This window comes from Lactuca virosa, chromosome 3 (assembly GCF_052849685.1).
Source record: "Lactuca virosa cultivar CGN04683 chromosome 3, Lactuca_virosa_CGN04683_v6, whole genome shotgun sequence".
Lineage (NCBI taxonomy): Eukaryota > Viridiplantae > Streptophyta > Magnoliopsida > Asterales > Asteraceae > Lactuca > Lactuca virosa.
In genome coordinates, this window is record NC_136428.1 from 79,076,079 (window position 1) to 79,148,167 (window position 72,089).

General features: G+C 37.9%; 4 protein-coding genes and 2 long non-coding RNA genes across 6 annotated transcripts; 3 read left to right on the forward strand and 3 right to left on the reverse strand.

Annotated features, from left to right (window-relative positions):
• Positions 1-15,684: 15,684 nt before the first annotated feature.
• On the forward strand, positions 15,685-16,462 carry LOC145166065 (uncharacterized). The gene is made up of 2 exons (XR_013740339.1): positions 15,685-16,141; positions 16,250-16,462. It is a non-coding gene; the product is annotated as an uncharacterized LOC145166065 (long non-coding RNA).
• A 710-nt stretch (positions 16,463-17,172) lies between these two features.
• Positions 17,173-18,027, reverse strand: LOC145166064 (taxadiene 5-alpha hydroxylase-like). The gene is made up of 2 exons (XM_079084992.1): positions 17,433-18,027; positions 17,173-17,321 (listed from the first exon to the last, which is right to left on the reverse strand). Exons 1-2 carry the CDS (start codon positions 18,025-18,027, stop codon positions 17,173-17,175), a joined length of 744 nt encoding a protein of 247 aa, XP_078941118.1.
• A 14,597-nt stretch (positions 18,028-32,624) lies between these two features.
• Positions 32,625-37,306, forward strand: LOC145166066 (uncharacterized). Its single transcript, XR_013740340.1, has 5 exons — positions 32,625-33,863; positions 33,947-34,134; positions 34,233-34,297; positions 34,429-34,487; positions 34,583-37,306. It is a non-coding gene; the product is annotated as an uncharacterized LOC145166066 (long non-coding RNA).
• A 674-nt stretch (positions 37,307-37,980) lies between these two features.
• On the reverse strand, positions 37,981-39,708 carry LOC145162414 (taxadiene 5-alpha hydroxylase-like). The gene is made up of 3 exons (XM_079081564.1): positions 38,738-39,708; positions 38,439-38,626; positions 37,981-38,326 (listed from the first exon to the last, which is right to left on the reverse strand). Exons 1-3 carry the CDS (start codon positions 39,690-39,692, stop codon positions 38,027-38,029), a joined length of 1,443 nt encoding a protein of 480 aa, XP_078937690.1. The 5' UTR covers positions 39,693-39,708; the 3' UTR covers positions 37,981-38,026.
• Positions 39,709-40,840: 1,132 nt separating this feature from the next.
• Positions 40,841-45,217, forward strand: LOC145163711 (uncharacterized). Its single transcript, XM_079082503.1, has 3 exons — positions 40,841-42,065; positions 44,516-44,763; positions 44,876-45,217. Exons 1-3 carry the CDS (start codon positions 40,841-40,843, stop codon positions 45,215-45,217), a joined length of 1,815 nt encoding a protein of 604 aa, XP_078938629.1.
• Positions 45,218-55,380: 10,163 nt separating this feature from the next.
• Positions 55,381-57,758, reverse strand: LOC145166067 (phosphatidylinositol N-acetylglucosaminyltransferase subunit P-like). Its single transcript, XM_079084994.1, has 5 exons — positions 57,324-57,758; positions 56,325-56,517; positions 56,094-56,166; positions 55,813-55,931; positions 55,381-55,670 (listed from the first exon to the last, which is right to left on the reverse strand). The coding sequence occupies exons 2-5, from the start codon at positions 56,512-56,514 to the stop codon at positions 55,534-55,536; spliced, it is 519 nt and encodes a 172-aa protein (XP_078941120.1). The 5' UTR covers positions 56,515-56,517; positions 57,324-57,758; the 3' UTR covers positions 55,381-55,533.
• Positions 57,759-72,089: the final 14,331 nt, after the last annotated feature.

Genomic DNA, 72,089 nt, shown 5'->3' on the forward strand with positions numbered 1-72,089 from the left:
CGGAACGTCTAAGAGGTAAGGACTCGTCAAATCGGTTCAACCGGAGTTTCCTCCTCGGGTTGAGCGCCAGTGTTAGAGGTTCCTTCATCGCTCGACTCTTGAAGCTCTTCAAGATCGATTTACCTCCCACTGTCCCCTTGGCTTATGAGTTCTCGCTCTCGGAAAACCCCTCTCCTCGCAACAAAGACAAAATTGTCACTCAGTCAATAGAAGAGATATCCAAAGGACTTATGCGGATAGCCGATGAAAATACATCGCTCACTACGAGGTTCGAGCTTGTCTTGAGTCTCTCGTCTTACGAAAGCCTCGCAACCCCAAACCTTGATGTGTGCCAACGAGGGAGCTTTCCCTGTCCACATCTCGTGAGGTGTTTTGGCAACCTTCTTCGTAGGGACTAAGTTAAGGATATGGGCGGCAATCTCTAAGGCATACCCCCATAATGAGATAGGTAGCGAAGCACGACTCATCATGGAACGAACCATGTCTAGCAAGGTTCGATTACGCCTCTCAGCCACACCATTCAACTGTGGTGTCCTAGGTGGCGTTAAATGCGAAACAATTCTGCATTCCTTGAGGTAGTCGTGGAATTCAAGACTTAGGTACTCTCCACCTCGATCGGATCGAAGCATCTTGATTTTCCTGCCCAACTGATTCTCCACTTCTTGTTTAAACTCTTTGAACTTTTCAAAAGTTTCTGACTTATGCTTGATTAAGTAGACATACCCATATCTGCTATAATCATCGGTGAAAGTCACATAGAAGCGGCTCGCATCCCTTGTGGTGGATCTAAAGGGTCAACATATATCTGTATGTATGAGATCCAATAAACCCTCACCCTTCGCACAAGTGCCAGTGAAGGGTGACTTGGTCATCTTTCCAAGTAAACAAGACTCGCACACGTCATCGTCCCTAAGGTCGAACGACTCTAATACTCCATCCTTTTGGAGTTGGGCTATGCGTTTCTTGTTGACATGTCCAAGACGATAATGCCACAATCATGCTTTATCCAAATCATTGGAAGAATCAATACACAACACATCATTTCCTAAATTGTCTAAAACCATCACAGTTTCATATATTCCGTTACAAGGCAATGCTTCAAAATAGAAAACACCATTAAGATAAACATTAATAGAACCCTTTTCATGATCAAATGAATATCTAAAACCTTGTCTATACAAACCATGAAATGAAATGATGTTTCTTGCTATATCTGGCGAATAACAACAATTATTTAAATCTAATCCTAATCCACTACTGAGCATTAAAGAGTAAACTCCAATCTTGGTGACAGACGACGATCTTCTGTTCCCCATGATCAAATTTATCTTCTCATGCTCCAAATCCCTATTTCTTCTTAGGCCCTGCAAATCAGAACAAATGTGAAAACCACATCCTGTATCAAGAACCCAAGAAATAGCATGTGATGAATCATTAGATTTAATAGTGTAAATACCTGCGTAGGACAACTTGATCTTTCCATCCTTGATGTCTTGCAGATATTTCGGGCGACTTCGTTTCCAATGCCCTATTTCATGGCAGTGGTGGCACTCTGCCTCCTTGGGGTTGGAGTTGGGTTTAGCAGGACCAACCTTGGTTCCACTAGAAGAGGAGCCATTTTGGGACTTTCCCTTATGGTGGTTCTTTGAGGGAGCCTTCCTTTTCTTACCCTTCCCTTGCCCAATTGCCAAGACTGGGGTAACAGTAGGAGTTGGAGATGATGCAACAGATTTATCTTTAAGGTTGCTCTCAGCAGTCCTCAACAATTCTTGAAGCTTGCTCAAGGTGACCTCCTCCTTGTTCATGTGGTAGGTCATGCGGAACTGGCTATGGCAGGGAAGCAAGGAATGAAGGATGATGTCAATTTACAGCTCTTCATCAAAGTTAACATTTAGCTTTAGCAGGCGATCGACATATCTTTACATCTTTTGCAGATGAGAAGTAAGGGACTCTCCATTACCCATTTTGGTAGTGATCATCGAAGTGATGATCTCGTACCTTTCTTGCCTAGCACTTTGGTGGTACCGGTCCAACAGTCTTGATGCATCTCATAGGGATACATGTCCTCATGGATCCGCCTCATCTGGAAGGTCTGCTGGAGCGTCTTGGGGGAAGTATGGGTCCCCGACTAAGTGTATCGGAAACCTGTGTAGATCATAACGGTCGGCAATATCCATCCAAGCGGGATGGTCATCGGGTAAATCTGTCATCTAGATAAAAGGGTTTTAAGTATGTTAGTAAGTTTTTAAATGTATAAGTATTAAAAATGGATAAGTGTTTTAAGGTTGACATACAGGTTCTAAGGTACTAGGTATCTATAACGAATCTTGAGAACATTCTTCAACTTCTAAAACTCCCAACCATTCTAGGGTGTCAAACTCCCGGCTTAAGGTTGGTTGTGCACTGGACCGACCATAAAGAAAATAGGTACGCGTTCCAGGTTTATTTGTGGTATGGCTTATGTATGTTACTAACCTTAGTTGAGGCGTCTGACCTAAAGGTTGAGTTGGTAGTTTTAGTTGAAAGGATATTTAGAATTTTATTACTGACAGAGCTACAACGTTCTTATTAGGAATAAGAGGATCCCGAGAATTGATATGGATTTTGTTCCTTTTATTATAAATTTATTTTAATATTGTGTTGATAATTTTACCAACTAGTGGTCCTCGAAAAAGATGCATTAGTTAACTAGATCTTAAAGTTGACAAAAAGACACATAAAATTTTACAAATTTGATTCATCTCGTCTGAATTAAACTATGAAATAAATCAGAAAGAATTTTAGTTATCTCATAGAAATATTACAAAAATAATAATGTTTTAATGGTACATATCTTTCTCATTTCATATCAGATGGTATTGTTGAATGATCTAAGCATACGCTCAGATTTTTCAGTTTGTTGGGAGGTGTAAGGGCATGAAAAATAAAATTGAATGCAATGAGTTGAAAAAGAGTTATAAAAATGTTGGTTGTTGTATTCACCCCCATTGTCATATTGAAGATATTTTATCGTTGTTTTTAATTGGTTTTTGATGTACGTGGAGAATTCAACAAATTTGAGAAAACCTCAGATTTTTGTTGTAAGGGACAAACCTAAAGATAATGAGTATAATGATCAAGGAAAATGACATAATATTTTAAAACACTGATACTAATAATAGGAGATGTCCAAACATCATAATGAATAATATCAAAGGCATTAGCAACAATAGAATCTAAAGTACCAAAAAGAAGTTTAATGTGTTTTCCAAATTGACAAACATGACACAAAACATCAAAAAAAAATTATTACAAGAGATTGAATTATTGGAAATTAAATACTAAAAGACATGGGTGTCTGGATGGCCAAGACGTTGGTGCCAAACATTGGAGCTTGCGGAAACAAAGACTTGTGGAGATTACGAGAGAACAGGGTAGCGTGGGCCATCACTATCACATCAGATTAGGGTTTTGCGAGTCCGGTAATCCTTGACAATAAAAGCAAATTTGTCAAATTCAATGGAACATTTATTTTGATGAGTATATTTACGCACATAAATATGGTTTTTAATAAACGAAGGTGTAATGAGGACATTATTTTGATAAAGAGGTTGGTGAAGGGTGTTAAGGGGAAATTTGGGGTGTCCGGTCGCAACAACGGGTATTTTGGATCCGTCCACAACTAGAACATGATGAGAAATATTATTATCACAAAGGGAATGGAGCATACATTGGTTTGCATGAACATGATTGGTGGCGCCGGTATCCATCACCCATGCATTAGGTACTTGAAGTGGCATGAAGCTGAAAAGTTAAGGTAGATTCGTAGGTTGCTTATCAGATCCAAACCAAGACCATGGTGAACTAACATTAGGTTATCCATGAATTTTAGTAGAATTAGCAGCTATGTAGGCCTGAGGATTATTGGGCTGGTGAGATTGAGAAGGACCAAGGAGGCCTGATGTGGGTTGTTGTTGTTGTTGTTGTCGATATTGAGGTGGGTCAGCCCATTGAAAGGAACAGTTGGATCGAGGCTCTGCAGGAGGGAGAATAAAGTGTTGGATTAAGTGTATAAGCCCATAAATATAATTGTTATACACTTGAATTGATAGTAGCACAGTCCTTTTGGGTTGCCTTCAAACCTGTCAATTGAATAGGATGACTGTTAGAGAGAGAATAATGCTTTATTAATTTATTACTTGGTTAATAAATTAATTAGAAATCAAAATAAATGATTTATTAATGTATTATTGAAATAATATATTAATTAGAAATCATATTGTTTGATTAATAATTGATCAAAAATTAATTTTGAATTAATTTTGGGATTAAAGGAATTAATTAAAACTACAGGGACTAAAGGTGACAATGTTCAATAGTTGAGAATTGGGCAATTCTAGAACCTCCCTATTGTAGGGGTAACGAATTCTAGATGATCTCTAAGGTTTCCTTGGGCTCTAAGGGTGTCGTGGATGCCTTAAGGGGGAAGTTAATGGATTAGGGTTATCTTGGATACACCTACCTTATCCAATACCTTCCTAACACCTATATAAACCCTTCTAAGTGTTAAATTCGGTGATAACTCCTCTAACAGACTAAGGTCTAAAATTTCTCTTCCATTACTCTCTCTCTATATAGTATTCCTTGGTTGCTTGAGTTTGTTTGTGACCCATTAGAGGCGCGACACTTGTGGCGCTTGTTACCAAAGGTCTTTCAAGCAAGGATTCAAGATTGTTTACAATAACAATGTTAAAGGTATGTATTATAACTCTTTATTATGTGAATTTTGATTATACACTATGGATCTAGGTTTTATACTTTGTTGTTCATTATTGTATGTTCAATTAGAGAAAACGTAGATCTTCAATTATATCTTATGCTCAAAACCCATCAGTGGTATCAGAGCCTAGGTATAGTTTTCTATTGAATTGATACTAATATGAACTTGAACAAGGAGGAGAAAACAGAATCTTCATTCTGTTCTTCGAACTTGTCGAATTGTTCTTCGAACTCAACGTGTTGGACTGCAACACGACGAGTTGGTCCTCCAACTCGGCATGTTTGTGCGTCAGATCATGATTTCGGATTTTGTTGCCTAACTTGATTTATTTGGTAATTATCTTTTATTAAATATGCCATAATCTGATTTTTGGTAATATTAGATAATTAAATAAGACCTAAATGTTATGAGATAATTATGAATTGGATAATGTTAATTTTATTTGATTATAATTATCCTTATGGATAAGATTAATATTTAACTAATTGTTTGATTAAAGGATAATTAATATATCCATAATTGGTTACTAGATAATTTATTTGATTATTAATTGGACTTAATAATTAATATTATTGGGTTATTTTATATTTAAATTAAAAGGTTTAATTTTTGAAATTTAAAAATGTAAACCCTAAAATGGATCCTTATGGATTTTATTGATAATTTAATTAAATGGTTAATTAAAGGATAATTAATAAATCCATATATGGTTTAAATTTAATTAAATTAAAAGTTTAATTTATTAAAAGATTAAACCCTTGGAATTTTAAAATGTTCAAAATTCACCTTATACTATATATATAATTAAGAGTTTAATATATATTATATGTATGAGAAAAGTCAGTCGAACCGCTAGTACGCCTCATTCACGAAGCCATACTATAAGGGGAGTTTAAGGAAACGACCTATAAAATGACCGACATTGGGTATCCATTATTACCCATCGCTCTCTTGTATGGTGGATGGTCGTTAGCCGAACAGGTTCGATAGGACAAATTAATCCTCATTAAAAGTATAATGATAAAAGTAACTAAACCATTTTCTAAAATCTCATTCTTAGTTACTCTAGGAAAAATGTGAATTTGATGCTAACCCATAAAATTGCATATTGCACCTTATTGGTCGTTAGTGGGGCGTGTGTGGTTAACCGTCATACTAATATGGGACTAATATTGTTTCCAATGGGTGTCTCGTAAATTATCATTGAATTAATGGAGCATGTGTGGTTAACCGGCATGTTAATTTCAAATGATAAATGACATCGAGAGGACCAAGCTAATTTGCATGGTTATTCACATCTCGTTTGTGATACTCGGCATCCCAGTCACAAAGTGAGAGCATAATCGAGATTAAACATGCCATTGAATAGTTCAATGAATCTCAAAATATCTAGGAGTTTCATAAGATAGAAATTGGTAAATATTTTACCTACCTAAAATAGATTCGAATTTGATTACGACATCCCTCTTCAGAATTCGAATTGAAAATATGGATCCTAGCCTTAATTTAAAATTTTGGGTTAATAATTAAGGATTAAAATCAACTAACTTGAATTCTCTATTCTCCCTTTATAGATGTCAAGTTCATACTACAATGGTCCTCCTCGTTCTTCTGGAAATGTTTTTCCTTCTCTATCTGAAGATGATCTTCCACATGTTGATCAAGGTGAGAGAATGTTCCCTTCTTCGAACAATGGTGGAACTGGGAATCATGCTTCTCCAACTCTTCCTCCACCTCCTCCAGTAATTCTTCCTGAACCATATTTTCTTCAAGCTGAGAAATACAAAGTCACTCAAGCCTTATTGGCAAGTAAACATCAAAATGGAAAGTCTGTGTGTGTGCATGTTCTGGAAATGAAATCGCACATTGACAGATTGGGAATGTTGGGTGTCATTTTCCCAAGGGATCTAGCCATTGACTTGGTTCTTCTTTCGCTTCCTGACTCATATAGTCAGTTCATTAAAGACTTCTATGTGAGGGATGACGAGGTGACCCTAATCGATCTAACATATATGTTGATTGCTGCTGAAGCAGAAATGCTTAAGAGCACAAATCAAGCAAATGTGTTTGAAGGATCTGTCTCCCAAATTTCTATGGACATTGACAATGGCAACATTGGTAGTCCAGAAAAGGTTTCTCTTCCCAATGGAAAGTGATCGGCCAAGATCAAACCGTTTGACCATATGGTAAAGAGAAAGGCTAATTCTGAGATAGTCTCATGTTCTATTCCTAAGAAGTCCATATGTTTCTATTACCAATTGAAGGGACATTGGATGCGAAGCTGTCCTGACTACCTGAAAGATCGCAGAGATAGTAAAGTTAAGTCGTATGACTCTACTTCAGGTACATCCACTATCTAACTCCATTATTTCCCTATTAATAGATTCTGAATACATGATGTGATAGTCACATTTTGATGTTTTACGGGATCTAAAAGAAAGAAGGAAGCTTAAGAAGAGTAAGTTGAATCTGATCGTGACAAATGGATTTCGGTCGCATGGTTCGATGATCAGATTTTGGAAGCTACTGCTTAGGAGTTATGATAGATTAATAGATTGCGTAGTAAATATCTAGAAACATATTTTTCATATATTTGCATTGTAAGGACAAATTTTTTCCGCTTATTATCAATAAAAGTGATTTTTTTATTTATTTACTTTATACTTCCTTTCAATGGCATTTATGAAATTGGTGGTTATATTTCTATTATTAGCAATGTTAAATATGAATTTGATTATTAGTTATATCATTTGTGGTAAATGTCATAATCAACCGAGTGAAAAGGATTCTCATCACCCAAGTTTCAATTGGATGGAAACTTGGAGTCATGCAATTTGTATTGTGTGATGCATGAGAATCTTGATCATTCGAAGATTATGATTAATTCGTTGATCACATGTTTATGTGAGTCAAGTGAAGGACTAAAGGATCTAGTACACATTGATGTGGACTATTTAGATCCACGACAAAGGACGATAAGTCTATTCATCATGATTTACTTATGGTTCAGTAAATATGGTTGTGTTTATAAGATTAAGTATAATTCCAACACTTTGAAAAGTTTCAAAGAGTAGTGGAACGAATATGAAGAATCTGTTAGGCAGAAAGATAAAAGTTTCTCCAATTTGAAAGGAGAGGAGATTACTTTAGTATCGTGTTTTATGAACATATTAATGATTATGGAACCATGTCACAATTGATCCTCGAAGAACATCTTAGTGAAATTATTTTGACTAATAAGAGGAATTGGATATTGTTGAAATAGTTTAATCAAGAGACGAGTCATACTTCGTTTCCAATCAAGTTTTAGAGTCATACTCTAGTAACTACAAATTGTATCTTGAAGCTTATTTCAAACTAAGTAGGTTTATAAAACCTCATGAAATGTGGAGTAGAAATGTTTTCTTACTCTAGCACATTTGGAATTGGTAGTTGTGATGTTTTGGTTAAAACAAAGGATAAACTAAGACCAATTCAGTGAAGTGTTTTTATTGTTGAGAATTCACACTAACTTTTGAATATTTGTTTTTGCTTGTCAAGGAATATTCCTTAACAAAAAACTTATATGTCAAGAAGTCAGTGGGAGTCTTATTGATCTTGAAAAGTTTCAGGAGTCAATCAAGAATAAACCTTTTAGTTATCACTAGCACACGACCTGAGGTTGATAACCTATCGTGTTAAGTAGACACATTCTTATTTCTGTGCATCTTCCAGTTGAGTTGGCAATGAGTTCTATGGTTCTCATTTGACTGCTAAAGGTAGAGCATGTTGGTCAGTGATGGTACATTGGTTAATGGAAGTGATCTGCTAAAACAACATGGAAGCACTGGTAGGCCCTTATGCTGCCAGAAGGCGAGAAAAATTAAGAATGAGCAAAGTTCAGTCCATGAAAGGAAAAATAAATTTGATTTTGATTTTGTCATAAACCTTATCTTATGATTGTAGGTTGGAATTGATAAATTCACATGGATAGGAATACATACACCATAAAATCTAAGTGGTAAAAGATTTCTCTCTAATTCATGAAAATGATTATGAGGAAATGCTTTCGCTAATAGATTTTAAAGATTTGATAGATATCATTATGATTAGTGTTTGTGTTCACTGCATTCTCAAATTCATAATATGATTACGCCATCCCTTTTTATAGTTTGAATTGTGAGAAATGGCAAGAAATAGTTTGAACGTTCAAGACTTATAACTATAAGTTTTGAAAGAGTTTAGAGACACACATGTGTTATCTAATGAAAGGTGTATGAGCTTGGGAAGTCTAGATGAAGACTTATTAAAGCATTACATACCAGAAATCTGAACTTTAGTAAGAAAGTCAATAGTGTTGGTTTATGGAAGTCCAATTGATTTCTGGATACATTTCAAAGCTAGTGGGAGCATAATTGTTGTGCTAAGTATTGCAAGTTGGCAATGCTATTTATAGGAAACAAAGTTTTGCAAGTTGCAAGTTGCAGAGTTTGGAAGTTGTTTCACTATAATTAAGACTTAAGGGAGAGGACACTCATACTTCATTTCAAATCTAGAAATTTAGATTGAAGGATTTCAATGGAACTAAGTCATGAACATATATATCGTGTTGAAGTGATTCTACATAGGAAATTCGATATATGAAAATATTATAGCAAGATACTGATCAAGTATCATGTCTTTATGTCAGACATTATGTATCGAATCCCATATGCTTCAGATATATGATTGATTACATATGCTATAATATTCACTTGTTCTGATTTTTTCAAATGTCCGAGGCATTGAGAAGGACAAAGGACTAGAACAGAATTTGACTAAAGTTGTTAAACAACTGTCAAGAACAATCTGAGGCTTACCTGAAAGATTGGTTGTTTGTGGACAGTTGGAAGTATGATATTGTTTGGAAGGACCATATTGACATATTTTGGATTAAGATGATTCTTGGTCAAAATTGATGGTCATATGGGAATATGGAAATGTTTCAATAGTGGGAATCAGTTATTGAATTCTACATGGGAGTAAGGAACATTAATGCAAGGAAGGTGTTCAAGAATTGTATCTTGAACATCAATGGAACTTTTTGAAATATCGTTAGCAAAGTCTTTGTGACTTTCCGTCCATGTTATCACAAAAGGACATTGCATGTTGAATTTCTAACACATTTAGAAGTGATAAAAATTTGGAGTTGTGAAATGAGCATCATTGTAATAATGTCCAATCGATCTTCTCACAAAGGAAGAACCATAGAGAAACACAGTATGCATGTTTAGAACATGGCATGACTAATGTTTAATTCAAGTATTTAGTTGATTAATTGAAACATTATACAATTAATAAAGTCTGATTAATATGGTGATTAAATAATAAGAGTTTTATTTATATTCAATAGTTTTGAGACCATAGTTAATTAGGTTATTATTGTGTTTTACTTTGCATGTTTTACTTCCTGAATAATTGGATTATTCAAATATCCACAGTCGCTCGTACTTTTGGAAGTAAGTAGTGAATTAAGACTGTCATGAATTGAATTGTAGATTGTCTATGAGGATTAGAAATATAAATTTTTTGCTACAATGTTCATGAGTACTTGGAAATGGGGATTTCAAGTATTGGATAAACCCACGCGCAGAGAATTACTTCATGGATTTTATCAGGAGTAATTTTGAGACGATAATATCTTATATTGTTGAAATGGAGATATATGAGTTGTTGTTTACGAGTCAGTTGTGCATTGATAATACATAAACGATCAGTAACTTGATGTTATATAATGTATTGTTGTGCATAATTTGATGAGTAAATAGTGCAAGCATATAAGTCGAAGTTTATCCGTTCCTTTTGCCCTAAACGGGAAAAGCAATATTTGTGGGCCCCTCGGTGATTTGATGATGACATCTGAAGCGCTTGGCCAAGCCTGGACTGGATTGATTAGTTCAATTAGTAGTCTGATTTCAGTCATCATAAATCATAAATCGGGAAACAAATCTTGGACAAAGAGAATGATTATAATCCATGTCTCATGTCTTTACGATATCTTGTAGAACGGAGGAATATTTGATCACTTATCTAAGGACATGATACTGACTAGGTCAGAGTTCGACAGCGGCTTTTGGTTGCTACAATTTGCTAGTCAATTTGGTATGGCTAGATATACTAGTTCACCATAAACAATGCTTTGATACCAATCTGTCACACCCCCGGACCAGAACGGCGGAAACGTCCGGAGGCGGGTGACGTCATTGTGCAATATCATAACAATTGAATATAAAGGAAACATAGCAAACCCAAACATCATACATTGAGATAAAAAACTTACATAGTTTTATATATTGTTCATGTTCTTAAATTACACAAAAGAGACAACATTGAGTACATTTCAAACTACATCAAAATAAACTTGAATCCGCATCCCATTAACCTGCTTATTGATTTCCTAAGAACACAAGTCGTTTGAAAAGCGTCAACATAAAATATGTTGGTGAGTTCATAAGCATTTTGTATAAAAATCTGTGATAGTTGGAAAAACCAGAAAATCCCATATTTTCTTATCAAAAGCGTTGTAAGTCTTGTTTCCAATCCAAATTTTGTTGCATGTGTGTTTTAGTTTATTGTTTTCGAAATCGTATAAAATCGTTTTTCCCCAGAAAATCCTATATTTTCTGATATATAAAATGATAGTCCTGAAACCCTAAGACTTATGTAGTAAAAGCTTCGTTTAACGTATCCAAACAATAGTTGTTTATAATCGAAAGGTGTAACTCGCATAAAGTTCTAAATAATAAATGTTAAATTCTTAGTGAGTCGTTATAACCATACTAATATGACGGAGTGTTTGTTCTGACGTTCTTCAGGCGTCGGTTTCATTTAAGACATTTGTCACCCTAGACTGGCCGGTCTAACTGTAGCGAATAGCGAAGGTGCGGGGTGTCAACCCAATACACAAATTTTCGTTCTCCCTCCAGGAGACTCTGGTTATAACTCTTACAGGACTTTAAACGTACACAATAATATATATATATATATATATATATATATATATATATATATATATATATATGTATTGTGAAGATGCGTCTGACTAGAATACTAACAGGTGTTTGTGCAAAAATTGTTGTAATCCGTTATTTATTACATAAATAACAATAGTGTACTCGTTGACTAGATATTTCGTTTTCGTTTATGGAAAATACTCCTTTTTAAATCAAGCTTGTCAAAAATGGCCCAATATTCTCGATGATGGCAAAAAAAATGGTCCTTCATTTTATAATTTATCAAATAAGAGTCACATTTGTCAAAAGGTGGCTCAAAGCTATGTGAGTGGTTGAAAGTGGTCCATTTCCTCCCAAATACTTGTGTAAGCAATTTTTGACGTAAATACTTATGGTTTTTGTCATAAAATTTGTAACTTATATTTTGTAACAAACTAGTTCTTGTTTCTTTACATAATCTGTGAAATATGATTCAAACTCTTGAGACTTGCTCAAGATTTCGAATTCTTGGAGTTTTCATAACTTTAGCACATATAACTTAACATACAAGCATAACAAGCATATATATATATATATATATATATATATATATATATATATATATATATATATATATATCAAGGTTTAAAACAAGGTTTTGACTTGCATTCTCCCCCAAAAACAGTAAAAACTCGAAAAAGTAGAGGTATGAAGCTCACCTTGAGTTGGTTGATGAGTTGATTGGAGTGATGGGGTGAAAATCTCTAGCTTAAACTCTTGGATGAGTTGAGGAACTTCCTTGGAAGGAATGTTGTCCTAAGAGTTTTTCTCACATATTATTATGGGTAAAAATAATGTGAATTTATCTTGAAAATTACATAAAATACTAGATGGGTGGAAGAACTTACTTAAGAACTCTAAGGCGAACTTGAGGAATTTAGCCTTTAACAAGATCCTTGTTCTTGCTCTTGAGAGGAGTATTAGAGAAAATATGAGAGAAGTAAGAGAAATGGTGAAGTTTAAAGCTCTCTCTTATGTCGTTGCTGTAAGGGGATAAGGAAAAGGGGGGAAATTATGTGCATGGAAATCTGATGGTTCAAAGCATTGTTATTTGGTGGGTAATGCATGAGTTACTGTGATTTGCATGGAGAATAGGAATTACATCAAATCACAAAGTCAAACCCTCTTATCCTTATCTTATTCTCATCATGACTTAAAATAATATCTTTATAAATCTTAAGTATTATTTTATGTAAATAAGTTTTAAATAATCAAATTTGGCATAAAATAGGGGTTTAAGGGGTGGGATTCCCGACGTCAAAATACCTTAAATGAAGAAAAAGTCCGAAATGGTCCAAAATCCGGAGTCAAATGGTGAGTTCCGGAGTCAACCTCAAATTCCGGAGTGGGTTCAAGAGGTTCCAGAGTAATTCCATAAATTCCGGAGTCAAGCCCTTAGTTCCGAAGTCAGCTCTTATCCGGATTCCGGAACCATTTTCTCCCGAGGTTGCGAGGGTTCCGAGGCAACAAAAACTTCCGGTCCGAAGTGCGAAGCTGTCCAGTTCTCCTAGAAGGTCCGAAGCTGCGAAGTCTTCCGGAGTATGCGAGGCATTCCGGAGCAAAACAGGAGGTTCCGGATCAAGATGGTTCCGAAGCGAGATTGCCCGGATGGGAGGGTCCGAAGTCATTTAAGGGGTTCCGAACTGTGCTTTCTCTTTCAAGTTTTCTCCTTTCGTTTTAAGTTGGTTTTGACTAAGGAAACTACATTAGGAGATTAGAGAGAGATTTGAGGTACATAGAGAGATTTGGGAGAGATTTGAGATACATAGAGAGATTTGGGAGAGATTTGAGAGACATATATGCTTTGCATTATAACAATACATGGTTCATTAGTAACCATAATATAAACTTTAACGTGCTAGTACAAGTCTTACAATAGTTGATGTTTACATGAGGACATAATTTCCTAGCTAAAAATGTTAGTTGTGACACTAAGCCCATAACTATAATTGGTATAAACTTGAATTGATAGTAGCACAGTCCTTTTGGGTTGCCTTCAAACCTGACAATTGAATAGGATGGATATTAGAGAGAGAAGAATGTATTATTAATTTATTACTTGGTTAATAAATTAATTAGAAATCAAAATAAATTATTTATTAATGTATTATGGAAATAATATATTAATTAGAAATCATATTGTTTAATTAATATTTGATCAGAAATTAATTTGGAATTAATTTTGGGATTAAAAGAATTAATTAAAACTACAGGGACTAAAGGTGAAAATTTTCAATAGTTGAGCATTGGGTAATTCTAGAACCTCCCTATAGTAGGGGGAACGAATTCAAGATGATCTCTAGGGTTTCCTTGGGCTCTAAGGGTGCCTTGGATGTCTTAGGGAGGAAGTTAAGGGATTAGGTTTATCTTGGATACACCTGCATTATCCAATACCTTCCTAACACCTATATAAACCCTTCTAAGGGTTAAATTTCGGTGATAACTCCTCCAAGAGCCTAAGGGCCGGAATTTCTCTTTTATTACTCTCTCTATATATAGTATTCATTGGTTGCTTGAGTTTGTTTGTGACCCATTAGAGGCGCGACACTTGTGGAATTTGCTACCAAATGTCTTTCAAACAAAGATTCAAGATTGTTTACAATAACAATCTTAAAGGCATGTATTATAACCCTTTATTATGTGAATTTCGTTTATACACTATGGATTTAGGGTTTATACTTTGTTGTTCATTATTGTATGTTCAATTAGAGAAAACGTAAATCTTCAATTAGGGTTGCATACACACATAGAATTGTATCTTATGCTCAAAACCCATAATAAAGACCCACCCATATTGCTGGGGTGGTCGTTGACTGAAATTTCCACCGCTGAATTTGGCGCCTCTTTTGATGTGTCCCTATTGTTGTTGTTGACGTCGATTGGGTTGCTGTTGTTGGCGATCTGATTGGTGGTTGTACCCCCTTTTTATTTTTGGTGGAGGTAGTATTAAGGAGGGTTGGAGACAAAGCGTGATCTCCATGAGCGGACACGGTAGAGCCTCGAGTAAATAATATGTGTTGTTCTTCCAACATTAGAATGGACCTTGTTTCATCAAAGGAAATGAATGAAGTCCGGTGGCGGATTATGCTAGCGACATTGTCAAATCGTGGGAAATACCATTGATGGTGTAAATAACAACATTCTTGGCAGGTACTTTGGCGTCGGGAGATAGATTCTCAAGAAGATCAACGATTGATTTTATTTTTAAGCACTAAGAAGCAACATTGAGGTCCCCCATGGATATATTTCGAAGTTTGTTGTCCAGTTGAATTGCTCGAGAATCCTAGTTGTCACGAAAGAAGCGTTATGTTCAGCCATACATGACGAGCATTAGTGTCCTTCTTGGTGATGTTGTTGAGAAGGTTTTATGAGAGAGACGAATATATCCATCCTTTTACCACATCGTTTACTTTCTTCCATTGTGGATCGATTTGCTTTACATTTGGTTCATCATATGTATCATCAATATGTTCAATCGTGTCATATGCTTCACACTGAGTGGTGAAGAGCTCCCTCCAAGAGTCATAGTTCCCCTTTTTCGTGATCAAGAATAAGAGGAACATAAGTTTTGATGTTTGCAACATAAAAGGCTTTGTGAGGAGGGGGGTTAGGGGTCGACATAGATGATGACAGAGGAAGAAGAATAGTAAGGTTCTAAAGGTGGAAGAAGGAGGCGTCGACTGTAGAAAGGAAATAGAGGGATGGATCGAGTGATTTTAGGAAAGCATCTCTGATACCATAATGATGTTTGAATGGTACGTATCATTCTCATTGCATATCAAGGAACAATACAATACATGAATACACACAATGGGGAGTCTATACAATGGGCCATATACATGTGCTATAGATAAAAGTCATAAAACATACACGACAAACACACTAGTACACTAACAAAAAAAATAATATTAGCAAGGTTTACAAAGAGGGAGAGAGAAGAGCTAGTAATTATCAGACTTGGGAGATATTCTTATAGGCATCCCCTTAGAAGGATATGGAAGTGGCAGGCCCGGCCTTATAGTTTAATGAGTTAAGATAGGGCTTAGGGCCCCAATTGCAAGGGGCCCCGTTTAATTTCAATCTAAGCTTCTCGTTTCCAAAAAATCACGCTGCAAGATCGAATCAATTCACACGGCGATTAAACTTCTGTTCTTTTCCTCCCTTCTCTAATTGATTCAAGGGTTCAAGCAATCAAGCAAGCGATCGCTGCTGTCTTCACTCTCCGGTTCTTCTTGCTTCTTTAATCTTCATTCTAATCTCGCCTTCTCGTTTCTGTTGATGATCTGGCGAGTGGCGATCAGCCGATCAGCAGGCAGCAACTATTCTTCTCAATTTCTCAATTCTCATCTGCTCTCACTGAAACGCAGAAAAGGTAATATGCATTTTCACATTTCAGTTTTGATTTTTCTATTATCTCTTTATCTAATTGGGGTTAATAGCCAATTAATTAGGGTTAATCTTTTGACAATGGACATTACAGTTTACACGACCACAAATTTTTGATTTTTCAAGCTTCAATGAACTGTGATACTGTTATAGAACTGAAGAACCGATACATAGGATATTAGGATTTACCGACTATCAAGTCAGTCTTGTAAGTTATTAATCCCAGCCTATACTTTTGACATTGGCAGACTACATATGAATGATTTTTTTTTTTCATAATATATTAACCTTATAATCTTATTTGCAATCTGATGAATGATTTTTTTTTTCATAATAAATTAACATGTGATAGTATTTGACAATGTTTGGTTCTGATTATTGACACAGATTCATGTGGAATTCCATGTGAGATTTCAATTAGATATGTATATAATTGATTTCATTAGAAATATAACATACAAAATAGAAAAAGTTTTGAATTTATATTTTTGGTGTCACATACCGTTAACTCAATTACCTAAGTATAATAAATGTCAAAGGGCCCCAAATTTTTGGTTCGCTTAGAGCCCCCAAACTCGTTGAGCCGTCCCTGGGGAGTGGATCCATGAATATTGGCTCCTCGGGGTCTAACAACGACCAGTTATATTGTGTTACAACATGATGCACCAAAACAAGAATATTGAGCTTCGCCAGTTGGTAGCCTGCACATAGCCTAGGTCCTCCATCAAATGGTATAAAAGCGTAAGCTTGAACTGGATCTGCAAATCTACTCGGGTTGAAACTCATTGGATCCGGAAAGCTCCTTTCATCATAATGTGTTCTGTATGTAGTCCAAAGCACCTGCTCACCACCGCATCAGAGAAACACAATACGCCTTCTGTTATTAGATACTTGTGAATCCAAGCTATCTTCATGTGTATGTGTGTGACATGTGAGTGTGAATAAAAGTAAGGATATTATCATCATATAAGTTATAGCTTCCAGCCTCTGGGAATTGTAAATCCTTCGAATTCAATGTCAGTTGTTGCTTTTCTGAAGGAACCAAAAGATGGGAGGGCAGAGTCGCATGGTCTCACGAGCTACTTGCCATGTATACTCCATTTTCTTCACATCTTCAAGCGTCAAATATTCACCTGGCTTTTTGTTTCTTGCAATGTCTTCATGTTCTGGGAATCAGATTATAAGATAAACGCAAGAAAACCATATATTAATCACTTGATCATGAGTATAACTTCATGAAAAAGGGGAAGATAAGGAATTAAATGATGCGATGGTACCTTTTAGTAGAAGAGAGTAGCAGTCTGGGTAGGTCGCGAGCATCTTAAACGTCATCGTAATGGCATAAGATGTGGTATCATGAGCTGCAAAGACTAATAAAACCACGTTATCAACAACCTCGTCTTCTGTAATCTCATCTCTGATCAACGCAGCCACCAACTTAGAAAATAGCATGCCGTCTTCTTCATCTCTCCCACCTTCCATTTCCTCTCTCTTTCCTCTCACCTCAGTAATCAATACCTTTTCTATCTCTGTTCTTGCTTTCTTTTCTCTTGAGAATTTACTCCCCGGAAAATTCACCGGAGGAGATAAAACGCCTTCCAAGACACGCTCAAAAACACCAAACAACGTCTCTGGTTCAATCCCAATCCCAAACAAGCATTCAAGCACGATGGTGAAAGTAAGCATTTTTGTGGATCGATACAGACTAATTTCTTTATTGTGTTGCCAGTTTTTCTGAAGATGTTTCTGAATTGAGCTGCACATTCTTGGCACCATAGCCTGGAGTCCGGTAATGCTGAGGGTGGAAGTGATGATTCCATGAAGGCAACGATGAGAGTCTCCTTGTTTCTCCATGATGGAGTTCCTTCCCATTAACTCTACTGATGAAGTTGGCCGTGAGCTTACCCCCAACTTGAGCTGCCATTTGCAACACTATGTCTTCGGGTATCGCTTGAAACAAAAAAGCAAGAGCTTTTTTTGAAGGCATTCATGGGATTCCCCTTGTTTCTCCATGATTGAATTCTTTCCCATTAACTAAACTAAATAAGCTGGTGATGAACTTATTGCCAATTTAAACTCATTCAACATGAAAACTTGTTAGCTGAAGCTCCATTTACCGCCACAGTTGGTGATATCCCATGAGTCTTTTTTTGAACAGTTTGCCATGCTTTCTGATTCTGGGTTGGAGAAAAGTTATTGAACAGTTTCTTGCTTTGACTTTTGAGCTCTGTAATTGTTTCGCCGATTAGTTTGGTCTTTTTCCGTTGGTTGTAGGTTTTGTAAAGGATGATGATGATGAATGGTGGTAAGAGAGAGAAGATAAAGCCTGCCGTTGATGTTGTTTGCTTTATAAGATGTTGAGTTTATATAGAGATTTGAGTCAACTAATTGTTTATATAAAATTAGCTGTGTTTTGACCTTTGAGGGTGGCAGATGAAATCTGAAGTCGGGCCGACTAAAAGATTCATGTTATAACTTATTACTTATAAGCAGCATGTTCTCCTTGACTTGGGGAAAATACAAATACTCTATTCTATTTCAATTCCTTCCGCGTGTTTTTTTTTTAAATAATTTATAGTCAAACATGTTCAGACATAAATACATAACGTTTTTTTAATCTAAAGTCAAACTTGAAGATATATTATGGGGTTTATGATTAAAGGAAAGTAGTCGCTTATAGTTGTAGTTGAATGAGTTCACTAAAGTTTTGTTTAAGAATCCAATTCCATCGTCGTGTGTCTTGAACGCGTCTTCAAATTTTATTACTGGCGGGGCTATGAGGTTCTAACTTGTTGGTAATAAGAGGATCTCGAGATTTGATATGGATTTTGTTCCTTTTATAATTGTGTTGATATTTTTCCCAACTACTAGTGGTCCTGGGAAAAGATCACAACCCATTTTTTGGAAGATGTAAATGTAACTATCATAATTTATTTAGTATTTAGGTAATGGTGGACATAGGAGTGACAATCCTATCGTGTTCGGTAATGGTGGACATAGCTCCGGGGTGGCCGGTGCAATCCCTCTAATATTAAAATACAGTGTAACTTTTTTCGAAAATTTTCCATAGTGATATAAATTTTCCGGCATGTCACTCTTAAAATCATGTATGCCACCACTGAGATTTTGTCTTGCACTAACCACTGGTGCTCGAGTTGGCGGGTTGAGAATGCATCAACGGGTACAAGACCCATATAATTATATTTGTGTCACAGGTTGGCGAGTTGGAAAATCAACCCAGATACGACCCCTAACCTATTTAATTATCCGGATTTGATGGTTAGACTCGGGTTCATGGGTCAGATTCGGGTAAAAGGTTGATGAGTTGACCCGTAAACCCAAATACTGACTATCACTACAAGAAAAAAGGGTATTTGCGGCGACAAAAATCACCGCTATTGCTCACCAAAGTCGCTGCTAATACCTTTACCGGCGACACGTCGCCGCTACTGTACTGTCACTATTGCTCAAAAAGTCGCCGGTAATGTTACGTGTCGCCGCTAATGCTACTTGTCGCCGCTAATGTTCTAGTCGCCGCTAATGCCCTATATCGCCGCTAATAACGTCGCCGCTATTGCCTTTTTTTTAAAGCAACCATTCTCGGCTATCCAAAAACCGATACGTAATAACGTTAAATGCAGAAAAACGATTACATAACATCCAAGTTTTATAATACCGTACATACACCAAAATAAATAACAAAATTCTTATAAATTTATGTCATACTACAATCTCTAATAAAAGATAAAACTAATACGACATGTCATCATCCCCGCCACCGTTGTTCCATCCTATAAGTTCCACAGTTGACTCCGAATCGTTGGACATTGATCGAAGATTCTCCAACTACATAGTAAATAACAATATATAAACTTGTAAGTTAACCTATTAACTTAAACCAAACTAAAAATTACCAAATGATAAGAAAACTAACAATTACCAATTTATCTATATATATGAACAAACTATCAAATTAACAAACCAACTAACTAACATTAACCTTCTAAGTTAAACCAACAATCAAACTAACAAACCAACAAACTAATAATTACCAATTTATCTACAAATACACATTACATAGGAACTATTATAGTAATTTACTTTAAATAACATTTCAATAATAGCGTCCTACTTGTTTTTTGTTTCTTTTTTCCATTATGACATTGTAGTTTACACATTGTATACAAATACACTCCAAATTGCATACAAATACACACATACATACATCATACACATATATACATATTTTTATACACATAAAACAACCATCAACACATTCCAAATTACACATAAATTGAAACATCCCAAAAATACAACCCAAAAATTTTGTTTGAAAACTTTACTTGTAACAACCCAATTTTCACGTCCAAAAATTTCATTTTTAAATCAATACTTCGGAAAACATTTGTAAATAAAACATTGTCTGATCAAATCATTCCACAATCATATATCGTGTTTGAAAAACCAAAATACGAAATCAACTGAATATCAGAGTACAAATCCCAGAACAATCTCGTAAGGCGGAAAATAGTGTATGTGTATGATGTATCGCTACCGCGCCAGCTCCTTCCCCTTTGATGAAGAGGTACCTGAAACCAAACTGAAAACTGTAAGCACAAAGCTTAGTGAGTTCCCCCAACATACCACATACCATACAATCATATAACATACAGTACATTCATATAACATACCATACTTGTTAGGCATTTCTGGGGTGCCCGACCTACCCGGTACGACCATTCTGGGGTGCCGACCTACCCGTGCGGCCATTCTGGGGTGCCGACCACCCTTCGGTCCTAACAACCAAACCTCGGAGACTGTTTCACCCCTACCACTACTACTATCACATATCATAACATGACATACTATCAGACATATCTGGGGTGTCTGACTACCCTTCGGTCCTAACAACCGAACTCGGGGACTGTTCGCCTCCTACTACCCCTAACACATATCTCAGATCATGCTAGCATATAATCATGACATCACATACTGTCAGACGTATCTGGGGTGTCTGACTACCCTTCGGTCCTAACAACCGAACTCTACTACTATAACACATCAAACTAGCATATAACATATCAGGTAGTAGCAAAACTAGATGATATCACAAAGACAATCATCTAACACACAACTCCTACTGGTGGGCCGGCATTGTGGCCGTAGACCCACCGCTACTTGAAGGTAACTCACCTCGAAGTAGCTGCTGATCTGCGCGGGAACTGCCTGTCTGTTGCTGCTGCTCCGGAAATCCTCCGGCTGTAATTCCCACGAAACACTCAATCAAACACTGCTAACTGTCCTTAGGGTAAAATGACCATTTTACCCCTGACCAAGTCAAAAGTCAAAGTCAAAGTCAACTTCCAGTTGACCCGACTCGCCGAGTTGGCTCGCTAACTCGTCGAGTCCCTATCCAGTCGATTGTCCTCACTCCTGTCCCTACTCGTCGAGTTAGGCATTGACTCGACGAGTTCTCATTCTATACAGATATCCAATAGTCCTTCATTCGACTCGCCGAGTTGTATGAACAACTCGTCGAGTTCATCCTCATCCGATGAACACTCTGGTCCGTGACTCGCCGAGTTGTATGAACAACTCGTCGAGTCTGTTCTTGAGGCAATAAGATTGCCTTGGACTCGCCGAGTCAGGGCATTGACTCGCCGAGTCCCTCCATTACTGAGTCTGGCTTCCGACTCACTGAGTCCACTTAAAGCTCACTGATCCCACTCAGCGTAACTCAAAAGGGGAAAAATCGGGAACTCGCGGCTCGACTCGCCGAGTCCGAAGAACGACTCGCCGAGTCGCATGCATGGAATTACTATATACTCGATTCTGCTTGAATCCAATGCATTCCATTCATAGATCTGGGTTCTTAGGGTAGGTTTTACACATAAAGTTTCCAACTTTACGTGTATTCATGCATCAAAAGGGAAATAAGAGGCTTAACAAGGACTAGAAGAGTAGATCTAGGACTTATACACAAGTTAGGCTCATAAAGGCAATAGATCCGAGCTCCTAGAGCTCAATCATGCCTAGATCTGAAGTCCCTTAACACTATAAGCTCATTACTCAAAGATCAAGACTAGAAGAGGCCTTAAAATGACTATCTTAAGCTCTTAGTGAGATAATAATGAAGGAACAGAGAGGGTTTCGAGTCTAATACCTCTAGAAGCTCTGAAATGGCACAAAGATTCTGGATCTTCTTCCTCTCCTCTTGATCTACCTTTTTCTTTTCTCCAAAACTTCAAGGAATTGCACCAAAAGCACTCAAATTACTAAAAGAAGGGCTAGGGCTTCGTGAGGGGTGTTCTGGGCGTAATGGGGGCCGTTATGAGGCACAAAAAGATGTTTAAATAGGGTGCAAACCTTTGAAATTAGGGTTTCATCCAGACTGGCGGACTCGCCGAGTCCAGAATATGGACTCGTCGAGTCGCCAACTTTAACGTGCTCGATATCTCGTCACTACTCGGCGAGTCGGGCCTACAACTCGCCGAGTTCAAGTTAAAATGCAAAAATACTTAGATTAAAATACATACCAGGAACCAGGTGCTACAAATCTCCCCCACTTCGTCCTCGAAGTCTGCCGCTCGCTCCTGGAAAAGCTCGGGATAGTGCTCCCTCATCTCTTCTACCTGTTCCCAAGTCCACTCCGAACCCTTCCGGTGCTGCCATTGCACCTTTACTAGTTCCACCCTCTTGTTCCTCAGATCCTTCGACTTCCGGTCGAGGATTGCTACTGGCCGCTCAATGTAATTCAGGCTGTCATCAACCTGAATATCCTCTAAAGGCACCACCGCTGAGTCGTCCACTAGGTATTTCCGCAGCTGCGAGACGTGGAAGGTGCTGTGGATCTGACTGAGTTCGGCTGGCAGATCCAGCCGGTACGCTACCTTGCCCACCCGGGCTAGAACCTTGAAGGGTCCAATGTACCTAGGGCCCAACTTGCCCCGCTTCCTGAATCGGATGACGCCCTTCCATGGCGACACCTTCAGGAGAACCATATCTCCGACCTGGAACTCCAGGTCTGATCGGCGCTTGTCGGCATAGCTTTTCTGCCGACTCTGAGCAGTCTGAAGCCTACTCCGCACCTGCTGAATCCTCTCGGTCGTCTTGAGCACCACTTCGGTGCTCCCCATGACCCTCTGGCCAACTTCGCCCCAACATATCGGGGTCCTGCACCTTCTCCCGTACAACATCTCGAAGGGAGGACGGTCAATACTCGCGTGGTAGCTGTTGTTGTATGAGAACTCGGCCAAAGGAAGATAAGTATCCTAGCTACCACCGAAGTCTAACACGCACGCCCGCAACATATCTTCCAGAGTTTGGATGGTCCGCTCACTCTGACCATCTGTCTGCGGGTGAAAAGCGGTGCTAAAATGCAGACGAGTACCCAGCTCGTCATGGAACTTCTTCCAAAACCTGGAAGTAAACCGTACGTCTCTATCTGAAATCACGGAGACTGGCACTCCGTGCCGCGCCACCACCTCTCGGATGTAGATATCGGTGTACTTCTCTGCCGAGATACTCTCCTGGATCGGTATGAAGTGGGCGCTCTTGGTCAACCGATCTACGATGACCCATATAGAGTTCACTCCCCGCGTGGTCCTGGGAAGCTTGATGATAAAATCCATCGTGATATCTTCCCATTTCCATAGCGGGATATCCAACGGCTGCATCTTGCCGTGAGGTCTCTGATGTTCAGCCTTGACCTTCCTGCAGGTCAAGCACCGCTCCACGAACCATGCCACATCCCACTTCATGCAGGGCCACCAATAGTCCAGACGAAGATCCCTATACATCTTCGTCGCCCCGGTATGAATGGAGAACCAAGATTTGTGCGCCTCCTCCATCAGAACCTGGCGCACACCCCCGTGGTATGGCACCCACACCCTACGGTGTAGTGTCAGTAATCCTCGGCTGTCATAATCGAAGGAGGAAACCTGCCCCACGATCTGCTCGCTCTTCCGATGTTCCTCCTTCATGGCCTCCTGCTGGGCCTCCCGAATCCGCTCCAACAGCGGAGTCACCACTGTCATCCTCAGGCAGATATCCCTGATCGGCGCTGCCTTGCGGCTAAGCGCGTCGGCCACCACATTGGCCTTACCCGGGTGATAAAGGATCTCACAATCGTAATCCTTTACCACGTCCATCCACCGTCGCTGCCTCATGTTTATATTCGGCTGATCCATGAGGTACCTCAAACTCTTATGGTCCGTGTAGATGGTACATCGAACCCCATAGAGGTAATGACGCCAAATCTTGAGGGCGAATACAACAGACCCCAACTCCAAATCATGCGTCGGGTAGTTCGCCTCGTGAGGCTTCAGCTGCCTCGACGCGTAGGCGATGACATGCCCTCTCTGCATCAATACTGCGCCCAAACCTGAGATGGACGCATCGCAGTACACAACAAAATCCTCCATTCCCTCTGGCAGGGCTAAGATTGGCGCCTCGCACAATCTCTGTCTCAGTGTCTCGAACACGGCCTGCTGCTCAGGCCCCCATCGAAAGACCACGGCTTTCTTCGTCAGCCGCGTCAAGGGTACGACTATCTTGGAGAAATCCTGAATGAATCTCCGATAGTAGCCCGCTAATCCCAGGAAACTCCGAATCTCAGATGGAGACTTCGGAACTTCCCATCTCATCACGGCCTCTACCTTGGCCGGGTCCACTGAGATCCCGTTCTGGTTGACGAGATGTCCGAGGAACTGCACCTCGCGCAACCAGAACTCACACTTGGAGAACTTAGCATACAAGTTCTCCCTCCTCAAAGTCTCCAGAACTTCTCGCAGATGCTCCTCGTGCTCCTCCTGCGTCTTGGAGTAAACCAAGATGTCATCAATAAACACTATCACAGACCGGTCTAACATCGGTCTACACACGCGGTTCATGAGGTCCATGAACGCGGCAGGAGCATTGGTGAGCCCGAAGGGCATCACCACAAACTCGTAATGGCCATAACGCGTCCGAAACGCGGTTTTCTGCACATCCTCCTCCCTGACCCTCATCTGATGATATCCTGAACGCAGATCGATCTTGGAGAACCAAGATGCTCCCTGAAGCTGGTCAAAGAGGTCATCAATCCTCGGAAGTGGGTAACGGTTCTTCACCGTTACCTTGTTCAGCTCCCGATAATCTATACACATTCGATGCGACCCATCCTTCTTCTTCACAAACAGAATTGGGGCTCCCCAGGGTGAACTGCTCGGTCTAATGAATCCCTTGTCTAACAGCTCCTGTAGCTGTGTAGACAACTCCTGCATCTCAGGTGGAGCCAACCGATACGGTGCCTTGGCTATCGGAGCCGCACCAGGGACTAGGTCGATCTTGAACTCTACTTGTCGCTCCGGAGGTATCCCAGGGAGCTCCTCTGGGAACACATCTGCGTAATCTCGCACCACCGGAACCTCGCTCACCGTCGCCTTACCCGCCTCCCGGGTGTCCATAACATACGCGGCATATCCTGCGCAACCCTGCTGAAGGTAGCGCCTAGCTCTAGCTGCAGAACATATCGCTGGCCCTCGCTGTGGCCTCTCGCCCTGAACTACCAACTCTCCCCCACTTGGGGTCCTGATCTGCACCAGCTGCTGTGCGCAATCTATCACCGCCCCATTGGGGCTGAGCCAATCCATGCCTATAATCACCTTGTTCCCACGCAACGGAATAGGAACCAAGTCTACCAAGTAGCGCTCCTAAAATAGCCTCAGAACGCAATCTCTGAACACTGCTGATGCTCGCACCGACCGATCATCGGCAATCTCTACCTCTAAAGGGCAATCCAACATGCCCGGAGACTCAATGAACTTCTTGCTAAGCGCAAGAGAAACAAACGATCGGGTGGCACCCGAGTCAAACAACACCTGTACTGGGATACCGTTCACATGGAACGATCCTAAACGCATATACACAGAGCACATATCAATATCATAACATCAATTAAATAAATTAGAGGGAAGGAATCATACCCGTCACCACATCGGGTGTGGCGCGTGCCTCCTCGGTAGTCAGCTGAAATGCCCGGCTCCTCACCACTGGAGCCTCTGCCTTGCCCTGCCGCCCATCGGTAATCCGCAGGGTCGCTGGAGCTGGCGCCTTCACTGGCGCTGCTGCTGTCAACTGAGGGCAATTGGCCTTCTTGTGGCCCCTCTGGTTGCAGTGGAAGCACAGCAACTCTGACGTCTTTATCACAGGTGCAGGGGCGGTACAATCCCTGCTGAAGTGCCCTATCTTGCCGCACTTATAGCAGCCCGGTGATCCCACTCTACATGCTCCCTCATGTGGCCTGCCGCATTTCCTGCAGCGGCCCGGTCCTGTCTGGCCTTTCGGCCTACCATTTGATCCCTTGGGCTTCTTCCCCGAAGCCCCTCCTGTCTGTCCCTCCTCTGACTTCCTCTTCCGGATGTGCTCCAGATCTATCTCCCTCTCCCTCGCCCTGGCAATCATAGAGTCTAGGGTAGGGCAAGCTGAAAAACTGACATGTTCCCGAATGTCGGCTCGCAGCATGTCGTGGTAGCGGGTCCTCTTCATGTCCTCATCTCCCACATACTGGGGCACCAACAACGCCCTCTCTCGGAACTTGGCGGTGATCTCCGCCATAGTCTCCGTCGTCTGTCTCATGTCCAAAAACTCTCTAGCTAACTGCTGGAGCTCCACCGCAGGTGCGAACTCCGCTCTGAACCGGGTCACAAAGTCCGACCATGTCATAGCCTCAACAGCCGAGGCTCCCAATGAGTCACCAACAGACTCCCACCAGTCTCTAGCTCTGTCTCTCAAACACCCTGCTGCGAACCTCACATTCGATCCCTCGGGGCAGAAGCTAGTCAACTGCGCAGACTCAATGTCTGCGATCCATCGTCTGGCAGCAATGGGGTCCTTCGCCCCATGGAAATCTGGCGCACCACTGCCCCTGAAGTCCTTAAAGGACAGTGTGCGAGATCCTGACTGGCCAGATGCCAGGTCACTCCTGAATGCCCTGAGGCGGTCCTCCATCAGCTCAACTATCCCTTCCTTGATCGACCCGAAGATGATGGGGGTCGACTCAAGGATACCTCTGGTGATCTCTGACGCTATGAACTCGCGTAGCCCCTCATCTACTGGCTCGGAACCTGATCCCGAACCCGATCCCTCTCCTGAGCTGCCAATTGCTGGCCTCGAACGTAGTACCACCATTCTGCAATACATAATAACAACCGTTAGTGATACTGATACCTCTTTAGGGATCACATCTACTACAAGTTCCCTGGTATTATCTCGGCCTTCCTCAGTTCGGGTACGGATCCTCTGCTTTCAGTAGTACGGGCCCATACTACCTTCCACATCTATCCGTACCTTCTTCAAGGACTGCCTTGACTCCACCAGATCCCTTTTACCACTGCTGATCACTGCTATCCTCATCCTAGGCTTACCCTAGGGAAAACCTCTGACTCCACCCTATCCGGTCCTCAGCTGCTGAAGGCCTCCTTGTAATGCCAATTAGCCATTACCTGAATACCATCACAAGTGAAGAGGCTCAGATAATCCTTCGAGTAACAGACTCAGACAAGAGCTGCGCAATAGGGCCAAATCCAGCACTCTGAGATTATTCAACCCTGATCACATGCGACGTGACGTATTCACCTAATGGCTAACTCCCATCACTCAGAGTCCCACAAAGCACAAAGCAAGCGGCATTCGGACGCAGGAAAACTACTCAAGCAAATCTGTCCTCATAATGAGAAGCTGAACTAGCATATAATGTTGAGCTCATACTACCAGGCATAACCTAAACAGGCTATCCTAATACTGTCTACTCAATACTAGCATGCAATTCTCATAAGCTGAAGCACATAAAGCAGGCACATAAGGCATCACTCCTAGATCCTTAGTCCTATACTAGCATGCTGTTCTACTGAAACTGTTAAACGTAACATAAACTTGTATGGGTACTTTGGGGAATACTTACTTGAGCTCGGCCAGTTGCGCACATCACACACACTTGTTCTTTCTCAAACTCTTTTATCTTATCTTTTAGAAAGTCATTTTCTTTGTAAAAATCTTTTAATCCCAGGTTTTGAGTCCAAACACCCCCGAAGGTGCGTCCGAATCCCTCAAACCAGGGCTCTGATACCAACTTGTAACAACCCAATTTTCACGTCCAAAAATTTCATTTTTAAATCAATACTTCGGAAAGCATTTGTAAATAAAACATTGTCTGATCAAATCATTCCACAATCATATATCGTGTTTGAAAAACCAAAATACGAAATCAACTGAATATCAGAGTACAAATCCCAGAACAATCTCGTAAGGCGGAAAATAGTGTATGTGTATGATGTATCGCTACCGCGCCAGCTCCTTCCCCTTTGATGAAGAGGTACCTGAAACCAAACTGAAAACTGTAAGCACAAAGCTTAGTGAATTCCCCCAACATACCACATACCATACAATCATATAACATACAGTACATTCATATAACATACCATACTTTTCAGGCATTTCTGGGGTGCCCGACCTACCCGGTACGACCATTCTGGGGTGCCAACCTACCCGTGCGGCCATTCTGGGGTGCCGACCACCCTTCGGTCCTAACAACCGAACCTCGGGGATTGTTTCACCCCCTACCACTACTACTATCACAGATCATAACATGACATACTATCAGACATATCTGGGGTGTCTGACTACCCTTCGGTCCTAACAACCGAACTCGGGGACTGTTCGCCTCCTACTACCCCTAACACATATCTCAGATCATGCTAGCATATAATCATGACATCACATACTGTCAGACGTATCTGGGGTGTTTGACTACCCTTCGGTCCTAACAACCGAACTCTACTACTATAACACATCAAGCTAGCATATAACATATCAAGTAGTAGCAAAACTAGATGATATCACAAAGACAATCATCTAACACACAACTCCTACTGGTGGGCCGACATTGTGGCCGTAGACCCACCGCTACTTGAAGGTAACTCACCTCGAAGTAGCTGCTGATCTGCGCGGGAACTGTCTGTCAGTTGCTGCTGCTTCGGAAATCCTCCGGCTGTAATTCCCACGAAACACTCAATCAAACACTGCTAACTGTCCTTAGGGTAAAATGACCATTTTACCCCTGACCAAGTCAAAAGTCAAAGTCAAAGTCAACTTCCAGTTGACCCGACTCGCCGAGTTGGCTCGCTAACTCGTCGAGTCCCTATCCAGTCGATTGTCCTCACTCCCGTCCCTACTCGTCAAGTTAGGCATTGACTTGACGAGTTCTCCTTCTATACAGATATCCAATAGTCCTTCATTCGACTCGCCAAGTTGTATGAACAACTCGTCGAGTTCATCCTCATCCGATGAACACTCTGGTCCGTGACTCGCCGAGTTGTATGAACAACTCGTCGAGTCTGTTCTTGAGGCAAGAAGATTGTCTTGGACTCGCCGAGTCAGGGCATTGACTCGCCGAGTCCCTCCATTACTGAGTCTGGCTTCCGACTCATTGAGTCCACTTAAAGCTCACTGATCCCACTCAGCGTAACTCAAAAGGGGAAAAATCGGGAACTCGCGGCTCGACTCGCCGAGTCCGAAGAACGACTCGCAGAGTCGCATGCATGCAATTACTATATACTCGATTCTGCTTGAATCCAATGCATTCCATTCATAGATCTGGGTTCTTAGGGTAGGTTTTACACGTAAAGTTTCCAACTTTACGTGTATTCATGCATCAAAAGGGAAATAAGAGGCTTAACAAGGACTAGAAGAGTAGATCTAGGACTTATACACAAGTTAGGCTCATAAAGGCAATAGATCCGAGCTTCTAGAGCTCAATCATGCCTAGATCTGAAGTCCCTTAACACTCTAAGCTCATTACTCAAAAGATCAAGACTAGAAGAGGCCTTAAAATGACTATCTTAAGCTCTTAGTGAGATAATAATGAAGGAACAGAGAGGGTTTCGAGTCTAATACCTCTAGAAGCTTTGAAATGGCACAAAGATTATGGATCTTCTTCCTCTCCTCTTGATCTACCTTTTTCTTTTCTCCAAAACTTCAAGGAATTGCACCAAAAGCACTCAAATTACTAAAAGAAGGGCTAGGGCTTCGTGAGGGGTGTTCTGGGCGTAATGGGGGCCGTTATGAGGCACAAAGAGATGTTTAAATAGGGTGCAAACCTTTGAAATTAGGGTTTCATCCAGACTGGCGGACTCGCCGAGTCCAGAATATGGACTCGTCGAGTCGCCAACTTAAACGTGCTCGATATCTCGTCTCTACTCGGCGAGTCGGGCCTACAACTCGCCGAGTTCAAGTTAAAATGCAAAAATACCTAGATTAAAATACATACCAGGAACCAGGTGCTACATTACTAAACCATAATATCAAATATTAAAAGATAAATCCATGGATCATGTGTCTCAAAATGTCATAATAAATTTATCAAATCGAAACTAGTGTCAAGATCATATCAAAATATCAGAGTCTAACTCCCAGGCTAAAACTGTGGTGTGTGCCATGCCATCATCCCGAGCCCTTCCCTTTGCTAGCTGAAGTACCTGAAACCAAAACTGAAACTGTAAGCACGAAGCTTAGTGAGCTCCCCCAAACTACACATACCATACAATAACATATAAAGCAACTACTGAGCCTTGCCCACTGCATCGGACCGAAGTCCGGAAGCTGCATCGGACTGAAATCCGGAACTAACCAGGGCCTTGCCCTCTGCATCGGACCGAAGTCCGAAAACTGCATCGGACCGAAGTCCGGAACTAACCAGGGCCTTGCCCTCTGCATCGGACCGAAGTCCGGAAACTGCATTGGACCGAAGTCCGGAACTAACTTGCCCTCTTCATCGGACCGAAGTTCGGAACTGACTGAACATAGCATAATCATAACTACTAGCATAAACACATATACTGCATAATGCATCAGACCGAAGTCCGGAACACATAGCACAAAGACATGCTTGAATCACAAAGACATCGAGCACACCGAACTACTGCATCGAACTGAAGTCCGGAACTACTGCTAACTAAACGGGCCGACATTGTGGCCGTAGACCCGTTCCTACTGGAAGGAAACTCACCTCGAAACGCTGGCTGCTAAGATGCTAAATCTGAAACTGTCTGACAGCTGCTCTGGAACTCCCCGGCTACAAATCCCATAAACACTAAATCAAATAATGATAAGTACTCTCAGGGTAAAATGACCATTTTACTCTTATGACCAGAGTCAACGCTAAGGTCAAAGTCAACTCTCAGTCAACCCAACTCGCCGAGTCCCTCTACCGAATCGTCGAGTTCAAATGGTCATAACATCGGGACATCTCGATTCTACTTGTCGAGTCCCACCTTGGACTCGTCGAGCTCCTTTGTTTCCGAGTCTCACTCCTGTCAAACTCGCTGAGTCATCTCCTTAACTCAGTGGTATCACTCGTAATCGAAGAAGGGTTTGGGGACATCAATCCGACTCGTCGAGTCCCAAGAACAACTCGGCGAGTCCATTGCATGTTCAGACTATACAGTTGTTCCTAGGTGATTCCACTGCCTCCAATTCATAGATCTGGACTCCTTAGGCTAGAATAACACGTAAAGTTGCTAACTTTACGTGCATGCATGATGCAATGAAGCTAAATCACCCAAAACAAGCTAGAAATGAGAGTCTAGGGCATAGAATGAGATCTTGGCTGAATAAAGGTGGTAACTTTGAGCTTCTGGAGCTCAAGAGTGCCTAGATCTAAAGTCCTTATAGACCCAAAAGCTCTCTACCCGAAATTATCTTGGAAAGGACCCTAAAAGTGGCAACAACAAGCTTTCAAGAAGATCTAAGTGAAAATAAGTCAAGGTACAAACTTTATACCTTCAAGAGCTCTGAAATGCAACTAAAACTCTGGATCTTCTGCCTCTTCTTGAATCACCAATGGATCTCTTCCTTCTCCTAACTTCAAATCACACAAAAATGGCAAGAAAGGCTTTAATACACTCAATGGTTGCTAGGGTTTCGAGAATGGATTGTGGAGGTGATGGAGGCTGGGGTGAGGACTCATAATGATGCTTAAATAGGGTGCAAACCCTAAGGATTAGGGTTTCCTCCTGATGGACCTACTCGCCGAGTCCATTTCCGACTCGTCGAGTAGTCCACTTAAACCCCGCGGTCCAGCTCGCACCTACTCGACGAGTTAGGGCTACCAACTCGTCGAGTAGCTCTTATAAAATGAACATTTAGAGAATTACTTTCGTACCAGGAATTGGGCGTTACATAAATACACATATACATACATCATACACATATATACATACTTTTTATACACATTAAACAACCATGAACACAATCCAAATTGCATACAAATACATACATACATACATTATACACATATACATGTATTTTTTATACACGCACATATATGAAATTCACACAATTTTCACACACATATATATGAAATACACACACATATAACATATTTCACACACATATATGAATTACACACACATATATATACAAAATACACACACAAATGCACACATACAAAACAAATTACAAAAAAATGCGCCTGTGGTTCCCAAAAACTTTTCCCTCTTTCAACTGGTGGTGGTAATCTTCGGTGTTGCAACAGTGGTGGTGGTAGTTGATGCCAGTGATAGCAACAACCGACGGTAGTGGTGGTGACCGGAGAGGAAAAGAGCTTTTTGAAAACAAAAATGCAATTAATCACAAATTCTTATGGAAATCGACATTAAAGTAGAAAGAAATGAAGAGATGAAAAAGGAAACACGAACCCGGGAGAAGGAAATCGACAGCAACAACAGTGTTGGTCGGAGAGGGGAAGTTTTTGGTGGCCGGCGGTATCTCTTCTATTATATGTTGTTAAATGAGGGAAAATCGTTGGAGGAAGGGAGAATCGTCGGAGCAAATGATCGAGAAAATGGAACAAAATGAGAGCAGATCGAAGCAGACAGAGGAAGCAAGTGGGTGTAATCTGCGTCGACCTTTAGCGGCGACACCCAATAGCGGCGACAAAAGAATCAATACCAACGACATCCAATCTTTAGCGGTGACATACATAGAGGGAAAAGAAGGCGCGTTTTTTTCGACCTTTAGCGGCGACATATTGTCGCCGGTATTGGTTTTATGCGTTCCATGAGTTTTTCAGCCATTGGATTACAAAAATGATCGAACGGTTGGCGATCACCAGAACGTGAAAATGCGGATCCGGATAGGTAGGCATTACCGGCGAAACCAATAGCGGCGACAGGACCTTTAGCGGCGACTTTTCGATTTGTCGCCGCTAAAGGTGTTGTCGCTGCTATTAGTGTCGCCGGTAATAGCTGTATTTCTTGTAGGTATATTATTTTAAATTTAATTAGATTTTAAACCGACATATCATAATAGCCATAGTAACATAACTTTATAAGAGGAAAAACAGACATATCATAATAAGACATAAGTATATAAATATTATACGGGTTGGCGGGCCTCAGTGCCGGCCCAATGGAGGTTCAAACAGTGCCCAAGAACAGGGCCTAAAAAATCATAGGGCCCAAAAATTATTTAATAATTCTTGTATACTAGGTTCATTCGGCCCAAAAAAAAATTAGGTTAATTTTTATTACTCGCCAGAAGAAGGAACGCCAGCTAGAAGAAGGAGCGGGAATGAATTTTCGGGAAACAAAAAACTCTTCGGTTTCTTCTAATCTTCTTCATTGACGCAGACATGGGTAATAGCAAACATCATTGCAGGATCAGGAGGAACGGTAATATCTATTCAATTGTTTCTATTCCAATATTAAAGACACGATTTCAGTTCTTAATTTTGTTTCTTCTTCTTCTTCTTCAGCAATAACAGTCAACCAATTCAGTCTATTCTTACTTCTATTTCTTCTAATCCTCTTCTTCTTCACTGAGTCTCAAAAGTTCAGAACTATCAAGCTTCAAATGTCGAATAAGAATCATCAAATTTCAAAATCTGAAGCTTCAAAATCTTACATGTTTGACTGTTTGAGCCTTGAGGTTTCGAAATAAAAGGTAACTTTAAACTTTAGTTTTGTTTTTCATGGTTTGTTATTTTCTAATTGAATAATTTTTATCAATTTTTCTTTTTCTGATCAAATTTCGAAATACAGGACCATCAATATCAGTTTCTGTAATCAGAAGGAACAAGGGTCAAGCCAAGGAATAACGAATTCAGGTAAATTCTCCTTTCAAGTTTTTGATTTTTTCTACTTTTTCGTTTTTGAAAAATCACAAATTCTGATTTTCTGTTTCTATTTACTTCTTATTTGTAAGGACTAAGAACTATATTTTGATCTCAAATCGCAGGTTTTCTGATTTTTTTGGAGCATAACATTGTTTTCTGATTTGAAGTGTCAAAATATAAGGTAATTTTCGGATTATGATCTGATATGATTTCTTTAATTTTTCTTTTCTGATATGCTATTTGATTTCTTATTTGGATTCTGATTTTTATTTACAGTTTTGATATCTTCTCTTGGTGATTTGAAGTGTGGAAAATCTAGAACCTAGAAGAAATCTACAAATCTCAATTCACAAATAAGGTCGTTTCTTTCTTTTCTATAATTTACATTTTACAATGCCTCCTAGATTAAAAAAATAAGCATCTGGATATGGAAAACGTAAAAAGAAACAAAAAATTGAAGAAGATAATAAAGCTCAAGCAGGTTCTATGGATAAGTTTATAACAAAAAAAACACAAAATTTTTCGAAAAATGAAACACAAACTGTTAATGAAGATAATCTTGATGATAATGATTATGTTGATGTTGATGTTAAGGATAATGCTAATGACAATGTTGATGTTAATGATAATCCTAATGTTGATGTTGATGATAATGTTGATTTTCACACTTTTGATATATTCGATCCAAGAAATTGGGATGTTCTTGATTCTAATATGATAAATATATTAGCATTGAAAGGTCCTAAAAGAGATTTATCCATTACAGAAGGTCCTAAAGATAAATATTTAAGAAGATTTTATGCAACATATTACACTAAAACTTTACCAAATGGGGAAAAATGTGATAGAGATTGGTTTGTTTATTCTAAAGAAATTGATAAAAAAAATTTCTTTTTGTTGTAAAATTTTTCGAAAAGGGTGTGGAAAGGGTCAATTAGCAAATGAGGGTTTTAGAGATTGGATACATCTTAACACTAGAATTAAAGAGCATGAAACTAGTATGGAACATGTTAAAAATATAAATACTTGGTATGATTTGCGTTTAAGATTACAAAAAAATAAAACTATTGATAATGCACCTCAAAAACAATTAGAAAAAGAAAAAGTTCATTGGAGACAAGTTTTGTTGAGAATTATCTCTATTGTGAAATTTCTTGCTAAACATAACCTTGCTTTTCGTGGTACTAATGAGAAAGTGTATGAAGATAACAATGGAAATTTCTTAGGCTTATTTGAAATGTTGGCTGAATTTGCATGGTTTCTTATGAGCATATACAACGTATTACAAATGAAATTGGTATCCATAAACATTATCTTGGGTATAGGATACAAAATGAATTAATAATTTCCTTTCTTCAGAAATAAAATCCATGATTAAAAGAAAGATAAAAATGCAAAATATTTTTCTATAATACTTGATTGTACTCCCGATATAAGTCACCAAGAGCAAATGATTATTATTTTAAGATATGTGGATGTTTCGTCAAATATTGTTTGCATTGAAAAATCCTTTTTAGGGTTTTTAGATGTAAATGATACAACCGGCCAAGGACTTTTTGATGTTTTACAAAATGAATTGAATTTGCTTGATCTTGACATTAATAATGTGTGTGGACAAGGTTATGATAATGGATCAAATATGAAAGAAAAACATCAAGGAGTGCAAAAAGCTTTTAGATATAAATTCTAGAGCTTTTTATACTCCCTGTGGTTGTCATAGTTTGAACTTAACTTTGTGTGATATGGCTAATACTTGTGGTAAAGCTAAAGGTTTTTTTGGAACAATACAACGTATCTATACAATTTTTGCAAATTCCACTAAGAGATGGCAAATTTTAAATGATAATGTGAAATGGTTAACTCCTAAATCTTTGTCATCCATTCGGTGGGAGAGTCGTGTTGATAGTGTTAAAGCTATAAGATTTCAAATTTTTGACATAGAAAAAGGCTTTTCTTCAAGTAGCCAAAAATGATAATGATCCAAAAATAACAAGTGAAGCTAAATCTTTAGCAAAAAATGAACTTGGTAACTTTGAGTTTATATTGGCTTTAGTAATTTGGTATGGAATGTTAAATACTGTTAATTTAGTTAGCAAACAATTGCAATCAAAAGATATGCTTATTGATGTTGCTATGGAAAAAATAAAGGGGCTGATTTCGTTTTTTAAAGAATATAGAGAAAATGGTTTTTTAAATGCTTTAGAAACTGCAAAAGATATTGCCTTGGAAATGGGTATCGATCCAATATTTTCTAAAAAACGTGAACCTAAAATAAAAAAAACATTTTGATGAGATTTCATCCCATACTTCTTGTAGTGTTTTACGATCCGCACAAGAGAAATTTAGGGTTAAATATTTTATTTATATTGTTGATCAAGCAATTACTTCTTTAAGTACAAGGTTTGAACAATATCAACAATATGATAAAATATTTGGTTTTTTGTTTAATTCAGAAAAACTACATTCATTAGATGATATAACCTTAAACTCTTGTTGTAAGTCTCTTGAAACTTCACTCAAGAAAGATGAGCAATCGAATATTGATGGAAATGACTTGTATGTTGAGTTAAAATTACTTCTACATCTCTTGCCCAAAGAAAAAATGACAGCAATTGATATTTTAAACTTTTTAAAACGTGTTGATTGTTTTCCTATTATATCTATTGCATATAGAATTATGTTGACTATTTCTGTTACTGTTGCATCTACAGAACGAAGTTTTTCAAAATTGAAGATTTTGAAGTCCTATTTACGATCTACAATGACTCAAGAACGACTTAATGGATTGACTTTGATGACGATTGAGCGTAACATGTTGGACAATGTTACATATGAAGATGTTATTGAGAAATTTATTTCAACAAATATTAGGAGGATGACAGTTTTCAGAAACCAATTTCTTTTTTGTGTATTATTTTGAATGAAAGTTTAATTTTATGTATTTGCAATAAAGAATCAAGATGTATATTTTTTTTGCTTAAATTTTGAGATATTTCAAAATTTAGGGCCTATTTTTCGTTAAATCGCACAGGGTCTTTAAAATCTCGGGGCCGGCCTGTGAACCCAAACATTAACCCGTACACGACCCGTTTATTTGACGGGTCAGAAATCTCAATCCAAACTCTTTTATTTCAGTTTCAGGTTTATGTAATATCGAAAATTGTCACCCCTAACGGTGTATTTACATAGTGATTCACAAAAATATGGTTTTCCTATATATCATATCTATTTGTCTCATGATTCTATAAATTGACGTAAAATCCTAAGTGAATCCGGAATCATGGTATACATATAATGGCATAAACTGAGTCATCTTTATCTATGAGATATGAAATATAATGGTTCACAATTATTCACGAGACTTATAAGTGAAATTAATTAATGTCATCCAGTACATCCACTACAATCATGCCAAAAGGATGTACTCTTCCCATGGCCATTTGATATTCGTTATTCACTCCTATCGTGCAAGTCCTTCGTCGAATTAACTATATATTTTTTAAGATACTAGAATGATATATTTTCCCTCTTCAACCTCAAAGCTGAGATGCCTTGGTTAACTTAACTAGGTCTTAAAGTTGACAAAAAGAAACGTAAAATTTTACAAATTTGATTCATCTCGTCTGAATTAAACTATGAAATAAATCAGAAAGAATGTTAATTATCACAGAGAACTATTACAAAAAATAACATTAGCAAGCTTTACAAAGAGGTAGAGAGTTAATTATCAGACTTGGGAGATATTCTTATAGGCATCCCCTTAGAAGGATATGGAAGTGGATCCATGAATATTGGCTCCTCGGGGTCTAGCAACGACCAGTTATATTGTGTTACAACATAATGCACCAAAACAAGAATATTGAGCTTTGCTAGTTGGTAGCCTGCACACAGCCTAGGCCCTCCACCAAATGGTATAAAAGCGTAAGCTTGAACTGGATCCGCAAATCTGCTCGGGTTGAAACTCATTGGATCCGTAAAGCACCTTTCATCATAATGCGTCCCATATGTAGTCCAAAGCACCTACTCAGAGAAACACAGTACGCCTTCTGTTAGATACTTTTGAATCCAGCTATCATCATGTGTATATGTGTGAATAAAAGTAAGGATCATCATATATATAATTAAGTTATACCTTCCAGCCTCTGGGAATTGTAAATCCTTCGAATTCAATGTCAGTTGTTGCTTTTCTGAAGGAACCAAAGATGGGAGGGCAGAGTCGCATGGTCTCGCGAGCTACTTGCCAGGTGTACTCCATTTTCTTCACATCTTCAAGCGTCAAAGATTCACCTGGCCTTTTGTTTCTTGCAATGTCTTCATGTTCTGGGAATAAGATTATAAGATAAACGCAAGAAAACCATATATTAATCACTTGATCATGAGTATAACTTCATGAAAAAGAGGAAGATAAGGAATTAAATGATGCGATGGTACCTTTTAGTAGAAGAGAATAGCAGTCTGGGTGGGTTGCGAGCATCTTAAACGTCATCGTAATGGCATAAGACGTGGTATCATGAGCTGCAAAGACTAATAAAACCACGTTATCAACAACCTCCTCTTCTGTAATCTCACCTCTAATCAACGCAGCCACCAACTTAGAAAATAGCATGCCGTCTTCTTCATCTCTCCCACCTTCCATTTCCTCTCTCTTTCTTCTGACCTCAGTAATCAAAACCTTTTCTATCTCTGTTCTTGCCTTCTTGGCTCTTGAGAATTTACTCCCCGGAAAATTCACCGGAGGAGATAAAACACCTTCCAAGACACGCTCAAAAACACCAAACAACGTCTCTGGTTCAATCCCAATCCCAAACAAGCATTCAAGCACGATGGTGAAAGTAAGCATTTTTGTGGATCGATACAGACTAATTTCTTCACTGTGTTGCCAGTTTTTCTGAAGATGTTTCTGAATTGAGCTGCACATTCTTGGCACCATAGCCTGGAGCCCAGTAATGCTGAGGGTGGAAGTGATGATTCCACGAAGGCAACGATGCGAGTCTCCTTGTTTCTCCATGATGGAGTTCTTTCCCATTAACTCTACTGATGAAGTTGGCCATGAGCTTACCACCAACTTGAACTCGTTGGACATGAAGAACTTATTAGCGGTGGCTCCATTTACGACCACCGTTGGTGATCCCATGAGCTTTGTTTTAAAGACCTGGCCATGCTTCATGATTCTTGGTTGAAAAAAGTTCTCGAACAGTTGATTGGTACGTTGAGCTTTGTAAAACTCGACTGTTTCTCCAATCCAAGGGAGACCCATTTCGCCAGAGGGTAGGGGTAGTCTCGCTTTGTTGATTCTTCGTTTGGAGTTTCTGTAAATAAAGAGTACGATGACGAAGAATGGAAGAAGAACTGAGAATGTTAGGGGAAATGGGATGAAGATCATCATGATGGAGGGTTTGAGTTTGTATTGTATGGTTGTGTATGTTGGTGGTTTCAGATGAGTAGGAAGTGGAGTATATATATGGTGATTCAAAGGGAAAAGATTGGTCGAATTTAGTCAGTTGCTAAAGTCAACTGGTAGTTTATAGTATATACACTAGTTGTTTTGGAGGGTGGCGGATAAAATCTCAAGTCGGGCCGACTAAAAGATTCAAATCGTATTCCTTGCATGTGCCTCAAAATATTTTGCTCGCCAGGGGAAAACCCGCTGACCTTGTTTCACAGTTGTAAAGATTCTCCCCAACCCAACATTCAACACAATTTTTCTTTTTCCTTTTTAATGTTAACGCTTTCAAGTAAGGTCTAAGGGAAAACATTATGCAACAACCATTCACGCTTTCTAAGCAAAAATAGGTGTCTAACTTAGTTTATATATGCAGTTATAAGTTACGTACTACTTTAATTTTAATATTTTTGTGGTTATACATTTAGATTATGATAACTTAATTAGGATAAGTTTTTACATATTGTTTTAAACTAAAGGATAATACAAGACGTTTGAATGAAGATTAGATAGGATCATTTGTATTTAGTTGATTGTATAGATAAGGATCCTAAGTTATTGGGTTTATCCTTTTGTATCTATTATTGTATGTATATATATTGATCCATATCCCTGTCGGATTTTACAAGGCAGATATATTTTTCAACTTGGTATCAGAGTCCGATCCCTAAAGGGTTTCCGACGCATTCAGAAAGTTCAGATCGTCGCCTTCTCCTCATGGCTTCTTCTTCCACTAATGTAATCAATTCAGCCAAGATCGCCACAGCCATTACCTGTAAACTCATGGGCACCAATTTTCTCCTTTAGAAGGCACATTTCGTTCCCATTCTTCGCGGAGTTCAATTGTATAGTTTTCTGGATGGAACGACTAAAGTCCCAACAACCAAGATCATCTTCGCTACCGGTGATGCAGTGAAACAGGAAGTGAGAAAGATAACCCCGATTATGCAACATGAATTACTCAAGATCAGGCTATACTTGGAGGCTTGCTATCGTCTATGACGAAAGAAGTTCTCTCGCAACTCACTCGCTGCACAAACACGCCCAGTCAACTGTGAACGTCCCTTCATACAATGTTTTCTGCGCAACACATGGGTAATTCTATTCAAATTTGCACGCAACTCTCGAACACCAAGAAGGGATATATGAGTGCTTCTGAGTATTATCAAAAGATGACAGGACTTGCAGATACTATGACCAATATTGGTCATGCCATGACTGACGAGGAAGTCATTGGATATATTCTAGTTGGGTTAGGTCCATGTCATGGAGATCTATTTACAACAACCACAGTCCTCAGTAATCAGCAAGAAGTGAAACTACCTAAGTTTTATTCATATCTAATTGCCCATGAGGCTCAATCGATGGCAACTAGAGGCCCCACAGATTTTGCTTCATTTGTCAACAGTGTCACTAAACAAGAATCAACCAATCCACGAAAAACCAACAACAATGAAGGGTACTCCAGAAATTCCAGCAATTATCAAGGTGATAATCAAAGAAACTATTCTCGAGGTGGAAATCGTGGTCGTGGACATGGCCGTGGGAGATACAATGGTGGTCAATGGTGTCAAGTGTGTGGTATTCCAGGTCACACTGCTTTAACCTGCAGAAATCGATTCAATCACTCTTATCAAGTTGAGGAGTATCGTGGTGGAAATAGTGCAACGTTTGGTAACTATAGCAATGATCCAAATCGGTACATAGATACCAGAGCAACAGACCATTTCACAAGTGATCTTGACTGCTTGTCTCTACCAGAGCGCTATCATGGCAAAGATCAGGTCCAAGTAGTAAATGGAATAGGTTTGCATATTTCCCATGTTGGTCATTCACAAATCCATAGTTTGGGTCGTTCACTTGTTCTTAAAAATGTCTTGCATGCTCCCCATATTAACAGGCACCTTCTTTCAGCTGAAAAACTTGTTTCTGATAATAATGTTTTCAATAAAATTTACCCAAATGTTTTCTTTGTTAAGGACATACGCACGAAGAAAACACTTCTAATCGGTAAAAGCAAAAAGGGTCTATTTCCAGTACCAATCAAGCATACCTCTCGTTATGTTGGAGTCAGCACCAAAGTTTCCTCATCTCAGTGGCATCAGCGTCTCAGTCATCCTTCCTCAGCAGTTTTCAAGTCAATTTTGAAGTCTACTAAATTAGGTTTTTCTTTTAATAATGTGTCGTTTGTATGTGATGTGTGTCAACATGCCAAGAGTCATCAATTGTCTTACAATAATTCTGTTCATGTCACTTCATCACCAATTAAGCTTATCCACACCGATGTTTGGGGACCAGCTCAAGTGTCTAGTGGAGGTTTTCGTTATTATGTTAGTTTTTTAGATGATTATAGTCGTTACACTTGGATCTATTTTATTAAAAGTAAATCAGATGTGGAACAAGTCTTTTATAACTTTCAAAATCATGTTGAGCGACTCTTAAATACTAAAATTCGTAGTGTTCAATCTGATTGGGGTGGTGAATACCACAAATTTCACAAATATTTTCAACAAACTGGTATTTTGCATCGTGTGTCATGCCCTCTACTTCCTAACAAAATGGAATGGCAGAAAGAAAGCACAAACATATTGTTGAAACTGGGCTAGCCCTGTTAGCTCACTCTTCACTCCCACTACGTTTTTAGGATGAGGCTTTCTTAACGGCTTGCTATCTTATAAACCGTATGACAAGTCGAACCATAAACAATTCTACTCCTATCACACGACTTCTCAAAATCACACCTGATTACACTTTTTTACGAAACTTTGGATGTGCTTGTTGGCCGAGTCTTCGAAAATACAATCATCACAAACTTTCTTTTCGATCCACTTTATGTTACTTGGGTATAGTTCAATGCATAAGGGGTATAAGTGTCTAGATAGGCAAACGGGTCGAATTTATGATTCACGAGATGTAATATTTTTGATGAGTCTTGTTTTCCTTTTGCTTCATCAGTCATGAACGGGACTCCATCACCCACTGCTATGGGTGCCTCGTTTCCTCAAAATGAACCGAGTATCATGAATGACCACATACGAAAGTATGACTTGTCATTATTGTTAGCTAACCAACCTGATGCAGCTGCAGATTTATCTAAGAATAACAGGAGTCAAACAAGACCGGACCATGACGAGCGGTCGTTGTCGCGTCAAAAATAAAACCTTATTTCCACTAATCTAGCGAGTGGTAAGTAAGGGTCGGATCCAGGGGAGCTTATGGTTAATAGTTTAGTTACTATTTTGATTTAACGATAAAGAAATGATGATTAATTTGAGATTTATAAATATGATGACAAATAAAAAAAATATGATTTTAATTCAATTAAAAAAATGATCGCTTCCGGTTTCAGAATTAATAATTATATGAATTAGAAATGAGTGTTATTAATTTTTCATAGCCGATTCAATTAAAGTCTAAGTCAAAAATAGAAAATAAGTGTAACCGCACCCTCCGTCCTACACACCGCTATTGGATGATTTGGCACGGTGGGGAGATCACTTAAAATTGTTTTAAACTTGGGACAATTAATTGATAAATAAATAAAATAAGTGTAACGATTTTATAATGTTAAAAACATAAAAAAAATCCACAAATAATATTTACCAAATTCAAATGTTCACACCCAAAAATAATACAATAAGTAAGAATTAAAACCTACTCCCGGTTGCGATCACGAGAGGATTTAGCCGCACATTGTAGACTTATACAAACTCATATTTGTATTCTTGAATTCTTGATGTCTTGATTTTTGAATCTTGAAAAGTCTTGAATCTTTGATGGCTTGAATTCTTTGGAAAAAGAAAAGAATTTGGAAGACTAAAATTCTTCCAAAAAAATATAGAAATTTCCTAAAGAAAGTGGTGGTATGAAAATAGGTTGGTATAAGAGGTATATGAAGTATGTAAGAGTGTATGAGTGTGTAAGAGGGTGTGTAAGAATGTAAGAGGTGTGTAAGAATGTAAGAGGTGTGTAAGAAATGGTGATTTTGAGATGGTATTTATAGTGAATTTTTGGAAAATTAAATACCAAAAAGAATGAAATAAAGCTAGGAATATTAAGCTTTTAGATTGGATCTAAGATCCAATCTAAATCTTATGAAAAAGAATTCAAAAGAATTAAAAAGATGGAATTATTTGGATCTAGGAATATTAAGCTTTTAGATTGGCTCGGCTGGCTCCGGCTGAGCTCGGCTTCGGCTTGGCTTGGCTTGGCTTGGCTTGGCTGGGGCCTTTTCTTTTCTTTTTCATATTTTTTTAAATTAAATAAATTCAATTTAATTACTATAAATTAATTAGAAAATAATTAATTATTTCCCACTAATTTATTTTAATTAAACCTCATTAATTAATTTAAATTCTTTTTATTTTTATTTTTTAAAACATGATTTTTATACATTATTTTTATTTTGATTTTATTAAAAATACATTTAATTAAATTAAATTATTTAGAAAATAATAAAATTATTATTTCCTAAATAAATCATTTTAATTAAATTATAATTATTTTAAAAATACAATTTTTTATTTTTTTATTTTGTTTTCTCGTCTTTCCAAACCCGAACATCTTCAACTCTTTTGTTTTCAATCTTGATTTCTCTTCGTGTAATTCCTTGAACTTCTTTTTGCATCTTTTTGTACCATTTTCATCATATTTACCACCTACAAACATAATTCAAATACATGTCAAAGTAGCACCATTCTTAGATAAAATCGGTTATTTTACATAAATTATAGTATATTAAGCGTGATGTAAAATATACCGATCAGACCACACGGTGCCTTTTCATACAGTTCAACAACCACTATACCTTGCTACTGAACACAATAATCCAACGCCGGTTTCTCCAGATATGCCAACCGTCGTGCCCTCCAACAACGATCAAACTTCAGCCTTTCACAGTACTGATAACATAGGCAATGAAGCTGATGCTGGTACTACTTCTCAATCTGATGCACCAGGTGACACTTCACCTGAGTCACCATATCCACCAAGTCCTCCGTCATCACAACATTGTGTTGTTACACGAAGTCAAGCAGGGAAACATTTTCCTAAGATATACAAGGATAGAATTGTTCGGTATGACCCTACTAAGCGAGCATTTTTTTGCTGAACCCAATTCTCATCAGGCGGCATTGTCTCAACCTGAGTGGCGCCTAGCAATGGAAGCAAAATTCAATGCCCTTCAAAAGAATAAAACTTGGGTCTTGGTTCCATGTCCCAATGGAGTTAACATCGTTGGCTGTAAATGGATATTTAAACTTAAACAAAATCCAAATGGCACTCTTAACAAATATAAGGCACGTCTGGTTGCTCGTGGGTTCACTCAACAATATGGTATTGATTACCAAGATACTTTCAGTCCTGTTGTGAAGCCAACCACAGTCCGGTTAATTCTTGCTGTTGTAGTATCCAAAAATTGGCATATTCGACAAATTGATGTTAGTAATGCTTTCCTTCATGGTTTCTGAAATGAAGATGTTTATATGAAACAGCCTCCCGGATTTGAAGATCCTAGTAAGCCTCACTTTGTGTGTAAACTTCAAAAAGCCATATATGGTTTAAAACGGCCACCTCATGCGTGGTTCTCACGACTTAGTGATAAATTACATCAGCTTGGTTTCTGCTCCTCCAAGGCCGACACTTCTCTTTTTGTGTTCCATCATGGAAGCATACTATCTACATGCTAGTGCATGTGAATGACATTGTCATTGCCGGTTCCTCTCAAGGGATTGTTGATCAGCTTGTGCGTAACCTCTCAAACTCTTTTCCTATTAAAGATTTTGGCAAAATCACCTATTTTTGGGGAATTGAGGTCACTCACAATTCAGGGGGAATTACACTGTTGCAACATAAATATGCATCCGATCTGGCTAATATGGCGAATTGTAAGAGTATCTCAACCCCCATGTCAGTCACTGCACGCTCACAAAAGACTATGGCAAACTGTTAACTGAGGATGAAACGTTCAAGTATAGAAGCATGGTTGGAGGTTTGCAATATCTCACCTTAACTCGACCCGATATTTCCTTTGATGTAAACAAAGTTTGTCAATATTTATCTAAACCCATTGACATGCATTGGGAGGCTGTAAAATGGATACTTAGACATATATATATATATATATATATATATATATATATATATATATATATATATATATATATATATATATAAAGGGTACAGTTACCACAGGGCTGCGCAGTCGAAAGTCTAATTCAAGATTGGTAAGTGTGTTTACAGATGCGGATTGGGCCGGATGTCTAGATTATCACAGGTCAACTGGAGGCTTTGCAGTGTTACTTGGACCAAATCTAATGTCAAGGAGTTCACGTAAACAACCCACGGTTTCACGGTCAAGTACGGAAGCAGAATACAAAGCTCTTGCAAATGGTATAGCTGAAGTAACATGGGTACAGTCCTTACTTAAAGAGTTTGGAGTTTATCAACCGAGACCATCATTGTTGACTTTCTCTCTCGTCTCTTTGCTCAACAGCCTCAGGTAATTTTTAATAAGTTAGAAATCAACTGACCAATGTTACTAGTTCAATATTTACATGTTTGTTATTTTATTAGACTTAGCTACTTCGAATCAGTTTCCTTAATTCTTTGATTAGTTTGCTAATTTCTCAATATTATATTATGTATACTGAAAGACCCCATCCCTACAATTACCATAAAGTCAAACATGTTACATGCATATTCATAATTATAATTCACATTAGTGGTCTAAATACAAAAGCATGGATACAAACCAACTAACAAGGTTTTTACAAAGTTTCATAACTAGTTGTATAAATACATAACTACCCAAGAATTTATAATACATATACATATATGTATACCAAGTACAAACATATATGTATACCAAGTACAAACATAGTAGTGTCAACTTCAGAATGTGCATCGATTTTAGGAAATTGAATAAGCTCACTATCAAAAACCGATACCCACTCTTTCAGATTGACGAACTATTTGACCAGCTTCAAGGAGCTAGTTGCTTCTCCAAAATAGATCTAAGATCCAGTTACCATCAGCTCCGAGTCTGAGAAGAGGACATTCCAAAAACTGCCTTTCGAACTCGTCGCGACCATTTCAAATTCATTGTGATACCCTTCGGTCTAATGAATGCTCCCACGGTATTCATGGACCCTACGAGCCAAGTTATCCCAACCATTCCTAGTCAGCCTTTTTAATTATTTTCATCGATAACATACTCATCTGCTCACGAAGTAAGAACAAAACACTGTCAACATCTACGACCAACCTTGAAAGCATCAAAGTCGGAGAATATCGCGAAGAAAACACTACATGGATGGATAAAACTCTCGAAGTCGAAGGACGAAGCTTATAGTTATGCGAGTTGAGTTGGGCGTTATCTGGGTGATCGACGATAGGTTAACCCAATCCGCCCATTTCCTGCCAATACAGAAATCAAACAAAACAGAAAGATTAGCTTGGATCTATATCAAGGAGATCGTGAGACTCCATGAAATAACGGTATCTACTATCTCGGATCGAGATAACGGGATTACTTCAAGACTCTGACAGTCATTTCGGAAGGCTATGGGAACATAGCTAAATATGAGCGTTGCTTACCACCCTCAAACCAATAGCCAAAGCGAACGAACCATTCAACCACTCGAAGTCATGCTACAAGTCTGGGTGTTTGAATTCAACAAGTCAGGGGATACCCAGTTGCCCTTGATTGAATTCTCATACCATAACAGCTATCGCACGAGCATCAAGGATGCTCTTTTCGAGACTTTTTATGGTCGAAAATGCAGATCACTCGCCAGTACTCTCACGGGACCAGAAACCATTCGCGATACGACAGAGAAGATAATCCCAAATCAAAGCTCGACTTCAAGCATCGCGAGACCGACAAAAGAGCTACACTGACAAGCGGCGTAAGCCATTAGAATGTTAAGTCGGGGATTGCGTGTTATTAAAGGAATCTCCTTGGAAAGGAGTGATCCACTTCGGGTAACGGGGAAAAACTGAACCCGCGATACATCGGACTGTTCAAGATTCTTGCCCGAATTGGGCCAGTAGCTTATAAACTACAGCTACCTTCGGAGCTCAGCAATGTACACCCCGTGTCCCACATCTCGAATTTGAAAAAGTGCTTATTAGATGAAACTCTCGTCATACCTTTAAAATAGATCGAAGTAAATAAGAATCTCCTGTTCACGAAGAACCAGTCGAAATCATGGATAAAGAAGTGAAGCATGTGAAGCAGAGTCGCATTCCAATTGTGAAGGGTTGATGAAACGCCAAGCGCGGACCAGAATTCACATGGGAACACGAAGACCAGACGAAACAGAAGTACCCTCACCTATTCCCTCATTCATGATCCTACCTTTCGAAAGAATTTCGGGACGAAATTCCCTTTAACTGGGGGATGATGTCACAACTGACATTTTTGCTAGGAAATTCTATTCTCATGAAACCATCATCTATTGTAAGGCTTGTAATCTAAGTGAATATCATGCTTTATGCTCATTCAAATACATCTCACATGTTCAACTAAGGGTTGGAAACCTTAGAAATCCCGGTTCAAGTTCTTTATGGACTAGGACTCTCTTATTGGACCCAATTCATAAATTTATAACATTTCGGGCCATTTGGGTCTAGAATGATTCATCCTAACCCTAATGGGCCTTGTTGGTCCATAAATGACTTAATTAACCTTAATGGGCCATAAACCCATTCCTTTTTACCATGTTGGGCCGTGAATCAACTTAAGAGCCCAATGGGCCGAAAAATATTATTACACTTAATGAATTCGAGCAAGCCAAGAAAAAGGAGCCCAAACCAATTCATTTTCATTCCTTATAGCCCAATTCTCGGCCCAAAGGAATTATTAGACAAAAAAAAAAGATAAATGAAGGAATTATGTAGCCTTGACACCTCATGTTTGCATGGTGGGTATCCATGCAAACATCACCTCCATCTCTTCTCTTTCTCCCTCTACTTATACCCTAGGCCGAAATTCCCCACCACACACTTCCATTTTTCTTTCAAAAACTCTCTCAAACACTCTCAAAAACCTCTTCCTTCTTCCATCAAAAATCTCGAGTTTGGTGTGTAGTTTCAAGAGGATCTCCACCTAGATCATCATCTTTGGTAAGTTTTTGCTTAGATCTATGATTTAACTTCTTGATTTCTTCAAAGATCTCCTCTTACATCCATATATTTGTGGATCATGCTCTTAGAAACATCTAAGTTCAAGATCTACTCAAGAAAGTTTGCTAGGATCAAAAATCTTCTTCCACTTCTTCATCAAAACCGATCCATCACCCCAAGGTGAGTTCATACCCCCTATTTTCGATTTTTACTTTGTTTTGGGGGAGAATACAAGTTGCCTTGTGTAGATCTATGTGTATATGCATGATTATGTGTGTTTTCCATGAATTATTTGGTGATTATGTGTTGATTTCTTCATTAACCTAAAAATATGTTAAGAACTTGAAGTTTATCACTTGGATCTTCATGAGAATCTTGAGAAAAGTATGTTTTATCACATATATTACAAATAAACTTGTAGATCTGGGAATTATACACTTAGAATAGCAAAAATGAGTGTTGTGCTCAAAGATCTATAACTTATACTCAAAAATCAGTTTTTGACAGGAAAGTTTTAGCCCAATCTCGAACTGTTTTGACCCTCTTAATGGAAATATTTTTCAAAACTGTTTTACATGGATAAAGTTCAGACTTATACCTTTAAAATGACTACTCTCACGTTTTCATACGATTTTTCTACAATTTTTGGCGAATTTTACAAAACTGCCTATCATATTTGAAATAATTTCGGACCAACCTGTGAAGGTGAGTAATTTCACACTAGTTTGAGGCCATCAAAAATTATGAGAAAAATTGTGAACAAAGTAGACAAATTTTCCAAACTTCCAGAATTTACGGATCCAAATTTCGACTTACGATGATTTTTCTACAAATTTTCCAAAAACTAGGTCGGAAAAGCCCAAAACCAGAAAAATGTGTATTTTCACAAAAATCAAGCCAAAAATGATATTTTTGACAAAAATGGGTTTAAAATGTTATTTTTACCACAAACTAGTCATCAACACAAGTTTTGAACAAGATGGAGACTAAAGTGTTATTCTTACAAAAATTGGGCCTTAATTGTAAACTTTTCGCTTATTGGGCCAAGAACGTCATTTTTACAAACAGTGGGCTTTTATGCTATTTTAAGTGAATACTTGAACCAAAATCAACGATAAACTAACAAACGGATTAATTTGATCATTTTCTAGGTTATTAGGCCTTAGTGGCCCATTTTTATGTGTGATAGGTCCTGTATACTATTTATATGTTTATTGGGCCTCATCGACCCATTAACATGTGTGACGGACCTTGGATACTATTTGCGTGCTATTTGGGCCTGTAAATACCTTACATGTGAAATGGGCCTTAGTTGTCCTTTCACATATATTTCGGACCCATGTTATATAATCTCATTCCAATTGGGCCTTGAAATGATTTACATGTTTAGCGATGCCTTAGTGGTTCACTTACATGGATCATTGGGCCTAGAATGAGTTTATACCTTTTTCTTCGCGTAAATTCGATTAAGGATCTAGTGAGACCTGTCGGTTGGCACCTTTGAATGTACAATCGTAGCCTGTAGTTATAACCAGAGTTTTCTGAAGGGAGAGCGGGGATTTGTGTATAGATCTATACGGGGGTGACACCCCACACCTGAGCTGTTCGCTACAGTTAGACTAGGCCAGTCTAGGGTGACAAAAACCTTATTCTATTCCGGCGGCGTCCCAAAGACGCAAAGACAGGCGAAATTGTCATTATTATGTATGGTTATAGCGACTCACTTAGAGGAATTAATGTTATGAAGTTTACGGAAGACCCTTCTCTTTTGCAGACAACATCGGGTTGTCTGGGAATATTCTCTATACATGCTCTTTACATTTCTCTACATTCTCTTTACCCTTTTAGTCAAATAAACAAAAACATACATGCATTAATACAAGGTCTAACACAAACATACTAAACAGTTTGTAGAAAATATCGGATTTTCTGGTGGTTTCAAAATTATACAAATCATTTTCACAAACATGCTTATGAACTCACCAACATTATATATGTTGACGTTTTTCAAAATAACTTGTATTCTCAGGAAACCGTTGAAGCAGGATGAACGAAACAAACTAATGGATATTGTGTTATATTTTGTTTCATCATACTCTTACTATTTTGGCATGTAATATTCAAATACAATACTCGATGTAAACAATGAATGTTGTTATATTACATGTGTGATGATGATGATGTTATGTTTCAATTATATTCACTGTAATGATATTTCAAGATGAAGTCACGCACAAGCCCCCGGACGTTTCCGCCGTCTGGTTCGGGGGTGTGACAAAAATAAATACAATACAACGCTATGCCATATACATAACAATATGACAGGAACAAAAAGAAACAAAGGACAACAAAGGCTTATATGTGTATCAAATGAAGGGCTTTCCAGATCAATCAACGGTTAGATTCAAGGAATTACAATCAATGAGACACAATAATTTACATCATAAACATCATAAACTCCAGTGCAAGTGGCACATAAAACACAATTCCTTTTTATCATGTTGTTAGAATATACAGGCTTTCAGCCCTACCTAGCCCGAAGCCAATACCAAAGTGATACGAGTCATGCTCTACATGGCCAAAGGCACAAAGCCAATACCAAAATCATACGAGTCATGCTCTACATGGCCAACGACATCAAAATCCAATATCAAGTAATAACCCCTTAGATCAATAACACAAGAAAGCACATTGCACATATAACACATAACATACAATTGTCCCTATATTGAACTCACTGTGTTGTAACCGAATGTGGCGATAGAATTCTGAATTCTGATGAAATTACACCATTCTCAGGCCTCTAAAACCTTCAATTATACCCCTAGAGTCCATATTTCAAATTTCATAAGCAATTACTCAACTAATCTCAAATTATGTTGTTTTCAATTTAGAAATTTTAGTTTTTGTTCTTTTTATAGTTGTTACTTGCAGATCTGTTTTACCCTTCTTAAATATCAAAATAACTAACAAATTCTAAATATTAACAAAATAAACTCTTATATCTTTCTAATGCCACTGACCTCATATTTTTATGATATTTTTATAATTTACTATGAGCTTTACAACACAACATCTCAAAGCTGTCAAAATGTCCCAAAGCTATCAAAATTCAGCCTTACTGCACTGAACATACAGCTGTTTTCACCAATCTTAAGTCCGAAATTAGATTTTGGTGTTAAAACAAAAATCAAAGTAGACATTCTTATCTTTCCAGGGATATATAGCACATATCCATAGGATTTTTCTACAATTTTTGGTGATTTTTACAAAAACAGGACAATTATACCCTTTATGATTTCATTTGACCCTTTACATGATCAAACCTCATGATCAATATCACTAAGTTCTTGTTTTACAATGATAACACTGATTATTTTAGTAATCCATGCTAATTCAAGTATAAACCATGAGTTTCATTACTAATTTTCAGTAATTACTCTTAAACCATGATTAATTCTCAAGTTTACATGTAGTTACTTGATTTCCATTTAAGATTCTAGGTTAATAACATAAACTCGTGCCTAATTTCATGAAATCAGTGGTAAACCCACTTTGATCAAACCCTAATATCTTAATAACTCACTAATTACAAAGGTTAATCCAAAAATTAAGAGTTCATACCTTGATTACTAAGCTTGATACTTCAAAAACACACCAAATCTTGATTTAATCTTCAAAACTTGTTCAAGATTGATCATGTAGGTGAAAATATCCCATAGTGATAGTGGAGAACTGAAAATGGCAGAAAAATGAGCCAAAATCATTTTTTAATGGGTAATAACCCGAGTTGGATCGGGTTTGACCCGGTTTGGGTACCCGTTTTACCCCTAAACACTAAAATTGCATAATTTTTCGCTCGGAACTCCGTTTTTTATGAGGTTTTCGTCTATATGTTTCTAACGAGATAATTTACAACTTCCAATAATAATATACCATAAAAGATCTTCCAATATAACAAGTTTTACAAATTTCCAACTTAGACGTTATACTTTCATTAACTCCGATAGTTGATTTTTTGAACAGAATCACATAAGACTTCCCCTCCACTTCCAATACCTTCGAAATAATTCTAAACTTAGTTTAACTTCAAATCTTATAAAACTATTTCTTTAGAACTCAACGCTCAAAACCATATCGAAAAATGGTTTTTTTTTTCTTAACACATATAATTTTATTCCATTATAACTACCTACTTTAAACGTTTAAAACTACATAATATCTAATAATATTCATTTTTAAACCAACAAGCATATGAAACATGATAATTGAACAAGGTTAGTAAAGTGTATGTTACATATACAAATGCAAAATTACTAATATGATTAGAATTGGAGCCAATTTGCTTGTTTTATGGTAATCTATGAACTGTTTCTGACATATAAGTAAGATATATTACATCTTAAATTCCGTAACTCTTTCTCCTTCGATCCTCATAGAATATCACTATAATAAATTTGAAAACAAAAGAGACAGTTTGCTTTAAGAGTACACCAACAAAGAAGTAGCTTAGCTCGAAGTTCATAACAGTAACTTCCCTACGAAATGTCAAGAATAGCTTGATAACAGTAACATGTGTAATAAAAGCATGGCAATATCATGGTTCTTAATTGGCCTCAGGATCAATAGCTTTCCCCATGAAATGTCAAGATCTATACAATCATAAAGTTAAAAATAAGAATATTTGCAACTATAAAATTAACTACATTCCAAATTGAACAACTTGCTAAGAACATTCTTTGGGACATTATATATATATATATATATATATATATATATATATATATATATATATATATAACGGTGGTTTGGTGTAGCGGCTAGTGACATCAATAGGGCAGTATGCCATAACACCCAATGAACCCGAAGTGATAACAACAGCATCCTTAGCAACTCAGTTTCTCATTAAGGGGTTTCACTGCTTTGGACGCGGATAGAACTCAACACCATTCCCCCAGAAACCCCGAGAGAGGAAAATTGGAGTGTGCCTCCGCCCAGTTGAACTAGATCGAAGGAGAAAGATTTACGGAATTAATGTCTTAACACCTGATGGGTATTTTTGTCCTTCAGATGTTTATTTATACTTCGTTCATTTTCATTCTAAGTGGGAGTAGCAATAATAGGACTAGACTTGGGTTTTTGTCAGTCTCTTGCAAATTAATGATGTGGTAGCTTGATCATCATCATGTTCTGACTCATTATCATCGGGGAATGGAAATTCCTTTGTTAACTTATCCCCTTTTTTGGAATCATTAATTACGGGAGGAGCAACCGGAAACGAAGGAAATTCCTTACCAACTTGTTCTTTACTTTCTTATTCTAATTGGCAAAGATACTTCTTTTTTCGAGTTGATTGTTTCCGTTACCTTACTTTGTCACATAGTCCATATGAAAAGTAGCAGTTCACTATAGTATAACAAATGATTGAATTTTAAATTGTTGTTGCTTATTGTGATACCTATTCTTTATCTTCTAAGCAATCAACCTATGAAGACCAGATTTCAATTGCTTTTTTGTTTGTTTTGGAGCTTGTGACTTTTGAAGAATAGATTTTGACTCTAGATAGAAACCATACCTTTTGGCTCATAACCATGTTTGGCAATTTATTCAAAAAGTTCCTCTTCTACAAGCAATCTACCTCTGTATTTTTCATATGAATATCAAAAACAATGACTATCATAATCAAAACCAATGACATTATCCTCATCGGATGCAAATAGATGGCAAGCTCTACATGATAACCCATATCAGTGTTCGTAGTCTTTTGAGAGACCCTAACAGTACCTGTGGCTGATGAGCTATTTGATGAACCATCAGAATTAGAGGCTTTCATTTTCCCCTTGGTTCCTCCTTTACCTATTGGTTTTGAGCTTAAGGTAGGCACGTTCGGATTCGCAAGTACTCTAATACATTTTAAAAATCATTCGGGATGATGTTTAGCATAACATCAGGTACTGGTTTAGCATATGTAAACCTACTTTGTTAGCATATGTAAACCTACTTTGTTAGCATATGTAAGCCTACTTTGTTCAGTAAGTAACTTACTGAGAATCCCCTCATAACCTTGTCTTGTGGCATTATTTGACCTTTCTCATCAATAGGAATTTTATGAGTCGACACACATTAACTAAAATAACAGACCAAAAACGATGAAAAGATATTTCTAATTTCTCCCATTTGACAAAAATTATAAAATCATTCCATATAATAGTTCTATAATCTATATCAGGTCCGGTATGAACTCCGTAAAGCAAAACATAAATATACCTTTGCTATCTAAATCCAAATTCTCTGTTTGTTTTCCGAACAAACATCTTACGAACACAAAGAAAAGATGTTCCCAAATAAATGGGTAACCCTTCTTTCTAAAGTCTCAAATTCGCTCAAAATTTTTGGAAAACTGCAACCTAAACTCTTAATAAAATCAATCGATTGATTATCAATAATATCAAAATATTATTTTCTATGCATTATAATCAATTTCATAAGATCTCGCAAAATAAGATTTTCAAAGTTCGGGTTCCGTTTCTTATAAACGTCAATTTGAAAACGATCCAATATTGCATTGTAATAAAAGGTTTGATATGCATATGAACTTTAACCAGTTTGCATCAACAATCTGTTGTCATTGATTCTAATTGTGATAATGTCAAGTATATTAACTTTCACCACCTAAGTTCCCAAAACACATGAGTTCATTAATCTGATCAATTCCGATATCAGAGTAAGGCTCAATGTGTCGATCATCTTCCTCCAGCACAGAATCACAACACACAGGTTCTCTGCTGTTTTCATCTGTCAAAAATATACTTTCTTTTACCAACTTATGAAACTGACACAAAATATGCAACCACTAAAACACATTAACATGGTTAAATATTTCATCTAAAGACCACTTTGTTGCATAAATAAGAAGCCTTAAGGCAGATTAACTCACCGAATATTGAGTTGAATGATGATGGAGATGGAGTTGCCATAAAGTTGAGGCCAATGTAGAATATCAAGATTGTTGCAATGATCACCAAGGCATAAGCAGGAAGTGCCAATGCCCAGTACCTAAAATGTTTAAAAAAAAAAAAACAAAAAAAACAACATATTATATAAAGTTTCATGTAACATCATTTATCCTTTCCAGGATACACTTTAACCAAACAACACTTAATGAAAAAAAAAACACATTATGCTAAAATTTAGAAAGAATTGTGCATACTTACTTACTTGCTAGAATAGTAAAAGATACCAATGGAATGTAACCAAGGATCAGGAACATATGCCCACACCAAGAAAATAACTGTTTGTACAACAAAGTAACATAATATAAGAAAAGGAAGAGCTTTCAAGAATCTCTTAGTTTGTCATCACTATAAGACGTTTATGAAACGTAACAAATAGTCAAAAATATTTGATAAAAAAAAACATTTAGTAAAAAGTGTAAAGAAGGAAGAATACATGTGGCAACAACAGTTGAAATGGCTCCTACAAACCCATAAACTTCAGAAGGGTTAGGACCATGGTCTCCTGAAACACCAACACCTGAAGTCCTTTTGTTGTCTGTTTCAAAAACAGAGAAAGTTGTTCCCCTGTTTCTAGAATAACTAAGAGTCCTTCTAGGGCTATTGAAAGAACGTTGATCTTCCATTGCCTTTTATACAAAAAAAAAATATATATATATATATATATATATATATATATATATATATATATATATTCATTACTCAAATACCAAATACGCATTTCTAGAAACAATGACTAATCAAATACTAAAACCTTATTCCTAATTGTTGTAAGCTTAATGTACAAAAAACTTCATGTTCTTGCAGATTCAAAGTCAAAATCATATTTAAAGGTCAAGCATCATACAGATTCAAATAACTCCTATATGTGGTGCAATATGATTATCAAATTTATCGTTGCATACGTTAAAGAACATAATTTACAATTAGAAATTTACCCAATAATGAACAATTGATATCAATTCCTAAATAATGATACTCTTTTCCAAGAAAAAAAGATCATTTGAATAAGGACCTTTCTCCAAAAAGAAAAAGAAAAAGAAAATCATCCCAAATAATGAAAAGTCTACTGTAGAATGTGATTATTAAGTAAACAGAGTAAATAACTGAACCACCAAATTAAAGATGAACAATAAACCTTGAACAACTACCCAAACCTGAGATACGTTTTTACAATAAAAAAGGTGAACGAAAAATTCATACTAACAGAACACAAATCGAAAGATATTAACTGCCCTTGTTCACGAAAATTTTCCCTTGGTTAAGCAAGAAATCAGTTAAATAGTAGCTTAGGTTCATACACAAAAGATGCTGCATCAATTAGAAGGAAAAAAAAAAAAAAAAAACTATGGAATCAATTCTTTTTCCGAGGCATTCGTGAGTCATTTTAGATCCATTCAAAAGAGGTGAATAACAGGGTTTTGACAACACTTACGATCAGCCAGTGAATGTGGAAACCTTGAGTCGTTGCCGGAGCCGACCACCGTCCACTCTTTGTAATCGTTGTCTATATCTTTAATATTACATGGGTTTTGAGGGGATCGTTTAGTAATCAGGGATAGTTCAGCCTAGGGTATTTTGAATTTTCAATATTGAATATATCGTCAAGAAAGTAGGGAATAAAAGATAACACAGACAAAATCAATTGTAGGGTGTGGTGGTGACGACGGATAGGGTTTATGGAGGGCAGCGACTGATGATGACGGTGGAGAAGGTGGTGGTGGTTGTTGTAGTTGGCGGTAGGTGGTGGAGAATGAGGCGAAAGATGGCGACCGATGGGTTTCTTTGAAAGCGAAAATCTGGAAAAGTTTATAATTTTCTAATGAATTATCATGTGGGCCAAGCCTAAGGTTATATACTTTATGGTAGTTAGTTGTCCTTTAACTTGAGTCGCTTAGTAGGCCTAAGGTTATATACTTATATGTTCGTTCAGATTTGCTAGTTGGGTCCACTCATCTAGGTTGTGAGTCTGGGATTGTATTTTGATATCAAGTCCGAATCCGGCTTTTATGGTGTACCGAGTTTGGGCTTGACTAGTTGGTGAGATAATACACTACTAACAACAAATAATTTGATACATTACATGTAAATATGTATCATAATTAACATAAATCTCTTACATGTGGTCAATAAAATATTAAAACGCCATGTCTAGCAAATAAATGGAAAATAACATTGACTATGGTTCTAAAGTATAATTGTTACGTCGTTTAAAAAAAACATTTAAACAAGTGGAAGAAATAGTAAAATACATACCGCAAAGTCTACATGAGATGAACCATTATATTTTATTGGAATTAACTACGCTTCATGTTCTCATCCATTATAAAAGTTTGAGTAAATTACAAAAATGTCTACGGTTTACAATCAAAATATCAGATTTAGAGTAATTTTGGATTTTTGCTTTATGATTTGGTGTTCTCTGGGGATAATCACTTCATAGGTGATTCAACTATGTTATATGTATATATTCAATCACTTATTTTATTTTATTTTTACATTTACCATTTTGACTATTAATAGCCGGTCTAAGCTAGTTTCTAACAACCCTAGCAGCTCAAGCGACTCCCCAGTTGTCTTCTCCAGCCAAAAATACATCATGTAAGGATGATTCACTAGCAAGATGAAATTACTCTTTTTAGCATAGCAATTTAATATCCATCAAACTCATTCATATTCATCAAAAGATGGAAAGTCTGTCAAAGGAGAGATATATATGTAATTTTGATGTCGAAGAAATTGAATACAAAATTTATCAATGAGAAAATATAATATAAAACTTGAAAAATGAAGAATGTTTATGTATAGACGTAAAAGTAAAACTTGAAAAATAAACTTATCACCATATTAGAAATGCATGCAATGTTTAAATCTGAAGTACTCAATTTTAATAGTATGTTAGCAGGGTTACACTACACATTAGAATGGTCAGAGTTAGACTAAAAAGGAAGAATCGTTTTTGTCCATAGACTAGGCTAGTTTTCATTTAAGAAATTGACAAGTGGAATTAAGTTATCAAATAGATAACCTGGTTCAGAGAAGTGGATTTAAGGAAGAATCGTTTGGAGTAAGGGTTTAACTACGCAATTAGGGTGTAACGCCCCAAAAACATTGATAAATTTGTTCATTAAAAATTAACCAATAGTTTCATTCCTCAAATAATTCCAAGTCAATCACAAAGTACAATATCCAAAACATCATAGTACAAATTATCTAAATGGTGCGGAAATCGTGAGGGGAGGATGTTATTGTTGGATTAGTGTCTAAGTCCATAACTATTTTGGTATGTACTTGACCCGATTATGAGCATGGTCCTTTTGGGTTGCCTTCACCATAGCAATATGTAGGATGAATTAAGGAGAGAAAGGTTTAATTATGATTTATTAATATATTATAAGAATAATATATTAAAGGAGAAATCATATTGTTTAATTAATATTAGTCAAGAATTAATTAAGAATTAATTTTGTGACTAAAAGAGATTAATTAAACTTAGGGGACTGGAGTTGTAATTATAAGATAATTACAATTGGGCTATGGATCACCTAATAATATATAGGTTGGACGAATTCTATGGGAAGCCCATAAGGAATTCGTCCAAGGGATATGTTAAAGGAGTCCATGGGCTGCTTAGGGCCTAAGCAGTCAGATTAGGGTTTCCTAGTTGCAAACCCTAATAGCCTACATGTATATAAAGGACCCCTATGCCCCAAAAACGTGGCTAAGTGTTCCTTTACAACATCCCTCTTCTAGGTTGTAGAATATTGTGTTGGATCCTAGCCTTGATGTTTCATTTGGGTGTTACATCAAGGACTCTTATCAACTAACTTGAATTTTCTCCCGTTTTGTAGATGTCTAAATCTTACAATGGTCTTCCCAAGTCCCTTGGAACAAGCTTTCCAAATGAAGATGACGTTCCACGATACGATCAAGGAAATGAGAGTCATGCTTCACTTCCTCCACCTCCTCCAATTATTCTCCCTAACCCACAAGTTCAAAGGCTTGAAAAGTTCAAGCTCACTCAAGCCCTATTGGCAAGTAAACACGAAGATTGGAAACCTGTGTGTGCACACGTCTTGGAGATAAAGTCACACATTGACAGGTTAAGGATGTTGGGTGTCGAGATTTCAGGTGAGTTGGCTGTTGACTGGGTTCTTCAGTCGCTTCCTGAATCATATAGTGAGTTCGTTAGAGAGTACTATATGATGAACCATGACGTGACCCTTATTGATTTGACCTATTTGCTTATAGCTGCTAAATCAGCAATGATTTTGCATGCTGATCAAGCAAATTTGTCTGGTGAATCAAACTCTCAAACTTCAATGGACATTGAAAATGATGACATTGGAAATCCAGAAAAGGTAAATTCTGAGATAGTTCCTTGTGCCATTCCAAAAGAGTCCATTTGCTTCTATTGCCAAGAGAAGGGGCATTGGAGACGAAGCTGCTCTGTTTACCTGAGAGATCTAAGAGATTGGAGAGTCGAGACGTATGGCTCTACTTCAGGTAAAATCCATTAACTAACTCTATAAGTTCCTATTCTTTGATTCTTAATATGTGATGTGATGAGATTACATTTTTAAGTTTTGCAGGATTGAAGAAAAAAGAGGAAGCTTAAGGAAGAAGCGTGCTGAATCTGATCATGAAGAAATGGATTTCGATCGCATGGATTCGAAGATCAGATTTTTGAGCTGCTACTCTAGAGTTAGGATAGATTGATAAGAAATATGTAATAGCATAGTTTTTCAGTTGAATTGCATTGTAAGGACAAATTTTTTCCGCAATAATATAAATTTTGATTTTGTCTTATTTATTTATCCTTGCAATGGTGTGTATGAAAAATTGATGTTTAATTGTTTCTATTATTAGCAATAATGGATTTGATTCTCAATTATGTTATTTGTGGAAATGTCGAGAATTTGCCAAATAAAGGAAAATTCTCATCGCCCAAGTTTCAATTGGACATAAACTTGGAATCATACAACTTGGTTGCGTGATGAATGAGAAGCTTCATATTTGGAAATTAGACTATTTTTGACAAAGTGTCGAGAGAAGGACTAGGAGATCAAGTACACTAAGTTGTGCGTTGATCAAGTCCACCACAAGAGTGATAAAGATATTCGTCATGATTTACTAAAGTTTAGTAAATATGGTTATACTTATAAGATTAAGTATAATTCTGAGTTGATTAAAAGAGTTTCAATCAATAGCAGAACGAATAAGAAGAATCTAGTAGGCAGAAAGATAAAAGTTTCTCTATTCTAAGAAGAAGGGAGAGTAACTTTTATTGTGTTTTATGATAGGTCTTAATGATTAAGAACCATGTCTCAATTGATCCTATAAGTGAGTCTTAGTGCAATTGCATGTTTAAGAAGAGGAATCGAGAATTGTAGAAATTATTAAATCAAGAAGTCAATCATACTTCGTTCCAATATCAAGTCTTAAGAGTCATACTCCAAGATTGTGACTTGAGTGACAAGTCTTAAGTAGGTTTATAACACTCGTCAAATGTGGAATTTGGAAAAGTTTTCTTATTCTTGCACATTTGAAATTGGTAAGTTGTGATGTCTTGGATAAGACAAAGACCAACCAAGACCAGTTGTGTGAAGTGTTAAACTTGACAAAAGGCTACACTAACTCTTGAATATTTGTTTGTCAACAAATGTTTCTTGACAAGAGAATCTTATATGTCAAGGAGTCAGTGGGAGTCTTAATGGTCTTGAAAAGTTTCAAGAACAAATCAAGAATAAACCTAGTTGATCATCACTAGCGCACGACTTGAGGTTTATAACCTATCGTGTTGACATTATTTTGTTTATGTGCCATTAAGCTAAATATGTATGTGAGTTCTATGTGTTCTCATTTGAATGCATAAAGACAAAGCACCTTGATCAATGGAAAGTACATTGATATGTAAGGGTGAGTTGCTAAACCACTTGGAAGACATGGTGGGCACTCGTGTTACCATGAGGCAAGAAATCAAGATTGAACAAGTTCAGTCCATATGGTTTTGGATTTGTCGCAAACTTTCGTTTTGACGAATTCACATGGATAGGAACACATACACCATAAAGTCTAAGTGACATAAGGTTTCCCTCCTTCATGAAAATGATTGTGAGGAAATGCTTTCACTAAGATAGATTTTAAGAAGACAGCAATTGTGAAAATTGTATTCTCAAATTCGATTATGATTACGGCATCCCTCTTCATAGTTCGAATTGTGGGAACAGGGCACATAAAATATCATGGCAGAAGGCTGATAAAGTATCACGTCTTTATATGAGACATTATGCAACGTGTCCAATACGTTTCGGGTATAGGATCAATTGCATATGCTATAATATTTGACCATTCTAAGTATTTCCAAATGCCTAGGGCATTTAGAGGGAAAAAGGACTAGAACTGGATTTGACTAAAATAATTAAACAACTATCAAAGGATGATCTAAGGTTCACCAAGGATTAGTCATTTATGAGTAGTTGGAAGTATAGTATTGGATGGACTATATTGACATTATTATAAATAGATAAGATTCTATTTAGAATGAGTTATCATATAGCAAATATGGAAATGTTTCCATAAATGGGAGTTGGAAATTAAGAATCTATGTAGATTAGAAACTTTTATGCAAAAGGATGTTCGAAGGAATGTACTTTGAGTGAGAGACATCACATCTATAGAATTGTTTTGTAACAATTTCTGATAGAGAACTTAGTAATTTCATTAGCCAAGTCCTGGTGACTTTTGTACTATGAGTTTACGAAAGGCTCGTTGCATAAAATGTTAGAATCTAACATATTCTAATAGTGGCAAGAACCTTGTATTCTTACACTAATGATAAGGATTAGGGATTGTGAAATGAGTTTCATTGGAAAAGGTTTTCAATTGATCTATTTTTTCAAAGCATGGACCATAGGAAACCAAAGTGTGCATGCTTGGAGCATGGGACAATTGTGGTTATAATTCGAGTAATAAAGTTGATTTTCCGAAACATTAAACAATGAATAATGAGTAATCAATATGGTGACTAAATAAAAGATGTTTTATTTATGCTCAAGAGTTTGGGGTCATGTGGGATTGAGTATTATCGTTGTGTTTCACTTTGCATGTTTTGACTTCTAGAATAACTGGGTTATTCAAACCTCCACAGTCGGTCATACGTTGGAAGTAGGTATGAAGCAAGACTGTCATGAATCTGTCTGTAGATTGTCTAAAGTGTTTAGACATAGCACAAGTTTGCTGTAGATTCACGAGTGCTTTAATAAGATTAAAGTATTTGACTAAACCCACGCTCACTTGAATCACTTCATGGATTTATCACGGGTGATTAGTGAGACGATAATATTGTATATTCTTGAAACCGAGACGTGTGAGTTGTTATTTGCTGGTTGGTTGCACATTGATGATAAGTAAACGCACCAGTAACTTGGTGTTATAAAACTTATTGTTGTGTGTGATTCGATTAGTAGGTGCAAGCTAGCATTTGAGTCGAAGTTTATCCATTCCTTTTACCCAAAGTGGGATAAAAGCGATATATGTGGGCCCCTCGATGATTTAGTGATGACACCCTAAGTGTTTGGCCAAGCCGGGACTAAGTTGATGTGTTCAATTGTAGTCTGTTCTTAGTCGTCATAAATAAGATGTCGGGAAACAATACATAGACAGAGAGAATGATTTAAATCCATGTCTCATGTCTATACGATATCTTGAGAATGGATGAATATATGATCCCTTATGTAAAGGACACACGTATCTGATAAGATCAGAGTTGACATCGGCTTTTGAAAGCTACGATTGCTGATCAGGTTCTGAAGTCATGCAAAATAGTTATTAGACTTATCCAAGTGGGAGACTGTTGGATTAGTGTCTAAGTCCATAACTATTTTGGTATGTAGTTGACCCGATTATGAGCATGGTCCTTTTGGGTTGCCTTCACCATAGCAATATGTAGGATGAATTTAGGAGAGAAAGGTTTAATTATGATTTATTAATATATTATAAGAATAATATATTAAAGGAGAAATCATATTGTTTAATTAATATTAGTCAAGAATTAATTAAGAATTAATTTTGTGACTAAAAGAGATTAATTAAACTTAGGGGACTAGAGTTGTAATTATAAGATAATTACAATTGGGCTATGGATTACCTAATAATATATAGGTTGGACGAATTCTATGGGAAGCCCATAAGGAATTCGTCCAAGGGATATGTTAAAGGAGTCCATGGTCTGCTTAGGGCCTAAGCAGTCAGATTAGGGTTTCCTAGTTGCAAACCCTAATAGCCTACATGTATATAAAGGACCCCTATGCCCCAAAAACGTGGCTAAGTGTTCCTTTAGGGTTTCCAGCCGTTTTTGGTGCCTCCCCTCTCTTCTCTCCCTCATCCAATTGCTTAGTGGTGTTTGTGACTCCATTAGAGGTGCAACACTTGAGGCACTAAGCTTTCTGAAGCCAATCAAAGCAAGGAATTGATTGTTATTACTATATAACAATCAAAGGTAATTACTAAACCCTTATTTCATTTCTTATATGATAGATCTAGGGTTTATAGCTTTGGATATTCAATTGGATGTTCATTAGACAAACTAGATCCAAAAGCTATTAGGGTTTGCATGTACACCATAGGAATGATGTATTGCTTGAAACCCATTAGTTATGCTATCACACAGGGTCCTTTTCTTTCGCACCGGAAGTACCTCAAACCATAAACGTAAACTGTAAGCACAAGGCTTAGTGAGTTTCCCAAAGTACCAAATACCAAACATACAATTGGGCCTAACACTGTGGTATATTCTAACCCAACATTCAATCATGGGCCTAGCCCCGGGGCCTAACCCTAGAATTTCTTTCAACCCATCATATACTCATGGGCCCAACCCTAGGGTTTATTTCAACCCAAGCATTCCGTAATGGGCCCATCCCTACGGTTTATTTCAACCAAACATGCAAACACAAAAGAGTCACAAAGCAGCTACTGTCACACCCCCAAACCAGAATGGCGGAAACATTCGGGGGCGGATGACTTCACGTAGTATCATAACAGTTGAGTATTTGTAAAGAAAGTACACACAACCATCATATATATAATTTAAAATTTACATTGTTGCTTACAATACATGTCCCAAAAGAATTACAATATGATAATTCAATAAGTTTTAAGATTGACGTCTTAGCGTCTCTTCTCCAAAAAGCTGATGTTTTACCTGTATTACTAAATCCCCTGAGAATATAAGCGGTTTTGAAAGAATATCAGCATAAAGCTGGTGAATTCATAAGCATTTAGTTTTTGGTGGAAAAATGTTCTTTGATTCTTTTGAAAAGTGTTCTTCAAGAAAATCCTATATTTTCTTATGAAAACCCATTCCTTCCCTGACTTCAAGATTCATACAAGATATGTACCATCCAAGGTGTCGTGGAATGAATATGAATATCCGTTGGTTACACGTTAAAAAATCCGTTTTTGAATAGTCGGGTTATCCCGAGAAAAATCCTATATTTTTCCCTAAAAGTTGATGGTTGGTTATCCGTTCTAAACTGAGGTGTACAAGTATCTACCATACTAATATCGATAAAAGCAGTTTTCTTTTAAAACCATGGTTACACCCAGTGAGGTATATTAGCCTTATTACATAAATAAAACTAAATAAAAGGAACGTGATGAACTAAACCTTAGGGTATTATTAATACCTTCCAGTAATCTATCGGTTATTAGTTTGAGGTTAGTTCACTTGATTTATTATTACAAAAGTAAATCCCTGTTATCTATGTTGCGAGCTTTATGATCAGACATAAACTTGATATGACACGTATCGGGGCCAGTATCCTTTATGACTTTGTCACCCGTAGACCTGTCGGTCCCACTGTAGCTAGCAGCGAGGTGCGGGATAGTCAGTCCCGTATATATCTATACACAACAGTCACGCTCTCCCTACAAGAGATTCTGGTCATAAGTACTAGTCCTACACTCTGTTTCGGTGGTGAGTGTTACCAAGGACGTGTCTCCAACTTAGACTAACAATTTACAAGTAATAATGCTGAAAACCTTTTTTTTTGCAATTAACATGAATCCTTTATAAAATGATATCTTTTACTTCATGATTTATAAGTTCATTGCCTTAGTTTTGAAAACTGTTTCTGCGAGTTGATTTCTTAATCCATTTGGTAAAACTGTTTTCCATGTTAAAAGTATATTGAAAATAAAATTATCTTAAACAAAATAATATACTTTGAGCCCAAGATTACTTGTGCTTTTGCTTGTATTCCCCCCAGAAAACATGAAAAACTCGGAAAAGCGTAGGGGTATGAACTCACCTGATAAGTGGTGAATCGGGCAGTGTGCCGTTTCTAGGAATGATCTTTCTTGACGTAACCGCGGGTTTCTGGTGAAGAAACGAGCTTCACGTGGGCAGCACTTCGACTGGAAAGAATGTTTTTCTCGGAACTTCGGGCGTCGGGACTTGCGTCGTGTGCTAGGGGTGTTACCGGGGCTTCAGGGTATAAGTTGCACGCAAAACGAGGCAAAATGAGAGAGAGAGAGAAGTGTTTGAACACCAAAACTCGGCAGCCCATGACATCTATTTATAGGGTGCTGGTCATCGGATTACGTTGGGCGTAACTTCCATGTACGCGGGGCGTAACGCCTCTTTCATGCGTACGCTGGGCGTAGTTCGGATAAGCTTTGGTATGCGTGCCTCGAACTTCAAAAATTCATAACTTTCGCATACGAGCTTCATTTTCGACGTTCTTTATATCCACGCGTAGGTGAGAATATGCTCTACAACTTTCGTTTAGACTCCGTCGACTGATTTTGACTTTGTTTTTAATATTATATTTTTAATCGGCCGGGACAGGAAAAATCCGTTAAAAATCCATAACTTCTTCATTCGGCGTACGTTTTAGTCTGTCTTTTCACCGTTGTACTACTATTATCGGGATCTTCGATTTCCGTTAAGTTTGTGTCGGCTAAAAGTCGCTCGATCTCTATTTCGAGTTTTTAGCTGTCTAATGTTGTATCCGAAACTTAGAAAAATCATAACTTCCTCATACGAAGTCAGATTTGGACGTTCTTTTTATGTACGTTTACAGTTTAACATAATCTACGACTTTCATTCAGATACCTAAGGCTAAAAAGTATTTTATTGAAATTTCACTTTTTACGCTTAACAGTGTTTTACCGGTTTTGACGCGGATCTTTGATTGGTCATAACTTCTTCGTTATAACTTGGATTTGAGTGTTCTTTATATTTCTGAAAACCTTGACACGACATCTAACATTTTATGCACCCTAATTGAGACTTTAGAACATTTTATTTTTGACGCTAATTTTTATTATATCAGAAGTAGATTACAAATCTTGGTTTTTAGGTCATTACATTGATTCGAAATATCGGGTTGTCACATCATCCCCCCGTTAGAGGGAATTTCGTCCCGAAATTTAATCTAAGATAGAATTCATGGACTAGGAAAAAGATGCGGGTATTATTGTTTCTTCTGACCTTCGCGCTCCCAGGTGTAATCAGGTCCTCGCTTTGCATTCCGGCGGACCTTCACAATAGGTATGCGACTTTGTTTTGTTCTTTTTATTTCCCTCTCCATTATTTCTCCCAGTTCTTCTACGAAGTGGAGACTCTCGTTGATTTTGATTTCATCCAGAGGGATAACGAGGGTCTCATCGGATAAGCACTTTTTTTTTAGTTTGACACATGACAGTACGTTATTTAGTTCCTGCGGAAATCGAAGCTTGTATGCTACCGGGCCGATCCTGGCAAGGGTCTCGAATGGTCCGATATATCTTGGATTTAGTTTCCCACGTTTTCCAAAACGTATTAATCCCTTCCAGGGTGAGACATTCAACAGTACTCGGTCTCCAACCTGAAATTCCAAAGTTTTCGTCTTTTGTTCGTATAACTCTTTTGTCTACCTCTTGAAGCTTTTAGTCGTTCCCGGATTTGGACAATCTTCTCGGTCATTTCTCTTATGATTTTTGGGCCTGTGAGGGTGTTGTTAGGTACTTGTCCTCTAGCTAGTTGCGTATTACCCACTTTAGCCAAGCACAAAGGTGCTCTGCACTTGCGGCCATAAAGGGCTTCGAATGGAGCAACCTTGATGCTAGTGTGATAGCTATTGTTGTACTGTAACATCCATAAATTTCACGCCAAATTCAAACTTTTTAAATCATAAATAAAAGTCAAATAGTATTGTTTACAAAATGTTTTCAAATCAATATCCATCAGAGTGTCCCAAAATCATAACATAAGGATGAGGAGCGGTACGGTCACGCCTTTGCCTTGCCACGATCTCCTGAAGTACCTGAAACAATAACTGAAAACTGTAAGCCCAAGGGCTTAGTGAGCTACCCCCAAAATACCCATACCACACTGACAATACCATATCAGTAACAATGAATCAAACAATCATGCATACTGGGCCATCGGCCTGACTGGACCGCCCTACTGGGCCTGCAGTCTATCTAAATCTGTCCCTGGACCGCCCTCCTGGGCCTGCATTCTATCTGAATCTATCCCGAGCCTTCGGCCTGACTGGTCCGCCTCGTGGGCCTGCAGTCTCCCCGGACCGCTCATAGGGTATGTTGGCCTTCAGCACAAAGCAGAACTGCCTCAACTCAACCAACAAGCAAATAACCATGTGCGCATAACTATCACATACTGGCATAGACAACATCAACATATCTGTCACACTGATCATCAACTATAGAATTCTCTCGTAACTAGAGTACCGACCTAGCAGGTCACTAACATACCAATCCTTACGGATCATAAAAGCATAACATACTATCTATCCTGATTCCGATCTAACAAATCGAATCCATATGTAGCATACCATAACAACCGATCTAACCGATCTCTAGCATAGCAACCATCCTAAACCAGGATGAAATCTAACATAGCAACCATCCTAACCCAGGATGAAATCTAGCATAACAATGACATAGCAACCATCCTAAACCAGGATTTAATCTAGCATAACAATGACATAGCAACCATCCTAAACCAAGATGTAATCTAACATAGCGATAACATAGCAACCATCCTAAACCAGGATGTGAATCATAAAGGGCCGGCCTTGGTGCCGTAGACCCTATCGATATAGTGAAGATAACTCACCTTGCAGATATCGACTCGGAAGATAAACTCCAACTCTCGGATCACTTGACACAGGCTCCACCTCCTATGACCATAATACAATATACCCATAAGTTCTTAACCTTATAAGGTACTCCATAACCCACCAGTCAACTCCTGGTCAAAGTCAATGTCCTCAGTCAAGGTCAACAGTCCATGTTGACCCCAACTCGCCGAGTACCATCGGCTACTCGCCGAGTGCCTTGAAGTACATCCCACTCGCCGAGTCATCAGGGTGACTCGTCGAGTTCCATCGATTTTCGTTCAAACTTTCAGGCCATCTGTCGAGTTCCCTCCTTGCAACTCGACGGACACACACGCATACATATCCTAGGGAAAACTCATCCGACTCGCCGAGTTGTTCTTCAACTCGTCGAGTCTTATGGTGATCTTCATTGGACTCGCCGAGTTGTTCATCCAACTCGTCGAGTTCACGGCCATCTTCATGTGACTCGCCGAGTCAACCTTGCGACTCACCGAGTCCCTTCAGTCCTTTTTCCATACAGACTTGTTTTGAGCCATGCAGCGGCTCCAAATCACATATCCAAGCTTCTAGGACATACTTATCACGTAAAGTTGCAAACTTTACGTGCATGTATGGCTATAAAGGCTCTAAATGTCTATTTCAAGTTCTTAATGGAGCTTCAAGTCCAAGAGGGACCTCAATCACAACCAATACAACAACTTTGTGACTCTAGAACCCAAGGAGGGTCCAGATCTGAAGTTACATCCTCAGATCTAGCCCATAACTCATCCTTTCAACTTAATATTTCACCAAAAACCCTAGAACTCAACCAATAGAAGAGATTCACAAGGAAAAAGGCGATTTGGTTACCTCCAGAAGATGACAACTGAGATAAGAGCTGATTCCCACACTCCACTTGCTCCAATATCCTTCTCTTCTAAGCCTTCTCCCTCCAAAATCATCTTTTCAAGCTTCAATCACACAATGGCACACACACACACACACACACACGTATTAGGGTTTTAAGGACTCTCTGGAACTGTAAAGAGGCTAAGGTTCCCTTAAATAGGGGTGTAAACCCAGGAATTTAGGGTTTCAATTGCCAGCTCCTACTCGCCGAGTCCCAGAGTGGACTCGTCGAGTAGGTCACTTAATACGCGTTCCCACCCCGCACCTACTCGACGAGTAGGTCAATCAACTCGTCGAGTAGAGCTTTACCCCTTGAATCTTCTTTAAACAATACCTGAGAATCGGGGAGTTACAGTACGAGAACTCGACCAATGGTAAATGGGTATCCCATGCCTTACCAAAATAGATCACACAAGCTCTTAACATATCTTTTAAGGTTTGAATGTGTGACATCCCCATTTTCACGGCCAGAAAAGACCGATTTTGTTTATGCTTTATAAAAATCAGAGTACCTCTTTTAATAAAAATGTTGCGGAATTTGTTCCCAGAAAAACATGATAAATACGTTATCAAATCATTTCCGAAGAAATGTATTTCATTCATTTTCAAAACATTGGGATGTCATCGTCAATACAGAAACATAAGCATAAACAGAACTTACATTCATTTACACTAGTGATCTATATCTCTTTTAAATCTCTCAGTTTAAAGTAGCTTCATATCGACACATGTGATACAAATAAGCTTGAGTGGGTCAGGTTGGGAAACCTGGTGAGTACATAGGGTTTTCAACCCACAATAATATAATTATTATGTTTAAACAATCAAACAATCAACCTAATTACCCATCCCCATTTTCTTCATTTAATATTCCCTAAAGAATTATCTTAAGGGTCATCTCCTATGTCGTATTTACCTCTCATCTCTTTACATCACATTTCCTTATATGTTCATTCCTAAGGCATGAATACGTAGTTACAACATCGCTTGAACTCGTAATTCATAGTAAGGGTTAGAGTATCATCACATGAATACGCGGTCACAACATCGCCTGAACTCGTAATTCATCACCTACAGGTTATAAGTCTGCTGGTGTTCCACGGGGTTGTCTAGAATAGTCCGTGGTCGCCATCTATACTCTGGTAGATGACTACATCTCCACATTGACGGTCAAGGTTATGGTATCTTACATCCTACGTCACTGATTCATCATAACCTAATTATCATCACCTTCCTATCTTCACCTATCTCTCATCATTTTATTTCATCACACATACCAACTATTACATCTACCCATGTTATTCCCAACACATTTTGTAGATATAAAATACATATACAGTTTAAATCATTTAAAACATGTATAAAATCGTTTATCCAGCATAGACAACAAGTATACAGATAATATGCACACATAACACGTAATTTATATAAAATACTTCATATCTATGTGCAAGATGAAAGTAACTATGCACTCACTTGGAAAGGTGGTGATTCCGAACTCAGACAGCGCTTCGCTTCTTAAAAAAAAAATTCCTTCGACGAAACCTAGTATTATTACCACTAGAGTTTAGTCTATTATTCGCCGAGACTAATTAATAGTCTAGCTATTATTACTATTATATAAGCGTTAAAAAATACTTATATAACCCATAATAATAGCCCAGGTACTTATTATAAGTTCCTAATAACGCTACTATAATTAAATAAACGATATATTAAAAATAGCGTAGCCGTAGCTCACTTACAGCGAGTTTTATAGAAAACCGGGCTTTGCTTGGAGCAGCGTTCCCGAGCTGAAAAGCTCTTCTTCTCGGAGCCGTCGAGCACTCCGGGGCTTCCGCCTCGTGCTAGGGAGGTTCCCTAGGCTTTTCGGGGGGTTTCGGGGCTAGAGAGAGGTTCTAGAGAGAGAGTAAAGAGAAGAAAGAATGGGAAAGGTGTGAAGAAAATGAGGGTGGGAGAGGTTCTATTTATAGGGTGAAAAATGGTTGAACTTGGTGCCACATGTCACCATCTAGTGGCAAGACTTTGGGAGAAAGCAATGGCCAATATTGTGCCACATCACCCATTTTCGCACAGCACACTTCCGACTTCTAAAATCCGTAACTTTCACATACGACCTCCGTTTTTGACGTTCTTTATATCCACGCGTAGGTAAAAATAAGATCTACAACTTTCATTTGACT

Coding starts and splice junctions, on each gene's coding strand:
- LOC145166064 (XM_079084992.1), bottom strand. CDS start 18,027: ATGGGAAGGAACTCCATCATGGAGAAACAAGGAGACTCTCATCGTTGC. Junction 17,322..17,432: donor CTACTCTCTTCTACTAAAAG/GTACCATCGCAT, acceptor TCTGATTCCCAG/AACATGAAGACATTGCAAGA.
- LOC145162414 (XM_079081564.1), bottom strand. CDS start 39,692: ATGATGATCTTCATCCCATTTCCCCTAACATTCTCAGTTCTTCTTCCA. Junction 38,627..38,737: donor CTATTCTCTTCTACTAAAAG/GTACCATCGCAT, acceptor TCTTATTCCCAG/AACATGAAGACATTGCAAGA. Junction 38,327..38,438: donor CAATTCCCAGAGGCTGGAAG/GTATAACTTAAT, acceptor TTCTCTGAGTAG/GTGCTTTGGACTACATATGG.
- LOC145163711 (XM_079082503.1), top strand. CDS start 40,841: ATGGGTAATTCTATTCAAATTTGCACGCAACTCTCGAACACCAAGAAG. Junction 42,066..44,515: donor AGCTCAAGTGTCTAGTGGAG/GTTTTCGTTATT, acceptor TATACCGATCAG/ACCACACGGTGCCTTTTCAT. Junction 44,764..44,875: donor CTCCGTCATCACAACATTGT/GTTGTTACACGA, acceptor AATTCTCATCAG/GCGGCATTGTCTCAACCTGA.
- LOC145166067 (XM_079084994.1), bottom strand. CDS start 56,514: ATGGAAGATCAACGTTCTTTCAATAGCCCTAGAAGGACTCTTAGTTAT. Junction 55,932..56,093: donor ATCTTTTACTATTCTAGCAA/GTAAGTAAGTAT, acceptor TAAACATTTTAG/GTACTGGGCATTGGCACTTC. Junction 55,671..55,812: donor ATCATTCAACTCAATATTCG/GTGAGTTAATCT, acceptor TATTTTTGACAG/ATGAAAACAGCAGAGAACCT.